The sequence below is a fragment of the Cherax quadricarinatus genome, chromosome 9 (assembly GCF_038502225.1).
Source record: "Cherax quadricarinatus isolate ZL_2023a chromosome 9, ASM3850222v1, whole genome shotgun sequence".
Taxonomy (NCBI): Eukaryota; Metazoa; Arthropoda; class Malacostraca; order Decapoda; family Parastacidae; genus Cherax; species Cherax quadricarinatus.
In genome coordinates, this window is record NC_091300.1 from 3,947,543 (window position 1) to 4,015,172 (window position 67,630).

Consider the following 67,630-nt stretch of genomic DNA (forward strand, 5'->3'; position numbering starts at 1 on the left):
GTGCGAGGGGCTTGGACTTCCAGCAGGCATGCGTGAGCGTGTTTGATAGGAGTGAATGGAGACAAATGGTTTTTAATACTTGACGTGCTGTTGGAGTATGAGCAAAGTAACATTTATGAAGGGGTTCAGGGAAACCGGCAGGCCGGACTTGAGTCCTGGAGATGGGAAGTACAGTGCCTGCACTCTGAAGGAGGGGTGTTAATGTTGCAGTTTAAAAACTGTAGTGTAAAGCACCCTTCTGGCAAGACAGTGATGGAGTGAATGATGGTGAAAGTTTTTCCTTTTCGGGCCACCCTGCCTTGGTGGGAATCGGCCAGTGTGATAATAAAAATAAAAAAAATATATACGCAATTACATAACAGAAGGAAAATATATCTTAATATCACTCACCAATTTGACTGGAGATTAATGTGTATCATACTCAGAAAACCTCACTAACTAAATCTATGAAAATAATGCTGGCCAGAATTACACACAAATCTAGAGAGCTTATCTGAGGTTCCTGGAGTTGTCTTGTCCAGTCGTCTGATATCTCAAGTTATGCAGGAATACACATCCACCAATTTCGCCTCCTATTTGAGAGGTGTCAACACAATTTTAACCTCTAGAGCACGAAAAATTCTTCCCATTACACCAACGTTTGTACAAAATTCAAAACCAAGATGGCGAGTCTCGTCTGCGCAGACGCAGGCTTTCCGTTTTCTATGACATAAATATTATTAAATACAGTATGTCCATCTATTTACATATAAATACTGAATTTCTGGAAAATATATACAGTATTTTCCACATCAGTCACCAAGGAAGATTATCTCACTGATATTAATGTCTTAATAACCTAATCTATGTGCGAAATCTTATAAATGACTGTGATATATAGCATACATATGCAGAAGAGGCTGCAAGTTTATAAATGAATGAATTATTATTATTATTATTATAATCAAGGGGGAAGCGCTAAACCCGGAGGATTATACAGCGCCTGGGGGGGGGGGGATGTGGAAGGCATTCAGGCTTAATTCGGGGAACTGGAGCACAGATCCAATTCCCTAAATCAAGAGCCCCTCACCAACATCAAGGAACCTTCCTTGAGGGGTATAAATGAATGAAGAGATATAATACAAGTAAGCCTTGATTATAACAATATTTACCTCAAAGGGGAACTTCATAAATTTATCAGCTTCATAAAGCTCTCCTTGAGTGGTAAGTCGTTATAATAAAAGTTTGGATTGATTAAGTTCCTGTTCATCAAGTGTGTAGTACATAACTCATAAGGTATCCCCGAAGGGCTTCCTTTAAATAGCTGTCTGATTTTTTTCCTCCATGGTTTTCGTTCGTAACTTGAGAACTCGTCGGGTAGGCTTTAAATTTTCAGTGCCGAGGTATAGCAACTAATAGAAAGTTCATGCAGTTATATGTGCAGACGCCCTCTGGTCATCAAAATAATCCCCCCATCTTTAAGATCCATTATTTTTATCGCAGGTGAAGCGATAAATTTTCTGGGGCTCATACGCTTCCTGGAGAAATGGAAGGCAATTAGGTTCAATCCAAAAAAAAAAAAAATGCAAGGATAAGTCCACTACCTTGGATCAAGACTAGCTGGCCGGCATCAACGCACTTCCTTGAGGAATGGGTGAGAATAGGTTTAATCCAAGGGGAGATTAGCTCCTAATCTTTGAATCAAGAGCCTTTCAGTGGCAAGTATTGTATATATATATATATATATATATATATATATATATATATATATATATATATATATATATATATATATATATATATATATATATATATATATATATATATATATGTCGTGCCGAATAGGCAGAACTTGCGATCTTGGCTTAAATAGCAACGCTCATCTTGATATATAGGACAAGCGAAAATTTGTGTATACAATAATTTCGCCAAAATCATTCTGAACCTAACGAAAAAAATAAATTTCACTGTCTTTGTTTAGTATTAAATTATTGTAAAGAAATCTAAAATATATTTAGTTGGGTTAGGCTAAAATAAATTGTTCTTGTTTACCTGGAGTTTACCTGGAGAGAGTTTCGGGGGTCAACGCCCCCGCGGCCCGGTCTGTGACCAGGCCTCCTGGTGGATCAGCGCCTGATCAACCAGGCTGTTGCTGCTGGCTGCACGCAAACCAACGTACGAGCCACAGCCCGGCTGATCAGGAACTGCCTTTAGGTGCTTGTCCAGTGCCAGCTTGAAGACTGCCAGGGGTCTGTTGGTAATCCCCCTTATGTGTGCTGGGAGGCAGTTGAACAGTCTCGGTCCCCTGACACTTATTGTATGGTCTCTTAACGTGCTAGTGACACCCCTGCTTTTCATTGGGGGGATGGTGCATCGTCTGCCAAGTCTTTTGCTTTCGTAGTGAGTGATTTTCGTGTGCAAGTTCGGTACTAGTCCCTCTAGGATTTTCCAGGTGTATATAATCATGTATCTCTCCCTCCTGCGTTCCAGGGAATACAGGTTTAGAAACCTCAAGCGCTCCCAGTAATTGAGGTGTTTTATCTCCGTTATGCGCGCCGTGAAAGTTCTCTGTACATTTTCTAGGTCGGCAATTTCACCTGCCTTGAAAGGTGCTGTTAGAGTGCAGCAATATTCCAGCCTAGATAGAACAAGTGACCTGAAGAGTGTCATCATGGGCTTGGCCTCCCTAGTTTTGAAGGTTCTCATTATCCATCCTGTCATTTTTCTAGCAGATGCGATTGATACAATGTTATGGTCCTTGAAGGTGAGATCCTCCGACATAATCACTCCCAGGTCTTTGACGTTGGTGTTTCGCTCTATTTTGTGGCCAGAATTTGTTTTGTACTCTGATGAAGATTTAATTTCCTCATGTTTACCATATCTGAGTAATTGAAATTTCTCATCGTTGAACTTCATATTGTTTTCTGCAGCCCACTGAAAGATTTGGTTGATGTCCGCCTGGAGCCTTGCAGTGTCTGCAATGGAAGACACTGTCATGCAGATTCGGGTGTCATCTGCAAAGGAAGACACGGTGCTGTGGCTGACATCCTTGTCTATGTCGGATATGAGGATGAGGAACAAGATGGGAGCTAGTACTGTGCCTTGTGGAACAGAGCTTTTCACCGTAGCTGCCTCGGACTTTACTCTGTTGACGACTACTCTCTGTGTTCTGTTAGTGAGGAAATTATAGATCCATCGACCAACTTTTCCTGTTATTCCTTTAGCGCGCATTTTGTGCGCTATTACGCCATGGTCACACTTGTCGAAGGCTTTTGCAAAGTCTGTATATATTACATCTGCATTCTTTTTGTCTTCTAGTGCATTTAGGACCTTGTCGTAGTGATCCAGTAGTTGAGACAGACAGGAGCGACCTGTTCTAAACCCATGTTGCCCTGGGTTGTGTAACTGATGGGTTTCTAGATGGGTGGTGATCTTGCTTCTTAGGACCCTTTCAAAGATTTTTATGATATGGGATGTTAGTGCTATTGGTCTGTAGTTCTTTGCTGTTGCTTTACTGCCCCCTTTGTGGAGTGGGGCTATGTCTGTTGTTTTTAGTAACTGAGGGACGACCCCCGTGTCCATGCTCCCTCTCCATAGGATGGAAAAGGCTCGTGATAGGGGCTTCTTGCAGTTCTTGATGAACACAGAGTTCCATGAGTCTGGCCCTGGGGCAGAGTGCATGGGCATGTCATTTATCGCCTGTTCGAAGTCATTTGGCGTCAGGATAACATCGGATAGGCTTGTGTTAATCAAATTTTGTGGCTCTCTCATAAAAAATTCATTTTGATCTTCGACTCTCAGTCTGGTTAGCGGCTTGCTAAAAACTGAGTCATATTGGGACTTGAGTAGCTCACTCATTTCCTTGCTGTCATCTGTGTAGGACCCATCTTGTTTAAGTAGGGGCCCAATACTGGACGTTGTTCTCGATTTTGATTTGGCATAGGAGAAGAAATACTTTGGGTTTCTTTCGATTTCATTTATGGCTTTTAGTTCTTCCCGCGATTCCTGACTCCTAAAGGATTCTTTTAGCTTAAGTTCGATGCTTGCTATTTCTCTGACCAGTGTCTCCCTGCGCATTTCTGATATATTGACCTCTTTTAGCCGCTCTGTTATTCTTTTCCGTCGCCTGTAAAGGGAGCGCCTGTCTCTTTCTATTTTACATCTACTCCTCCTTTTTCTTAGAGGAATAAGCCTTGTGCATACATCGAGTGCCACCGAGTTAATCTGTTCTAGGCATAAGTTTGGGTCTGTGTTGCTTAGTATATCTTCCCAGCTTATATCGGTTAGGACTTGGTTTACTTGGTCCCACTTTATGTTTTTGTTATTGAAGTTGAATTTGGTGAATGCTCCCTCGTGGCTAGTCTCATTTTGTCGGTCTGAGGCTCCACGCATACATGTCTGAACCTCAATTATGTTGTGATCTGAGTATATTGTTTTTGATATGGTGACATTTCTTATCAGATCATCATTGTTAGTGAAGATGAGGTCTAGTGTATTCTCCTGTCTAGTAGGCTCTATTATTTGCTGGTTTAAATTGAATTTTGTGCAGAGATTTAAAAGCTCGTGTGAGTGTGAGTTTTCATCAGAGCTTCCTCCTGGTGTTATTACTGCAACAATATTATTTGCTATATTCCTCCATTTTAGGTGCCTTAAGTTGAAATCCCCCAGGAGCAAGATGTTGGGTGCAGGAGCTGGAAGATTTTCCAGACAGTGGTCAATTTTTAACAGCTGTTCCTGGAATTGCTGGGATGTTGCATCCGGAGGCTTGTAGACTACCACAATGACTAGGTTTTGGTTCTCGACCTTTACTGCTAAAACTTCCACTACGTCATTTGAGGCATTAAGCAGTTCTGTGCAAACAAGTGACTCTGCAATGTACAGGCCATAATAAGGTTAGGTAAGTTTTCTAAGATTCTTTTGGAGCAAAATTAAAATTTTTTACATTAACATTGATGAAAAAAAATTATCTTTAAAAAGCCTTCGACAAGTGTGACCATGGCGTAATAGCGCACAAAATGCGCGCTAAAGGAATAACAGGAAAAGTCGGTCGATGTATCTATAATTTCCTCACTAACAGAACACAGAGAGTAGTCGTCAACAGAGTAAAGTCCGAGGCAGCTACGGTGAAAAGCTCTGTTCCACAAGGCACAGTACTAGCTCCCATCTTGTTCCTCATCCTCATATCCGACATAGACAAGGATGTCAGCCACAGCACCGTGTCTTCCTTTGCAGATGACACCCGAATCTGCATGACAGTGTCTTCCATTGCAGACACTGCAAGGCTCCAGGCGGACATCAACCAAATCTTTCAGTGGGCTGCAGAAAACAATATGAAGTTCAACGATGAGAAATTTCAATTACTCAGATATGGTAAACATGAGGAAATTAAATCTTCATCAGAGTACAAAACAAATTCTGGCCACGAAATAGAGCGAAACACCAACGTCAAAGACCTGGGAGTGATTATGTCGGAGGATCTCACCTTCAAGGACCATAACATTGTATCAATCGCATCTGCTAGAAAAATGACAGGATGGATAATGAGAACCTTCAAAACTAGGGAGGCCAAGCCCATGATGACACTCTTCAGGTCACTAGTTCTATCTAGGCTGGAATATTGCTGCACTCTAACAGCACCTTTCAAGGCAGGTGAAATTGCCGACCTAGAAAATGTACAGAGAACTTTCACGGCGCGCATAACGGAGATAAAACACCTCAATTACTGGGAGCGCTTGAGGTTTCTAAACCTGTATTCCCTGGAACGCAGGAGGGAGAGATACATGATTATATACACCTGGAAAATCCTAGAGGGACTAGTACCGAACTTGCACACGAAAATCACTCACTACGAAAGCAAAAGACTTGGCAGACGATGCACCATCCCCCCAATGAAAAGCAGGGGTGTCACTAGCACGTTAAGAGACCATACAATAAGTGTCAGGGGCCCGAGACTGTTCAACTGCCTCCCAGCACACATAAGGGGGATTACCAACAGACCCCTGGCAGTCTTCAAGCTGGCACTGGACAAGCACCTAAAGTCAGTTCCTGATCAGCCGGGCTGTGGCTCGTACGTTGGTTTGCGTGCAGCCAGCAGCAACAGCCTGGTTGATCAGGTGCTGATCCACCAGGAGGCCTGGTCACAGACCGGGCCACGGGGGCGTTGACCCCCGAAACTCTCTCCAGGTAAACTCCAGGTCCAGGTACAAGAGAAAATTTTAGAAAGGACGTAATTTTAAATGAGTTTGTGGAAAATACTGTATATATTTTCCAGAAATTCAATATTTATATGTATATAGATGGCCATACTGTATTAATAACATTTATGTCATAGAAAATGGGAAACTGAGCCTGGGGAGAAGGGCGAGTCGCCATTGTTATTTTGAATTGGATACAACGTTAGTGTAATGGGAAGAATTTTTCGTGCTCTAGAGGTTAAAATTGGGTTGACACCTCTTAAATAGGAGGCGAAACTGTTGGATGTGCATTCCTGCATAACTTGAGATATCAGGCGACTGGGCAAGACAGCTCCAGGAACCTCAGATAAGTCTTATGTAGTAACCTGGCCAGTGTTATTTTCATAGATAGACAGTGAGGTTTTCTGAGTATGATACACATCAATCTCCAGTCAAACTGGTGAGTGATATTAAGATATTTTACTTCTGTTATGTAAATGTGTGTATATGCTATAATCCTTTTTTGATTTTAATATACAGTCCACAAATTTATATATTTACCAGCATTCCTGGTGATGTGTATTTCATTTAATTAATAGGTCCAGAGCAACTTGTGGATATGACAGTGGTAGGTATCGACGGGGGACATTTTTGCGACCTAGGTGTCCCAAATTCCTACTTGTCTAACTGATAAATAATAATTATCTATGTTCATTTACTGTTATGTATATAATGATACATTCAGATAAATTAAATTTTCCACAGAGTTCTTGCTAATTGATCAGTTTTACATATTCGGCACGACATATATATGTATATACATGTATATATAAATGCTAGGGTGTTCGGGAGAGGGGTAGGATTAAATTATGGGGAATTAAATACAAAATGGGAAGTGACAGTTTTTGCTCATGATACTGTGCTTATGGGAGATTCTAAAGAAAAATTGCAAAGGTTAGTGGACTAATTTGGGAGTGTGTGTAAAGGTAGAAAGTTGAAAGTGAACATAGAAAAGAGTAAGATGATGAGAGAATCAAATAATTTAGATAAAGGAAAATTGGATATCAAATTGGGGAGGAGGAGTATGGAAGAAGTGCATGTTTTCAGATATTAGGGAGTTTACGTGTCAGCAGATGGATTTATGAAGGATGAGGTTAATCATAGAACTGATGAAGGAAAAAAGGTGAGTGGTGCAATGAGGTATATGTGGAGGCAAAAAAATGTTATCTATGGAGGCAAAGAAGGGAATGTATGAAAGTATAGTAGTACCAACACTTTTATATGGCTGTGAAGCTTGGGTTGTAAATGCTGCAGCGAGGAGACAGTTGGAGGCAGTGGAGATGTCCTGTCTAAGGGCAATGTGTGGTGTAAATATTATGCAGAAAATTCGGAGTGTGGAAATTAGGAGAAGGCGTGGAGTTAATAAAAGTATTAGTCAGAGGGCTGAAGAGGGTTTGTTGAGGTGGTTTGGTCATTTAGAGAGAATGGATCAAAGTAGAATGACATGGAGAGCATTTAAATCTGTAAGGGAAGGAAGGCGAGGTAGGGGTCGTCCTCGAAAAGGACGGAGGGAAGGGGTAAAAGAGGTTTTGTGGGCGAGGGGCTTGGACTTCCAGCAAGCGTGCGTGAGCGTGTTAGGAGTGAATGGAGACAAATTGTATTTGGGACCTGACGAGCTGTTGGAGTGTGAGCAGGGTAATATTTAGTGAAGGGATTCAGGGAAACCAGTTATTTTATATAACCGGAGTTGAGTTCTGGAAATGGGAAGTACAATGCCTGCACTCTAAAGGAGGGGTTTGGGATATTGGCAGTTTGGAGGGATATATTGTGTATTTTTATACGTATACTTCTTAACTGTTGATAAATTAGACACATGTGCAACTCTTGGGTATCTTTATTGAGGAAACGTTTCGCCACACAGTGGCTTCATCAGTCCATACAAAGGAGAATCTTGAAGAACAGGAGGAGAATGAGGTAATCAGTCCCTCAGCCTTGAGTCGATGTGGTCAGTCCATCAATCTTGAATAGAATATGGCATACGTGCGGAGAAGGAGCTTATAAACTGTTGGCAGGAGAGGTGCAGCAGTCATAGGTGGTGCCACATTTGTTCAGTGTGGAAGTAGGTCGTGCCCAAGAATTAGGCAAGCGAAGAATTCCCAACTGCCAACGGTTTATAAGCTCCTTCTCCGCATGTATGCCATATTCTATTCAAGATTGATGGACTGACCACATCGACTCAAGGTTGAGGGACTGATTACCTCATTCTCCTCCTGTTCTTCAAGATTCTCCTTTGTATGGAATGATGAAGCCACTGTGTGGCAAAACGTTTCCTCAATAAAGATACTCAAGAGTTGCACATGTGTCTAATTTATCAACATGTCGGTTCTCTGAACCATTCATCTACAAACCTGTCAGACACTGCAACTTCTTGGGATCTTAATACAGTGGACCCCCGGTTAACGATATTTTTTCACTCCAGAAGTATGTTCAGGTGCCAGTACTGACCGAATTTGTTCCCATAAGGAATATTGTGAAGTAGATTAGTCCATTTCAGACCCCCAAACATACACGTACAAACGCACTTACATAAATACACTTACATAATTGGTCGCATTCGGGGGTGATCGTTATGCGGGGGTCCACTGTACTTGGGAATTCTTCGGGTCACCCTGCCTCGGTGGGAGACATCCGACTTGTTAAAAAAATGAAAAAAATATGTATATATAATGTAATGGTGTAATGTTTACACATATTATTAACACAGCTGTTTCCAACAGAGGGAAGGTGACACAAAAAAGAAGAAACACTTTCATCATCACTCACTCCATCACTGTCTTGCCAGAGGCATGCCTATACTATAGTTCAAAAACTGCAACATGTCTCCACCCCTCCTTCAGAGTGCAGGCACTGTAATTTCCACCTCCAGGACACGAGTCTGGCTCACCGGTTTCCCTGAATCTCTTCAAAAATGTTAATATCCTAGGATGACCCCTACCCCACCTTCCTTCCACTGCAGATTTATACACCTTCCAAGTCGTTCTGTTTCATTTAATCCTTTCTAAATATCTGAACTACCTCAACAACCCCTCCTCATCCCTGTGGATAATACTTTTAGAAACCCTACACCTCTTAGTATACAAGTTACAGATTCTCTGCATAATATTCACACCACACGTTACCCTCAGACACATCACTGCCTCTAGCCTTCTTGTTGCAACATTCATCACCCACGCTTCACACCTATATAAGAGCATTGGTACCACTATACTCTTTCTGCTTCTATGGATAACGTTTTTATAATAAAAATTTTTATTATTATCACACTGGCCGATTCCCACCAAGGCAGGGTGGCCCGAAAAAGAAAAACTTTCACCATCATTCACTCCATCACTTGGTCTTGCCAGAATAAAAACAAGCGCTAAACTACCAGGGTCATACAGTGCAGGGTTGTTCTCCACAGAAACTTTGTTTGACCCTTACAGTTTAGCACTTACTTATGATTATAATAATAATAAATCAACAGACTTATACATAAATTCATTCATGAAGGGGAGCACTAAACTCATAACAGTCATACAGCACCTTGGGTAAAGGAAAGCATTCAGATTTGATCAGAGGAAGGAAAGTACAGTTCTAATTCCTTAGATCTTGAGCCCCTCACAAGCATCAAGAAACCTCCCTCAAGGGAAGGTGCCACACTTGTAGGTGTTATTGTTACTGTTGTAGCAACACAAAGTTGCTCTGCTCAGTACGTATTCATATATCTTTATGTTTAATTTGATTATGGAAATATTGTATGTCTAAAACATAAGAAAATAAAATGCATACATAGGTATGTGATATCTTTTTACCATTTTATTTTTGGCAAATTCATTACATGTTATCTTTCCATCACAATGGCAACATCCAGCAGTGCAGAACATTAAATGAAACAAGAGACTGAGCCTGTGATCAGCTGGCCATGCAAGGTAAATATTTACACACCATTACAGTGCTCTTGCCAATATTCAGACAGTACTTTAGTTAAGCTTTTGGAGAAATTTAATTGCTACAACAAATCATACAACTGCAAAATTTAAAACAAAATTAAAAGTGCTTTACAGAAAAATATAAGTCACAATACCATGGGTGCAACAATTGAAAAATAACTCCCAGTTTTCACAGAAAACATTAGATGACATTACAATTAGTCCAGGGCCATTATCAAGCATGATTTTATAATAGTGTAAGATGGACTGAAATGCCTCCTAAAGCTTCTCCTCCAAAGTATGGGATATTTGTGAGTTAAAAGTGCTTTGGATTCTAGCCTTTATTGAGTTAATACTCTTACAAATACTGCTTATGAATATAATCTACGTAACAGACCTCACACAGGTTACTGTATAAAGATGTCTGTATTCCATTTATAGGGTTTACATATTCTGGGTGAAACATTTGCTTCCTGGATATGTTTGTAATCCAGATTATTAAAATGACGTGATTACCAACAGTTATTGTAAATATCAGTTTAGCAGTTTTGTAAATACTGTATCAGTTTAACACCATTGAGAAAATATGTTAGAGATAAATTTAGTATTAGTACAAAAACTATCATTCCATGATTTCAGCATGCATCCAAATATGACATGTGCAAAGGCAAAAAAAAAACACTGGAAAGGTATCTGAAGATTTAAATACAATATACACCATACTTGAAATTATGGTAAGTGAAATTTTACTAGAAATTTTGAAAACACAATATGTGCCTTAATTTATTATCCATGCACAGTAAGCGGCTTTCCTACTCAAATGGGCAAGCTTCTGATGGTTACATCAAACATAAATGAACTACCCATATACCACAGTCCTTCACTTTACTCATAAAGCACTATAACCTCTTTATTTAATAAAAGACAATAAATAAATAAACTGTGTGTGTGTGTGTGTGTGTGTGTGTGTGTGTGTGTGTGTGTGTGTGTGTGTGTGTGTGTATGTGTGTGTGTATGTGTGTGTATGTGTATGTATGTGTGTATGTATGTATGTATGTATGTATGTATGTATGTATGTATGTATGTATATGTATGTATATGTATGTATATGTATGTATGTATGTATGTATGTATGTATGTATGTATGTATGTATGTGTGTACTCACCAAATTGTACTCACCTAATTGTGGTTGCAGGGGTCGAGATTCAGCTCCTGGCCCCACCTCTTCACTGATCACTACTAGGTCCTCTCTATCTCTGCTCCCTGAGCTTTGTCATACCTCATCTTAAAGCTATGTATGGTTCCTGCCTCCACTACATCACTTGCTAGGCTATTCCACTTCTTGATTACTCTATGACTGAAGAAATACTTCCTAACATCCCTGTGACTCGTCCAAGTCTTCAGCTTCCAATTGTGACCCCTTGTTTCTGTGTCACCTCTCTGGAACATCCTGTCTCTGTATGTATGTATATCTTTCTTTCAACACACCGGCCATATCCCACTGAGGTAGGGTGGCCCAAAAGGAAAAACGAAAGTTTCTCTTTTTACATTTAGTAATATATACAGGAGAAGGGGTTACTAGCCCCTTGCTCCCAGCATTTTAGTCACCTCTTACAACATGCATGGCTTATGGAGGAAGAATTCTGTTCCACTTCCCCATGGAGATAAGAGGAAATAAACAAGAACAAGAACTAGAAAGAAAATAGCAGAAAATCCAGAAGGGTGTGTATATATATATCCTTGTACACGTATGTGTAGTGTGACCTAAGTGTAAGTAGAAGTAGCAAGACGTACCTGTAATCTTGCATATTTATGAGACAGACACCAGCAATCCTACCATCATGTAAAACAATTACAGGCTTTCGTTTCACACTCACTTGGCAGGACGGTAGTACCCCCCTGGGTGGTTGCTGTCTACCAACTTACTACCTAGGATATATATATATATATATATATATATATATATATATATAGATAGATATAAATATATATATATATATATATATATATACATGTATATATGAGGGGGTGTTAATGTTGCAGTTTAAAAACTGTAGTGTAAAGCACCTTTCTGGCAAGACAGTGATGGAGTGAATGATGGTGAAAGTTTTTCTTTTTCGGGCCACCCTGCCTTGGTGGGAATCGGCCAGTGTGATAATAATAAAAAAAAAATATACACCTATCATCTGACTTACGACCACTCGACTTACGGCTGTGTTTTTTTTTGCCAAATTTCTGGGAAATAAACAACTATTTGTGTTGTACACAGTGTTTATCTTAAACCTTACAGTATAAAATACAGTACTAACAGCATAAAAAGTAAAGTAAAACATGAAATACCAAAATAAAACAATAAAATAAAGTCATTACAAAAATGTGACGTTGATATTCAGTAGTAAAGTTTGACTTATGTCCATTTTGACTTACGACCGGTTTCTCAGAACCGAACTCGGTCGTAAGTTGGATGGTAGGTGTATATACAGTGGACCCTCGACATTCGAAGGCATCGACATTCGATAAATCCGACATTTGATGCATTTTAACGCAAAAATTTCGCCTCGACATTCAATGGAAAACCCGACATTCGATACGATTTGTACAAGATGTGTCCACGTGTGGCCTGAATTGCCCCATGTGTGCCAGTGTTTACAAGCCAGCCAGTGTGTGCGCATCTAAGGATACATTCGGTACATTCCATATTATCCATATTATCACTGTTTTTGGTGCTTGTTTCTACAAAATAAGTAACCATGGGCCCCAAGAAAGCTTCTAGTGCCAACTCTTCGAGAAAAAAGGTGCTAATGACTATTGAAATGAAGAAAGAGATAATTGCAAAGTGCGAAAGTGGAGTGCATGTGTCGGAGTGCATGATGATTTGGTAAAGAAATTGCCTGCAACTAGTGGTGATGTGAGTGAAGTTAAGACCAGCAAAGGCTGGTTTGAAAGATTTAAGATTTAAGGGGGTAAAGGAGGTTTTGTGGGCGAGGGGCTTGGACTTCCAGCAAGCGTGCATGAGCGTGTTAGATAGGAGTGAATGGAGACGAATGATACTTGGGACCTGACGATCTGTTGGAGTGTGAGCAGGGTAATATTTAGTGAAGGGATTCAGGGAAACCGGTTATTTTCATATAGTCAGACTTGAGTCCTGGAAATGGGAAGTACAATGCCTGCACTTTAAAGGAGGGGTTTGGGATATTGGCAGTTTGGAGGGATATGTTGTGTATCTTTATACGTATATGCTTCTAAGCTGTTGTATTCTGAGCACCTCTGCAAAAGCAGTGATAATGTGTGAGTGTGGTGAAAGTGTTGAATGATGATGAAAGTATTTTCTTTCTTTTTTTGGGTCACCCTGCCTCGGTGGGAGACGACCGACTTGTTGAAAAAAAAAAAAAAAAATTATATATATATATATATATATTATATATGTGTATATATATATTATATATGTGTATATATATATTATATATGTGTATATATATATATTCTTTTTTGGGTCACCCTGCCTCGGTGGGAGACGACCAACTTGTTGAAAAAAAAAAAAAAAAAAAAAAAATATATATATATATATATATATATATATATATATATATATATATATATATTATATATATATATATATATATTATATATATATATATATATATATATATATATATATATATATATATATATATATATATATATATATATATATATATATATATATATATATATATATACAAACTGGCCATATCCCACTGAGGCAAGGTGGCCCAAAAAGGAAAAATAGAAGTTTCTCTTTTTAATTTTAGTAATGTATACAGGATATATGCATATATGGATAGTTTCATCCATAGGATCAACATGCGAGGCTAACTCTTCCAGGCAGCCAGTCAAACTGACGTCTCAGTGTCTGCAAACATCTTGTCATCTGCTCAGTGTTTTGCTTTACCTTCGTCATACATGTTATTTTTTCTTAACATAATCAATATATCATTAGATCTTGTGTACAGTAGTACACAAGATTGATTATAATGAAAGCAGTGTAAGATTATATTAAACTAAATATAACCATACATATTGGCAGTTTGGAGGGATATGTTGTGTATCTTTTTACATATATGCTTCTAAACTGTTGTGTTCTGGGCACCTCTGCAAAAACAGTGATTATGTATGAGTGAGGTGTGAAAGTGCTGAATGATGATGAAAGTATTTTCTTTTTGGGGATTTTCTTTCTTTTTGGGTCACCCTGCCTCGGTGGGAAGCAGCCAACTTGTTAAAAAAATAAAAAATTACAAGTAATGATAAATGAGCTGGCAGTTCTGGATTATGGATAATGAAGGTTGTGTATGACTAGACAGAGAGAACACTGACAACCTAGTTTAAAAACTGATGAAAGTATAGTGTCCTTCCTTTCATGATTTATGTTTAAAATGAAGTTTGATGAAACCATACCACGGGCAGGATTGAACCCGCGGTCAGTCTCAAAACTCCAGACCATCGCGGGGTTCAATCCCGCCCATGGTATGGTTTGTTTGCAATCGTGTCATTACGATTTCGTGAGTCAGTGAAGTTTGATGATCAAACATTGGATCATAATGTCTGCATCATTATAGAAAGGTTGTTAGGGTGTAAGTAACTGTATATGAATTTTCTTCTTTAAATTCATCCTTCCTTTATAGGAAGTGACAATACAGTTTTTATATTTAGTTTATTGCCATATATATAATCACCCCACCCTCCTGGAAGGGGGGGAAGGAAAGAGAGAGAGAGAGAGAGAGAGAGAGAGAGAGAAAGACTGTGAGAGAGAGAGAGAGAGACTGAGAGAGAGACTGAGAGAGATAGAGAGACTGAGAGAGAGACTGAGAGAGAGAGAGAGACTGAGAGAGAGAGAGAGACTGAGAGAGAGAGAGAGACTGAGAGAGAGAGAGAGACTGAGAGAGAGAGACTGAGAGAGAGAGAGAGACTGAGAGAGAGAGACTGAGAGAGAGAGAGAGACTGAGAGAAAGAGAGAGAGAGAGACTGAGAGAGAGAGAGAGACTGAGAGAGAGAGAGAGACTGAGAGAGAGAGAGAGACTGAGAGACTGAGAGAGAGAGAGACTGAGAGAGAGAGAGAGACTGAGAGAGAGAGAGAGACTGAGAGAGAGAGACTGAGAGAGAGAGAGAGACTGAGAGAGAGAGAGAGACTGAGAGAGAGAGAGAGACTGAGAGAGAGAGAGAGACTGAGAGAGAGAGAGAGACTGAGAGAGAGAGAGAGACTGAGAGAGAGAGACTGAGAGAGAGAGAGAGACTGAGAGAGAGAGACTGAGAGAGAGACTGAGAGAGAGAGACTGAGAGAGAGAGACTGAGAGAGAGAGACTGAGAGAGAGAGACTGAGAGAGAGAGAGAGAGAGAGACTGAGAGAGAGAGAGACTGAGAGAGAGAGAGAGAGAGACTGAGAGAGAGAGAGAGACTGAGAGAGAGAGAGACTGAGAGAGAGAGAGAGAGAGACTGAGAGAGAGAGAGAGAGAGACTGAGAGAGAGAGAGAGAGACTGAGAGAGAGAGAGACTGAGAGAGAGAGAGACTGAGAGAGAGAGAGACTGAGAGACTGAGAGACTGACTGACTGACTGACTGTGAGAGAGCCATAAAATGACAACCCTTGACCTACAGAATGAGAGTATGTGTGCGCTCCTAATGGGGAGAAGCAATAGCCAGGTGATTTTGTTGCTAACATAACAGTGATAACCATGAGGTCAGATGAAGATTTCCACTTAAAAGATACAGATTATGGAGCTTGAGGAGATTGCAGGGTACCTCTTACACATTTCTCTAAGGACTGTGAAGAAAACTATCCATGGAAGAGCAACTGACCCACATCATGAATGTAAATGGACATGATGGACTAACAGTGTTAAGTATGCCACTGACCATCAGTAGTGTGGTGAGGACAACACCATGAGAAGCATGGTTAGCATGTGGTATGCAAGGCTGGTTGAGTAATTTATAAAAAACCATCTTATTACCAACTGATGACATGAGTGTAATAGCAAGTTTATCATCAAGTAGCTCTCCTATATACTCAGTTGGAGTGCTAAAATACTGCATCAACTCTTCATAACATGATCCACTAAGATGAGTAGTAATAGTAGTATTTGTGACATTTACAAAGTACTTTGACCATGTAGGCCAGTTATCCAGTAAGACAATTTTTTCTGATAAATGTACGGGGGCATGAGAGTGGATGGAAATGTGGTAAACATACTTGATTGACTAGGAACAGCAAGGTAAACGGAAATAGTCATTAGGGATCTAGAGTAAGGCAACTCGCAAACACATAACCTGCATTATGAGGTTGGAAGAACACAGATCCATAAACAGTAATGTGCTACAGTATTCAGACTACTTGTATTGTATCTTAGGGCAAAGGAAAACCACCTACCAATGAAGGAGACTGAACATTGGCCAATGTGCAGACCACTTGCTAACAGAGTGATTCTCCGCACCACTTAGATAATACTTTTGCTCACACCAGTATGAAAACCTCCCTCCACAATGTACTTCAGCCTAATCTCAGACATCCATCATTTAACACAGACAGTCCCTTCTGTTAGTAGAGCAGACGAAATGTATAGACACTACAATAGTGATACCTATGAGTCTGGCTCCTTTCACGACCTAAAGCAGCAAGAAAGGCAATATTCGCCATTCCTACCCAAGGCTACCTGACAGTGCTTGCTGGGTCACAGAGAAACGAATACGTCCCACCACCACAAATTTTCTGCCTCAGAAAAGACTCTCACCTGTTCGGAAAACAAAATTAAAATTATTAATGAGTGTGTGGGTATTATGTAACACCATCTGATCCCTTTTGGAAAGGCAACTAGAGAATGAGTGATGTTGAATGTGCTATCTTCTTTGCTATGGTGGGAACTCAGGGATTTGGCATAACCAGAAACCTGCTTTTCCATAAGCTGCTAACAAGATCAATGGTAATTCATGGCTGGTAGTCAATGCAAATCCAGAAACCAAATTCTCTGAATTAGCAAATGCTTATTCAATAAAGAGTACAGTGTTAACTGATTATTCATTAAATTATAAGATGCAAATGAAACTTTCCTTCATTTACTTCAAAACATTTGTATCAACAATTTTTCAAAGAAATTATGTTAAATACATTTTGAACATTTTTTTTTTTTACCATTCAGCCATTAAGACATTAGTACAGTAATACAATGTGTCCTAATTTCAGGTGCAGTATCTGCATTACAACTGCCAAGTATAGTACTGCATGCTGATAATTAATTATTTGTCAAAAGCAATTTTTGCAGAATCTTTACCATTGTACATTGTATATGTACAAAGTTTTGTGAAAAATTCTGCATAAATACATTCCTTTCATTCACATGGACTTGAATGTTTATACAAATTTCGTATCTATGGTATTGTAAAAACATTGTAAAAATATAATAATTACATTTTTATAAATATACAATTGAAATAAGAAAGGCACACAACTAAGTCTCTAAACATCATGTATTACAGCATATAAAATATTCATGCAAAGAAAATATTTACTGTATTCCATAAGATTTATTGTTTGCATCATATTTTTTGTACAGTTAATGTCACATAAGTAGTGTAAGACGATGCTAAAAGTATCAAACAAGACTTGCATATATGTCAACTGATAAAACAATGATTCAAATGAAGTTTTAATGAACAAATTTTGAAGGGCATATTTTAAGAATTTATTAACCTATCTTGTTCAGAATTAACACTTGAAAACCATTACTGCATAATTTATATCTTTCATGACCTGATGAAAGTAACAAGAGGTGAATTTTAACTGCAGTATGCAAGTCATAGCATCTGAGATGCCATGACAAAATTGCTAATGATTCAATTACATATAAAACTCATTTGTTTTAGCTTTCACTCTTTATCTCAACTGATTATTCTTGTTTATTGATGTGTGTTCTTTACCTCCAAACTCCAAATGAGAAAAATTCATTTAATAATTAGTGTGAGACTGTCACATGAAATTGATTCATCCATACTACACAACTATTTTTTAGTAGTTATACAGTCGCATAACATATTAAATCCTGTCTCGTGGAAAATCTTTAAAGTAAAACAATACAGAGCAAAGATCAAAAACTGTGCATTGCTTTGATAAATATTCTTTACCTGTTTACATTTTTTGCTTCATCTTGCAACTAATTTACATACTTTCAATTTTGAAAATTTACTACCTATATATGTCAAGATTTTTCTATGTTTGACACACCTAAGTGGCCTTATATTCACCATAGTTTAACCCTTACACTATCACTTTACAGTGGACCCCCAGTTATCGGCCGGTTTGGTTATCGGCCGGTTTTTCAGCGCCCAGTTATTGGCAGTTCACTCTGTTATCGGCGGTTTTGGACGTGTCCATCCACCGGCTCGGGCAGCTTGCACTTCAGTTTGGCTTTGTCTCTCGGTGGCTGAGGAGGCTTCTGCTCATACATTCAAACATTTCACTTGTTTACCATTGTTTTTAGTGGTTTTTCTTGCAGTGCAACTGTGAAATAAGTAACCATGGCTCTAAAGAAAGTTCCTAGTAAAGTTCCTGTGGTAAAGAAAGTGAGAAACACCACGGAATTTAAGCGTGAAGTGATCGAAAAGTTTGAGAGTGGTATGAAGGTGATGGAACTTGCCAGGATGTACAGCAAGAATAAATCAACAGTTACATACATCCTGACAAAGAAAGAACAAATCAAAGATGCTAATGTTGCAAAAGGAGTAGCTTCTCTAACTAAACAAAGGACACCGATAATGGAAGCTTTTGTAGAGAAACACCACCCTGACAAAGCTGAAACAAGCCATATCTGCAACATGTTTTGTGACAAAACTCCTCCATCTTTCCTCCTCCCTGTCTTCCAGAAGCCAGCATTAACCTTCAATAAAAGTATGTAATACTTACATAATTGTAAAAAAAAAATTTTTTTTTTTTTTGTGAATATTTTAGTTGGGAATGAATTAATTTTGTTTTCATTAATTCTTATGGGAAATATTAATTCAGTTATCGGCCATTTTGGTTATCAGCCAATCTTCAGGAACGGATTGCGGCCGATAACCGGGGGTCCACTGTATTTACATTATGGATTTAAATCTTTATACTATCAAGAATATCTTAATTCAGAAATAAATTATTGTATTAAAGAAATTACTGTATCTACATGAATGCCAAACTTAAAAAAATTACCAAAGTACTGAAATGCACTCTAACATCAAATACTGTATAATGAATATAGGATCTAATGAAAATTTAGGTTTCATGCCATTTTGTATTTCATATTGATTGTTTTTAACAGAATGTCAAATAAGAAAACAATGTACACAATATAAAAACCTCATATATTGTCATATAAGATGATTGCTTACATTACACTGGAGTTAAATACACTAACAACATTATCTATTATAAATGGAAATCTTAATATATTACAATGAATTTCCTGTATTATACATTTGAGTGAAAGTTACAGAGAGCCACAGTAACACTTAAATGGAATGCTTGGCACCTATATTATTATTTAAGATAAAGAGCATTAGCAAAACTTTTAGGTCTATTACAAGAAGTGACAATTCACACTTATACCAATGCATTAGACATCAACAACTCATTGAAATGAATGTGCAAAGCGCAAACTCACTCAGTTTTATTAATATCGTGACTACTGCACTACAGTAAAGCATAAGGACCACACTTATAGTAAGTTCTTAAATTATTGGAATGTTCAACAATGAAAATCATACTGGAAGTTACTGTACTTCACTTTCCAGGTTAGGCTGTGAGTTACAGCACTGACAACCGAAAAAAATATGTATGTAGGCATTTAAGATACTGAACAAACTATTTAATATAAACCCTGACCGCTTTTCCAGAGGTCCAACTGACACATAAAAAAGGCAACAATTTCAAGTTCACTAAACTACATTACAACTTTGCACGACAGACACAAAAGTTTTTTTCCAAAGATTTACTAACCTTGGGAATATTCTACCTATTAAAAGAGTTGAAGCCATGATTGTGTTGTATTTTAAAATTTACCTGCATACACTTATCAAGTAAATTGAGGGGGGCCAGCACAAATCACAGACTATGTGGATAGACCCTTCTTTGCCCACGAGTGCAACTCAGCGACTCAACTGACAGCACTGAAATCTGAAGACAAGTCTTAACTTGGTCTCTGTGGAAGCTGAGTGCATTCTTAACATCTGAAATGTGTGGGACATTACTTTCTTGTGTCTAGCCAAACATGCATTATTGATGGTTCTATGAATCAGAGCCTCCCTAGTTAGCAATGATTTAGAGATGCAGGAAATCATTGCAAACATATATTCTGTTGTTTGCCATAGCTGCTCTCAGACACACAATGACAGTGTTTGTCATCACCCATTGTGCAGCAACCAATGTAGAAATAAGGAGGAGTTCTCATTATGCACCCACAGCTCAATGATCATGTTCAGTAGTTGACCAGTTAAAGCATCCAAGTACATTCCTTCAGCAAATCATCCTGTTTTTCCACTGGGCTGCAAGCAGAGAACTTGTCCTTAATGTTTCAACTGTATGACCCTTATAAGTTGAGTGTTTAATCACAAATATTCACCTTCATGTCTGCAGTGGTAGGGTGAAACACCTCTCAAATTTGTGAGCCTGAGTAACTTCATGACAAATCAAAGAATAATTGAAATTCTGCATCTTCATGAGCATTATTATCACACTGGCCAATTCCCACCAAGGCCAATGTGAGCATATAGGAAGAAATAAAGCACTGGCAGGATAGGTGTCACTAACCTAGTAGGGAAAGTACTAGATGTCTAAACCAATGAATTTACTAAATTCATTGAAACTGGATTTGCAAAGCACTGGGAAGTGATCAAAAGTGAACCTTGAGAAGCATATTGGAGTAAGGCTAGTATAGCCTGAATATATCCACCTGTTTAACAACTGACAAATCTGGAAAAACTTAGTAAAAATTTGCAATAACTGTCTCATCCATATTGCAAAGTATACTTTAAAAGTGTCTCATCCTCTATTTGCAAAATGCATTGTGCTCTTTGGGAACACTGTATTCTGAATATAAGATTAGCATACATTCTTATATTGTAGTAATAAGTAGCATTCAATAAATATGTTATTAAAACAATCTGATGAAAAGTTTAACCACCATATTGAATAGCATGTGATCATAACTGTATTTTGAAATGTTCCTCTTATCTATGTGAAATATTTTTGATGTAATTTATTCCAAAAATCTTGTATGGCATAAATGGAGAGTTCTATAAAAACTTGTGCCATTTATTTTGCAAAATCAACACCTTACATAATAGGTTTTTAACACTTCATTTTTTACAGGATAGGTCATTATTTTACCTCAGCCTAGTTATGGTATACCATCTCCAAGATGCAACCCACAACAGTCAAAAATCATCACCCAGGTAATTATTTGATGCTAGGTGAAGAGGGGCAGTGAGTGTAAGTGACCAGTACCTGCACCTCATGGTGCTAGGTTACTGAGACCTACATCTTTCAACTGTGAGCCAAACATTCTGACCACCAAGTTACAGACCAGTGTGAACTAAGCAAATGGTATTTTGTTGTACCACAATACACTGAGACAGTATGGGACCTCTATTCACATAATATCAATACTGAGCACCTATATCACATGGGCAATTACATTTTATATTTGAGCAATGACCGATGACTAACATATACTGGCACATAATTCATATTGTTAAGCTCTTAACTATAAATGTAATAGAGTAATAATTTTTGCACACAATATTACTTGAAATTAAATATAAAAGTAGCATTTTGTTCAAAATGTTACTCAGCATTTTGAACAAAATCCTATGGTCAGCTTTTGATTTTGGGCATGTTCACCAAGCCAAAAGTGGGTATCATAAAAAAAAGTAAACATTTCTTGACTAGTTTGTACCAACAACAACAACAAAAAAAAAAATTAACACAACATACTTCCACCAAAAAACATAAAAAAAAATAATGCATATAGCAAACAGAACATCAGAAAAAATGGACAACATAATTTCACTGTGAATGTAGCCCATTAAAAGAAAAAAGCTATATTGTATTTTTTTAAGTATCGCTCAAAATTCACTCTCACACATATGAATCTTATACACAACTCACTCATGGATATCACACGGAGAAATGACCGGGACCACTATGAGAGGATGACTGGGTGTTACTGTCAATCAACCATATCTTAATAGATTGTCCTGTCTATTAGCAGGTATGTACAATTCACTTCTGACATCTTCACCATCCTAACACACTCACTCTTATTGATCTCCTTGCTCAAAATCCAATTTTTTGATACACACTCACTAACTTTCTAGCAGAAACTAACCTATGCACCAACTGTAATATAAATTTTACTCTTACATTTTACATTAACGCCTACCCTCGTACACCCCTGCCCCTCACATACTCCTAAACTTCACACACTTCTACCCTTGCATATCCCTACCCACAGCGCTGCATGATACATACAGGTTTAGTGCTTAATTTTATTTTATCATTATTATTATAGTGATTTAGTTAAAATTAATTTTCTTAAGAAGGGTGAACCAAGAGGAATCACCTTTAGGAACAAGACTGAGGCAATTTTCAAAAACATCCCACCGCTGGTTTAACTTTGCACTTACTGTTTGGCCACTTCTCTTTCAATATCACTCTAATCTGGTCAATACTGAGAGATTTAGGCATGGAAAATCCAATGAGTATATTCTGAATGAAATTCTATGGCTAGTTTTCAATTTGGGGTAGTACGGCAAACACCGACAAATGGACACCGAGAAAAAACTGCAGATGATTGAAATTTACTTGTGAAGAGCCTGCCAATACAAATTTTGGATAATCAAATTCCATAAATTTGAGGAGTCTACTGTAAATCATGACTAAACTATGACATATACCTCAAAAATATAAAAGCTTATGCAGAGTATTGTGCTTACTATCAATTGTCACTAATTAAAGTCATTGTCACTGTATATTAATTTTTCTAGATTTTTTGAATTTTTTGGGGTGAATTATTGTAGGTCATACATGACTTATATAAAATACCAATGAACATCAATGTAGCTCATTAGAAATTATTAGCAGAACCTTCCTATTGTTGTAATTTTAACTTGAATGTGAGTTCCACTATTATTTATATTGTAAAAGTAAAAATTTTAAGCTGCATAATTACCATTATAATTTACCCCCACCATCATTTGCCACTTCATGAAACCATATATTGTATGCACACTAGTGTTATTTCCATCCTAATCATCTTCAGAGCTTTTGTATTCCTATTCATTAGCTTTACATCTACCCAAATGGTGCATACTGTGGGCTCCAGAAAAATTACCCTCATCAAAACATCCCATACTCATACCTAGGACAGTTATATAGACTTGTTGTTTAACGATACTTTTCTCTTAAAATTTACACCTTAACAATAATTTTTCTAACAATGGAAGTCAGAGTCCAGGGAGATGTGTGGTGCTGCTCTCCATAAATGGGGGTGTGTACATAAGTTGTGCTACTTGAGATTAGCTGCCATGCCCTTTCTTCTACACCAGGAGTCACTGCAACTGTTAAAAAAAAATGGCATCAATGATATAAAATTAAGTATTCTGTTATTTTGATAATCAATAAGATGAGGGCAGCAATAATCACCAAACACTATATAGAAATGGTAATAATCAATAAGAAATATGAGATTATAATCAATATTCAATTAATTTGGGGAGCAAAAACTACTAGACAAAATTTATATGAAATATATCAGCAATGAATTTCCATTTAAAAATTATGGTAAATAAGTTCACACAACTTCAGCATAACAAAAATTTGAGCAGCATAATAAAGTATATGTACTTTTTTTTTTCAACAAGTCGGCCATCTCCCACTGAGGCAGGGTGACCCAAAAAGAAAGAAAATCCCCAAAAAGAAAAAACTTTCATCATCATTCAACACTATCACCTCACTCATACATAATCACTGTCTTTGTAGAAGCGCTTAGATACACCTGTTTAGAAGTCCCTCCAAACTGTCAATAACCCAAACCCCATCTTTAAAGTACAGGCATTGTACCTCCCATTTCCAGGACTCAAGTCCGGCTAACCGGTTTCCCTAAATCCCTTCACTAAATATTACCCTGCTCACACTTCAACAGATCGTCAGGTCCCAAAAACCATTCGTCTCCATTCACTCTTATCTAACATGCTCACATACACTTGCTGGAAGTCCAAGCCCCTTGCCCACAAAACCTCCTTTACCCCCTCCCTCCAACCTTACTGAGGACAACCCCTATCCCTCCTTCCTTCCCCTACAGATTTATAAGCTCTCCAAGTCATTCTACTTTGATCCATTCTCTCTAAATGACCAAACCACCTCAATAACCCCTCTTCAGCTCTGACTAATACTTTTAGTAACTTCACACCAACTCCTAATTTCCACAATCCGAATTCTCTGCATAATATTTACACCACACATTGCCCTTAGACAGGACATCTCCACTGCCTCCAGCCACTTCCTCGCTGCAGCATTTACAACCCAAGCTTCACACCACTATACTTTCATACATATCCCTCTTAGCCTCCATAGATAACATTTTTTGTCTCCACAAATTACATCTGCCTAACATTTCTTATTAACCAATTCTCCAGTGCCTCACAATAATAAAGCACTTCATTACAACGATTACAAAATCACTTAATCCTTTTATTGTTGCGACCACCAGTTGCAACAGTAAAAGGATTAGTTTTAAAAATGTTTTTATCTTCTAAAATAATAGAAAATCTTTTTCTCCAGGTAATGATATGAAAAATATTTCAACCACTTTAAGGCTTATTTCAAGCTATTCAAGCCTTATCTGAAGCCCAGTACTGTATCAATTAATACCAAGAAATAGCCAATAAAACCACTGCAGAGTATGCCTCAAGGTTGCTATTTTAAACCAAAAACAAGGCAAGAGATCAGCAAACTTTTTTTCTCATGCCTAGGCCAAAATTTATCACTCACAGCATATTTGAAGGTGCTATGATCAAAATGTAGGGCTTCATAACTGCCACTGTTTTCAATAACTTAGAGCTACATGACAAAGCAACCTTTGTCATGTAAGGAATATTTTACTCTTATTTCCCCTCTCCATAGCTATTTTACTGTATACTGCATCATGCAAGCTACACCATCTCTTTTATTATCATGTAAATATAGTAGAATAGTCACATTGAACTGATCTGTCCATGAGATTTGCATTTTCTTCTACTTAATGCTTTTCAACATGATTTTGGTTGGCACACTGCTTTGCCAGTCAGGTTAAGTACCTTTGGCCTGTATTGTTATTATTATAATCAAAAAGAAGCGCTAAGCCACAAGGGCTATACAGCGCTGCAGGGTAGGGAAGGAAGCGAGGGTATTGGATGGCAGAAGGGAGGAGGGATGATCAGTAGGTTACAGAAATCATCGGGGCAGGGGATAGTATGGGGGTAGAGGGTAGCAAGAGATTGAAGTAGAAAGGGCTGAAGGTATCAGAATTTGTGAAGTCAGTCAGTTGTTGTCAAAAAGTCAATGAGAGAGTCCGGATGAAAGGTGGGTCCATCAGCGAGAAGGGAAGGTAAAGAAAGAGCAGCGGAGCGAAGACGACTACGGAGGTAAATTCTGCGTGCTCGTTGATAAAGTGGGCAGTCCAACAGAATGTGGCTGACTGATAATGGAGCTTGGCAATTCTCACAGAGAGGAGCAGGGCGCCTCTCCATGAGATATCCATGAGTAAGACGAGTATGGCCAATGCGAAGACAGGAGAGAGTAGTCTCCCAACCTCGACAATGGTGATAAGAAGACGGCCAGTAACCTATACAGTGGACCCTCGACCAGCGATGGCATCGATTAATGATAAATCTGACTAGCGATACATTTTATCGCAAAAATTTTGCCTCGATTAGCGCTAAAAAAACTCGACCAACACTATTCCTTCCGTCTGAGATGCGTCCACTTCTGGCCAGTGTTTACAAGCCAGCCAGCCACCGTGGTCGCTTCCAAGCATACAATCGGAACATTTCATATTATCACAGCCTTTTTAGTGATTGCACCTGCAAAATAAGTCACCATGGGCCCCAAGAAAGCTTCTAGTGCCAACCATACAGCAAAAAGGGTGAGAATTACTATGGATATGAAGAAAGAGATCATTGCTAAGTATGAAAGTGGAGTGCATGTCTCCGAGCTGGCCAGGCTACTATTGTGGCCAAGAAAACGGCAATCAAGGAAGCTGTTCTTGCCAAAGGTGCAACTATGTTTTCGAAACTGAGATCGCAAGTGATAGAAGATGTTGAGAGACTGTTCCTGGTATGGATAAACGAAAAACAGATAGCAGGAGATAGCATCTCTCAAGCGATCATATGTGAAAAGGCTAGGAAGTTGCATGACGATTTAATTAGAAAAATGTCAGCAACTAGTGGTGATGTGAGTGAATTTAAGGCCAGCAAAGGTTGGTTTGAGAGATTTAAGAATCGTAGTGGCATACATAGTGTGATCAGGCATGGTGAGGCTGCCAGTATGGACCAAAAAGCAGCTGAAAAATATGTGCAGGAATTCAAGGAGTACATACACAGTGAAGGACTGAAACCTGAACAAGTGTTTAATGGTGACACTGACAATGTTGTGAAACACGTTAGGAATGTCATAAAGGAACGGGAGGTACAGGCCTCTATGGGCAGATATGTTGTGCGAGAGAGGTCCAGTGACTCTCAAGCTGGTCCTAGTGGCATTAAAAGAAGGGAAGTAACCCCAAAAAAGGACTTGCCACCTCAAGTCCTAATGGAAGGGGATTCCCCTTCTAAACACTAAGACCATCAACACACTCCCCTCTTCCCATCCCATCAATCATCACCAGATCTTCAATAAAGGTAAGTGTCATGTAACTGTGCATGTCTTCTTCAGTTTGTGTGTATTAAAATTAATATTTCGTGTGTTAAAATTTTTTTTTTCAATACTTTTGGGTGTCTTGCACGGATTAATTTGATTTCCATTATTTCTTATGGGGAAAATTAACTTGACTAACGATTATTTTGACTAACGATGAGCTCTCAGGAACGGATTAATAGCGTTAGTTGAGGGTCCACTGTACTTGGTTTAATAGATTGAAGTTTGTTGCTGAGCATAGTAGACCAACGGTGTTGCCAACAGGTGTGAAGGTGGGAAGATATTGCAGCAAAATAGTCCGTAAATGGAATACCTCTATATGAAACTGGTAGGTCATGTACTGCTGACCGCGCAGCAGTGTCTGCCTGTTCATTGCCCTGTACGTCAACATGACCAGGGACCCAACCAAAAACAATATCTTTATGCTTGGTAAAGATGCGGCGTAGCCAAAGTTGGATACGGAGGACTAAGGGGTGAGGTGTACCAAATTTCTGTATAGCCTGTAAAGCACTAAGGGAGTCTGAGACAACCACAAATGATGACACAGGCATAGATGCAATACGGATAAGTGCTGCAAGGATGGCATACAATTCAGCAGTAAAAATACTAGCCGAAGATAGTAAATGCCCTCGTACGATGCTGTCCGGAAACACTGCTGCGAATCCTATGCCGTCAGAAGACTTAGAGCCATCTGTATACACAGCAATGGCATGAGAATGAGAGTGAAAGTGGTCAAGAAAAAGAGAGCGGGAAGCGACCGTAGACAGTTGGGCTTTCGAGCAAGGGAGAGAGAAAGAACAGACTCGAACAGCTGGAACTTCCCAGGGAGGTAGGGAAAAGTGAGATGCTACATGAAAATAGAAAGGTGGTAACTGAAGAGAAGGCAAGAGCGAATGAAGGCGAAGAGAGAAGGGACGGAGTAAACAGGGGTGGCGAACAAATAAAGAATGTCTACTAATATCAGTGACCATTCTATAAATGGAAGGATTGCGGAGATCATGAGAGCGTACATAGTAGCGAAGGCAATGGGCATCATGGCGATCGGATAAGGATGGAACGTTCGCTTCTGCATAGAGGCTCTCGACAGGGGAAGAGCGAAAAGCACCAAGGCATAAACATAATCCTTGGTGATGGATGGGGTTAAGGCTAGAGAGAGTAGCAGGAGATGCCGCTGAATAGATCTGGTCACCATAATCAAGTTTCGATAAAATAAGGGTGGAATGTAGGCAAAGGAGGGTTCGACGATCAGCTCCCCATGAAAGATGAGCAAGGGTTTTAAGAAGGTTCAGCCGGCTGTGACAAGTTGCCTTCAGAGAGGTAATGTGAGGTTTCCAGGATAACCTACGATCAAAGAGGAGGCCCAGAAACTTGACTGTATCATGTTCAGGGATACGGGAGCCATAGAGGTACAAAGGATGATCTGAGATGACAGAGCATCTAGTGAAAGTAATTTGGTGGGTTTTAGTGCTGGAAAATTTAAACCCACGTGTGGTGGCCCAATTGGAAACATGGTCGACTGCATGCTGGAGAGAAACTGTAATGAGGTGACAGTCAGCGCCTGCACAGGCAATAGCGAAGTCATCAACATAGAGTGATGACCAAATATTTGATGGAAGACTAGAGGCCAAATCATTAATAGCAAGGAGAAAAAGCGTTGTGCTCAGAACACATCCCTGGGGGACACCTTCAGCTTGGATAAAGTCCGGGGAGAGCACATTATTAACCCGAACACGGAAATGCCTGTCAGTTAAAAAGTTCTTAAGGAAGGATGGTAGATTGCCTCGAAGGCCTAAGGAGTGGGCTTGGGCTAAAATATTATACCTCCAAGTTGTGTCATATGCCTTTTCAAGGTCAAAAAATATGGCAATAACTGAGTGGTTATTCGCAAAGGCATTTTGAACATACGTATCCAAGCGTAGTAAGGGGTCTATGGTAGAACGTCCCTTACGAAAGCCATATTGACGAGTGGAGAGACTGTTGTGTGTCTCTAAATACCACACTAAACGTCTATTTGCTAGGCATTCCATCACTTTGCAAACTGCACTGGTAAGAGCAATGGGACGATAGTGGAAGGTTTCATGCCCCATAGTGCCTGGTTTGCGGAAAGGGAGAACAATGGCAGATTTCCACAGCTGTGGAAGAACTCCTTGTGACCAAATAAGATTGTAAAGGCGTAATAGGACTGCAAGGGCTGACTGATGTAAATGTTGTAGCATACGAATATGAATGTCGTCGGGCCCAGCTGCCGATGATCGGCAAGCTGAGTGTGTTGCCTCCAGTTCTTGAAGTGTAAAAGGCACATTATACTGTTCTTCTCTGAGAGAAGAAAAGTCCAAGGGTGCTAACTCTCTGGCAGACTTTGAGGAAAGAAATGAGGGGCATAGATGGAGTCCCTGGGAAATACAGACCAGATGATTGCCAATTTCATTGGCAACATCTAGTGGGTTTGCTATATCAACACCGGCAACCCGCAGAATAGGAGCCGGGTCAGGAGAATATTTACCACTCAGTTTTCGTACTTTTTTCCAGACTGCACTCATAGAGGAAGCAGAGGTGATGGTGGAGACATAATCTCGCCAGCAAGTGCGTTTAGCGTCACGGATGACACAGCGAGTGATCGCACGCTTCTGCTTAAAATCAAGAAGTCTCTCTGTGCTTCTATTGTACCGGTACCTGCCCCATGCAGCGCATTTCAAACGTACTGCACGAGCACAAGCAGGAGAGCACCAAGGCATGCATTTCTGAGAATCCTGCCCGAAGTTTGGGGTATAGAATGAGAAGCTGCGGTTAAAACGGAGGACGAGAAGAGGTGTAAAAGCTCATCGATGGAGGACAAAGAAGGAACCTCTCTAAAAACAGTTAGGTGTGAGTAAAGGTTCCAATTTGCCTGATCAAATTGCCAGCGTGGGATGCGAAGAGGTGGTGAATATGAAGGGGAAGTAAGAATGATTGGGAAATGATCGCTGTCATGTAAGTCCGGGAGAACAGACCAAGTGAAGTCTAATGCGGCGGAGGAAGAGCAGACTGAGAGATCGATGCAAGAGAGAGTGTGAGTCCAAGGATCAAAATGGGTGTGAGTACCTGTATTTAAAACATGGAGGGGGTGGGTGGCAAGAAAAGCCTCTAACTGAATGCCACGGGAATCACAGTGAGACCCCCCCCCAGAGGAAATGGTGGGCATTAAAATCACCAAGTAACAGAATCGGTGGCGGTAATGACGAAACAAGAAAGGCAATATCCAGAATAGATAATGCCCAAGAAGGAGAGAGATATATAAAGAACAGAGCGTATACCACCTATGCAAGTGGATACGGGCTGCTGTGTAATGCAGCGAAGTACGAACAAATAGCTGATGGTACGGAATATCAGTGCGTAGAAGAAGGGCACTTTCATTAAAGGTCCCATCAGGAAAAGGATCTGAAGAATACAATAAATTATAGCCTGAGATGGGAGAGATAACAGCAGAGTGTAATTTTGGTTCCTGTAAGCAAACACCAACAGGGAAAAACTGGGAGAGTAACATCTGAAGCTCACCCCGATTACCCCTGAGGCCGTGTATATTCCACTGTAAATAGGCCATGAATGGCAATGATAAAGATACCTGAAATCCGCAGGTAAGGGTTCCTACGGACTAGAGGGGTTAGAAAAGTCCACATGCGGAGGCAGTGGAAAACGTTCAAGCAGTGAAGGGACGGTGAGATGTGAAGAAAGGAGTTGCGCAGATGGAGCAGAGGAGAGAGAAGGAGCGGAGGGTGGATCAGTGCCCATTGATGGTTTGGTCTCTGCAATATATTCAGAAATTGCTTCAAGTGTTTCAGAATTCAGAGACGTCGTATGAGAGACTATTGGAAATGGTAGGGGGAGGATGAGTAAAGATTGGAACTGTATTGAACTCTACCAAGGTAGGGGAGGGGGCGAAAGGGTGGAGGGAACTGGAGAAGCGTGGAAGGGGACAGAAGAGGCAGAAACCTGGGAGGTGGCAGAAGAGGAAGAAACTTGGGAGGGAACAGGGGAGGAAGGTACAGTACGAGGAGGAGGGTGAACCTCTACACTTGTAACAGAGCCAGTGAGAGGGGGAGAACCAGGTACAGAGACAGGGAAGGTAAAATGAGGAGGTGGAAGATGGGTAGGAGGTGTTAACGGACCTTTTTTTGACTTTTGAGAAGTAGAGGGACGATTGGGAGGAGGTGTCATACGAGATCTCGTCGCTACTGAGGCTTGTGAGAGAGAACACGAAGAAGCGAGATCAGACTGAGGCGTTGAAGTAGGGATGTCTGAGCCGAGGACAGCAAATGAATTAGATACAGGAGTAACTATGGGAAAGGTAACCACAGAGGTGGGTGCAGAAGATGGGATACCAGAAGTGGGGGGACGTTTTGAAACACGGGAATAAGAAACACGAGGTAGTCTCCCTTGGAGGCGGAGATGAGAAACTGCCATGGCATAAGGGAGACCTTCTGCCTCTTTGAGGTAACGGATTTCCCGCTCGTTTAAGTAGACTTGACAACGGCGAGAGTACGAAGGGTGAGCCTCATGACAATTAAGGCAAGAGGGAGGTCGATTGCAAGACGTATTAGAATGGTCATCGGCACCACAGACTGGGAATTCGGCAATAGATCTGCAATATTTCGCTGGATGGCCAAATAGCCAGCAATTTCTACACTGTTGCGGTGTAGGGATCACCTTTCGAACTTGTAACCGATGTCCTGCTACATAAACTGAGGATGAGAGTTCACGGCTGTCAAAAGTTAAACGAGCCACATTGCTAGGGTATCGTCTCCGCCCACGGGCAGGAAGAACGTAAGTGTCTACCTTGAGGATTGGAAGATCTTGGAGTTCCAGCTGTTCAAGAATGTCAGTGCCACATGTCTGGAAATTTTGTTGAACTATGGTATGGGGCAGAATGACGGTACCACTACAAGAATTGAATTGAGGGAATGATGTTTTTCAATAGTGACAGGAACAGTATCGATATGGGAAAGACGAGAAAGCTCATGAGCCTGGGTAGCATTCTGTACGGTGATGATGCGAGTACTGCTCTTAAGAGCATGAAAAGAAATATCTTTACCAACATGGCGTAGGAGAGCCTTGCCAATACTGTGGTCAGAAAGATAGGCAGTAGAGGAAGTCGGTCATAAAGTGAAGAATTTAGTCCATTGTGCAGTCTGAAACTGAGCGTGGAAAGGTAGTGAAGGAAGTGTCGATCTTTTCTGAGAAGAACGAGAAGGTGGAGAAGTATCATCAGCAGGTAATTGTCGTTGGCGTTTAGGCATGGGACCAGAGTTGGTCCGACGTGGAACGGGTCGGCAATTCGAAAATTGCCGCACCGTAGAGGGAGAGGCCGGAAGCATAGTCAGAGGAGAGCGAAGGTCAGATAAATCGAAGGAGTCAGTCGAGGCCTCAGTACCTGAAGCGGGTGAGGAAACAGCACCGGCAAGAGGTACAGAGGCATGAGGAGTGTCCGAAGAGTGGTCCAAAGAGGAGGCGGGGTCAGAACGGGGTGCGGTATCAAGAAGGGGCCCGGGGGTAGCAGGTTCATGGACTAGGGCTGCCATGGTTAGGTTACTTCTTTCTTTTTGTTTTTAAGAAAAAAAAGAAAGAAGAAAATAAAATAAAAATAAAAAAAAAGAATAAAAAAGGGGGGGACCGGGGAGGGATAGTTCCTAGGAGGAATGAAAGGGCCAGAAATCTCCCTCCGCGCCCAAGAGGACCTCAGCACCGCAAGTAGCGCAGATGCAGCATGGAACCCGTGCCATACCCTACCCATCATGCCAGTAAACCAGCAATCCGGGATAGCAACCTCACATCTGCCGAGCTACCTCGGTGGACAAAAGAGAGGGCGGCTGGAAATCCGCCACAAAGCATACCTCCTTCGGCCACCACCCCCGGAATCCGAAAGGTGGCTTCCAGAGATACACCCGTCGCCCGAGAGACACCCCCGGGATACCGGAGAGGGATCGGGACATCCCCAGGCAATCCCAATTCCACGGCAAACTACACCACCGCCAAGAACCTCAATGGAATGGGATGGACCCCGGTACCCTTTCCCCTACCTAGGAACTAGCGTGCCTGTGGGGAAAAAAAAAAAAAAAAAAAAAAAAAAAAAAAAAGGCCAAAAAGGAAGGGCAAAAGGGAGGGGTGGGGAGGAGGAGGAGGAAAGGAAAAAGGGGAGGATGGGATAGGGAACGGGGGATTGGGGGGGTAATTAGGTTCGGTCTGAGGAAGGAGACCGACAGGTCTAATTCCTCAGACCAAGAGCCTCTTCACCACGCCAAGGAGCCCCCCTTGAAGAGGCTTTGGCCTGTAATTAAATGTTTGATCACATGTATACAGCATTCAGCCTTAATTAGGGTGCCCATAATAAGCCATGGGCTCACTGTTCCTAACATGGGTATAAAATACTTAAACATTTTACAGTCCACTGAATTCTGCAATGATACTTCGTATAGTGAGAATGCACTCATAATTCACTCTCGTGATCCTCTTTAAATTTTCTTGACCCACAGAGGAAAACAATCATCACTCGTTCAATTACCGCCTTTCCTGAAGTGTACTTAACATCACAATTAGTTTACCCTCTAAATGCATTATCCCCATCCTTCCTTCAGAGTGCAGGCACTTCCTTTCATATTTCCAGGACTAAAGCCTGGCTAACTGGTTTCCCTAAATTCCTTCATAAACATCACCTTCAATCCCTTCATAAAAGTTACCTATAAATATACTTGAGCCTCACTATCCTCGTAAAAACTCTTCACTGCTTTCAGTAACCTACCTCCTACACCATACACTTGCAACATCTGCCACATTGCGCCCCTATCCACCCTGTCATACGCCTTTTCCAAATCCATAAATGCCACAAAGACCTCTTTAGCCTTATCTAAATACTGTTCACTTATATGTTTCACTGTAAACACCTGGTCCACACACCCCCTACCTTTCCTAAAGCCTCCTTGTTCATCTGCTATCCTATTCTCCGTCTTACTCTTAATTCTTTCAATTATAACTCTACCATACACTTTACCAGGTACACTCAACAGACTTATCCCCCTATAATTTTTGCACTCTCTTTTATCCCCTTTGCCTTTATACAAAGGAACTATGCATGCTCTCTGCCAATCCCTAGGTACCTTACCCTCTTCCATACATTTATTAAATAATTGCACCAACCACTCCAAAACTATATCCCCACCTGCTTTTAACATTTCTATCTTTATCCCATCAATCCCGGCTGCCTTACCCCCTTTCATTTTACCTACTGCCTCACGAACTTCCCCCACACTCACAACTGGCTCTTCCTCACTCCTACAAGATGTTATTCCTCCTTGCCCTATACACGAAATCACAGCTTCCCTTACCTATAAATATATTCAATAAAACTTGTCTCAAATAAAACATTGTGTAAAATCCAGGCTTATTCTGTTTGGTGGGATTTCTCTTCGCATTTCTGCCAGCAGTCTCTATGTCTAGATCCCTTTTTTATTATACCTTGTAATACAAACTCAACTCACCTGACCTCGCATGTGATTCAGTATCAGGTATGCAGGTATTTATATTCTTGCATAGTTGAGAAATTCCTAAAGCCAAGTTTGCAAGTGGTTCCTCAAGCCAAACTGTACCATTATTTTTCAACAAAATTAGCCGTTCATGTATCTGTTGCAGTTGATATCCAGGTGGTGCTAGGATACTAGGAGACATTGTTCTCGTGTCTTGTTGTATGGGTCCTGGTAGTGTTGGAGTGGTTAACAACTGTTCAGGAAAATGTTCTGTTGTTCTGTGGAAGTCATGAGTTTCAGAATCAATTTTCTCAGGTCTCTGGGAAAGTTGTTTCTCTTCAGTGGTCAAGCTTTCTGAGTGCTGAGTGTGATCTTCATAATCACCTGATGCTTGCTTTCCATGATGATGATGGATAGTTGGGTGTTCGTATGTAAGCTGAGAATTGTGAACAAGAGTTTTCTTAACTCTTGGACTCTCAGAAGTTGTCGAAGGTTGCACATCAGAATAATCTTCCCTCACTGGATTGATAATCTCCTCATTTACGACTGAATGTTCATGCTTTGAATATTTCTTTAAAAAACTGTCTAAAGGCAAATCAGGTATTTTATTGGATTCAGAAGTTAAATTTGAATTGAATGCAATATCAAATTCAATTTCATTTTTAGTATTTTTTTCAAGGAAAGTTGGTTCAGTTTCTGCTGCATCACTGATGAAACTACTCCTAGTTGTTTTTTTGTTAACCAAAGGTGGTGGTCTAGCAGTCTTAACAAGAGTAGTTACATGCTTCCATTCCCATAATTTTAATATTGCCCCATGACACTCTCCATCTGATAAAAGGGCTGCCCATGATACGACTGTACTATGTTTATAATCTTTATGCCACAATACACGACCATCTGAATGTGTAAAATGTATTTTTGATTGACAGTGTGGACACACATCCTGATTAAACAGAATCACTTGGCATGGCTCTCTCTGTTCATAATGAATTGGGTAGTGTAGAGTTTGAGGTTCTGTGTTCTGGGAAGACTCTGATTCTTGCATAGGAGCTGAAGAACCTAATATCTGGTGCAGAAGAGCTGTGAGATGCATCTTTCCAGCTTTCTCTGAAATGTACAAGATTGGTCTTGGGTAACATAACATCGTAGGAATTTGCTAATTAGTAACTAACTAAAGATAGTTCCATTTAATAAAAGTGATATGAAGAAAATACAACTTAATACTAACTGTAAAGCTATTATTATTATTATTATTATTATTATTATTATTATCATCAGCATAATAAAATTACAAGCTAAACTTGTAAGAGTCACACACCGCTGCAACTGTAAAGCTAGTTTTTCTTAGTTTTTAAGTATATTATTGTATACTGTACTGTGAAAAAAGGTGTACCTAAAAACAGTAAATTTTTTCAAATCATACAGAGGATACCATTTTACACACATAAATTATTCATGAAGAGTGAGGTAAGAGCAATAAAGAATTGTATGTCATATTGATGAAGCAGGTACCAGAGCACTGCGGTCAGCCTACTGGTCCACTGTTTAGATTTGAACTCTTATCTTACAGGCTGGACATTTTCCATATATAATAATGCATGCCAAGAATTATGCTGAGCTGAATACACCCTAGTCTGTTCAACAGTATCTGCTGCGCTGATGATCACTAAATTCAGGTACAGCCGTTGGGATCTGTCCCATTTTTTAACAATGAGTTTGGAATCCACCATATTGTGTGCATGTTTGTCCCAAAGAATGATGCATGTATTGTTTATACTATGAATCCTGTAAGCTGTTATCTATTAGTGGTTCTGGGGACTATCTTCCTCATGACCCAGTCTAAGACCAGGCTGCCTAGGTTGCAAAGGAAATAAGAAAGGATTAAGAACTACTGAGAAGCACATAGGAAAGTAAAGGTAAGTGTATACTGAATGCAAGTAAAAGTTTGTAAGAATTACCTGTCATCTAACATGTTCAAAAGACAGATAGAAAAGATCAACAATTCTGACAAAGTGCAAAACAAAAAAAAAAAAAATTATTAGCAGATTTCTATTTTACCTACTACAACTGAATTCATGTTCCCAAATTCTGGTATTTAAACTCTGTAATATTTCTCCACTGTACTGTTTATCACAACCAGCATATGGAATGCTGTATAAACATACACTGCTGCTAATTGTGGGTAGGTAAACTCAAATAGTACTCACAATTTTTTCGATATTAATAAATAAATTTTGAATATTATGATCATGAAGAGCTAGATATAACTACAGGCTGGACCCACTTTATGGCGCTCTGCTTTACGGGCATTTCAAATTATGACCAAATTTTTGTTTATACAGCTCCCTGATCTGCTATTATGGCATCCACGTGCCACTCTATTTTTTTACATCCTCCATGAGCTCCACATGTCTCGATTACATCTGGAAACTACCCAAAATTTCAAGTGTTTTAAAGTTATTGCATATTTTATATTTTTTAGTAAAACAAATAAACATAAAGATTATTCACTTAACAGCGATTTCCTCTTTATGGCAGTAGCCTGAAATCTAATATGCTGTATAAGCGATGCCCTCCTGTATAAGGTAAATTTTTGGGGTAAGAAAGATATACTAATGGCTGATAATACAAGGTACATGCATACTAATACTGACTGTTTGATACATGATGGCCAAACAAGCAAGTGGAATATTTTAACTAATGTTTAACTATGCATTAAGAGCTTTTAACATCTGAAGGTCCTGTACTGTATTTGAAATGTCAGAGAAAATTCTAAGTTGAGTCATTAAATATTTTAGTGAAATTTTTATTGTTGTGAACAGACATAAACAGAAAATTTGAGATATTGATCCAAGTTTACAGTTTATGTCTGAATGACACCTAAGTTCTCAATACCAATAATGATTATAAGAACATAATATGCAGAACAAGCTTTTACTGGAACTATTTCGGCAGAGCTGAGTTTTATCAAATCGACCTTGAGTGAAATGTAGTCTTTATAAAAGCCTGTTCACCATACTGAATTTTTTTACCCATATACATTTAAAAATAAAAGAAACTCATATATACTTACTATCACCATCAATGCCCAAGCAAGAATATGATATTGCTTGGCCATCTGATGTAACTGAGAGTATCTTTTGGCACTGCTTGAGAACAAAAGGGGAACCAATAACATTTCCTGATTGGCCACAAACAAGAACTAACTGATTTACAAAAGTGTGTGAAGACACAGATTCTGGAGATTCTGATTCAGTATTCCAAGTCTCAGAATCAGGGTGTTCCTGATTCCAAGAGTGAATGTTCTCATATGACAACAGGCCTGAGAAAAGTAGCTCCCCAAAGCTATCATTATTCACATCAGGGAGGAGGAGGGCAGGACCAGGATTGTATAGTCGTAATGGTGAATTTGTTGTTTTCATTGTTGGCTGTCCTGGTGATGATATAACTGAAAAATTTTAGAATTTTTAATTTTTTATATTTATTATCACACTGGCCGATTCCCACCAAGGCAGGGTGGCCCGAAAAAGAAAAACTTTCACCATCATTCACTCCATCACTGTCTTGCCAGAAGGGTGCTTTACACTACAGTTTTTAAACTGCAACATTAACACCCCTCCTTCAGAGTGCAGGCACTGTACTTCCCATCTCCAGGACTCAAGTCCGGCCTGCCGGTTTCCCTGAACCCCTTCATAAATGTTACTTTGCTCACACTCCAACAGCATGTCAAGTATTAAAAACCATTTGTCTCCATTCACTCCTATCAAACACGCTCACGCATGCCTGCTGGAAGTCCAAGCCCCTCGCACACAAAACCTCCTTTACCCCCTCCCTCCAACCTTTCCTAGGCCGACCCCTACCCCGCCTTCCTTCCACTACAGACTGATACACTCTTGAAGTCATTCTGTTTCGCTCCATTCTCTCTACATGTCCGAACCACCTCAACAACCCTTCCTCAGCCCTCTGGACAACAGTTTTGGTAATCCCGCACCTCCTCCTAACTTTCAAACTACGAATTCTCTGCATTATATTCACACCACACATTGCTCTCAGACATGACATCTCCACTGCCTCCAGCCTTCTCCTTGCTGCAACATTCATCACCCATGCTTCACACCCATATAAGAGCGTTGGTAAAACTATACTCTCATACATTCCCCTCTTTGCCTCCAAGGACAAAGTTCTTTGTCTCCACAGACTCCTAAGTGCACCACTCACTCTTTTCCCCTCATCAATTCTATGATTCACCTCATCTTTCATAGACCCATCCGCTGACACGTCCACTCCCAAATACCTGAATACATTCACCTCCTCCATACTCTCTCCCTCCAATCTGATATTCAATCTTTCATCACCTAATCTTTTTGTTATCCTCATAACCTTACTCTTTCCTGTATTCACCTTTAATTTTCTTCTTTTGCACACCCTACCAAATTCATCCACCAATCTCTGCAACTTCTCTTCAGAATCTCCCAAGAGCACAGTGTCATCAGCAAAGAGCAGCTGTGACAACTCCCACTTTGTGTGTGATTCTTTATAAAATTCATTGCAGATATTTACTCACACTAGAAAAATAATAATCAGTAAAAAACAATACACAAGTAATTTTTTTTTCATCAGAGCAGCCATATCTCACCAAGGCAGGGTGACCTACAAAGAAAAATGACAGTTTCTCCTTTCAAATTTAGTAATGTATACAGGAGAAGGGATTACTAGCCCCTTGCTCCCGGCATTTTAGTCGCCTCTTATGGCATGCATGACTTACGGAGGAAGAATTCTCTTCCACTTCCCCAAAGAGAACACAAGTAAATACAATATATTATTTAACTAACATAATCAAAATACAGAAAAACTGAATTATAACTGCCATGAACACATCTCATTTTATAACAAGTTAGTAATTAAAAGCTAAAAATGCAATAGAATAAATGGTGCTGCAAATTAACCTAGTATATATACATTGCCTAAAATTATTAATACTGTATATACATATTATTGTAAATACTGTAGTAAGGAAGGCATTGCCACTATGCATCTCTGTGCTTATACTTGTATATTTTTTTAATATTACTGAAAAAAATACACTAAAATTCTAAGGAGAAAATAAAAGAGTAAGGAGAAGGTACAAAACTAAAGTGTTTAGTTTGCTCAAGAAAGAGTTAATTTGATCAAACACTAAAATAAAAACAATCTGCAATACTGTAGTGTGTAACAATAAAAGTTCTTATAAAAGAAAATACACCTACCATCCGACTTACGACCTGCTCGACTTACGACCACTCGACTTACGACTGTGTTTTTTATGCCAAATTTCTGGGAAATAAACAACTATTTGTGTTGTACACAGTGTTTATCCTAAACCTTACAGTATAAAATACAGTACTAACAACATAAAAAGTAAAGTAAAACATGAAATACCAAAATAAAACAATAAAATAAAGTCATTACAAAAATGTTTTGTTGATATTCAGTAGTAAGTTCAATTTACGACCATTTCGACTTACAACCAGTTTCTTGGAACCGAACTCGGTCGTAAGTCGGATGGTAGGTGTAACCTAAGCAGAGAGAAAATTGCATATATGAAAGAAAGTCACTAAGCATACTGCAGATAAAAGAAGAAAAGGATTTAACTCAATAAAGAATATCAAAGCATAATACTGTGACTGGAACAATACACAAGTAACCCACACTTAGCGTGGGTTACTTGTGAATATACCTCAGTTTTGAAACACCTGAGTAGTCCTTGACTTTGAGAAGCATAATCTAATGCATCTGCTAAACACTTAAAAAAAAAAAAAAATAATCAGCATTTGTTTACTTGAACAAAACACCTCTTCATACATCTCACATTTCCCTATTCTTAAGAGTCTGAACAAGCCTTCAAATTCCTCACTGCTCACCTACATCCAACACATTTCTGTTGAAATTTGATAATAAGGAGGAGGAGTATGGAAGAAGTGAATGTTTTCAAATACTTGGGAGTTGACGTGTCGGCGGATGGATTTATGAAGGATGAGGTTAATCATAGAATTGATGAGGGAAAAAAGGTGAGTGGTGCGTTGAGGTATATGTGGAGTCAAAAAACGCTATCTATGGAGGCAAAGAATGGAATGTATGAAAGTATAGTGGTAAATGCAGCAGCGAGGAGACGGTTGGAGGCAGTGGAGATGTCCTGTCTAAGGGCAATGTGTGGTGTAAATATTATGCAGAAAATTCGGAGTGTGGAAATTAGGAGAAGGTGTGGAGTTAATAAAAGTATTAGTCAGAGGGCAGAAGAGGGGTTGTTGAGGTTGTTTGGTCATTTAGAGAGAATGGATCAAAGTAGAATGACATGGAAAGCATATAAATCTATAGGGGAAGGAAGGAGGGGTAGGGGTCGTCCTCGAAAGGGTTGGAGAGAGGGGGTAAAGGAGGTTTTGTGGGCGAGGGGCTTGGACTTCCAGCAAGCGTGCGTGAGCGTGTTAGATAGGAGTGAATGGAGACGAATGATACTTGGGACCTGACGATCTGTTGGAGTGTGAGCAGGGTAATATTTAGTGAAGGGATTCAGAGAAACCGGTTATTTTCATATAGTCAGACTTGAGTCCTGGAAATGGGAAGTACATTGCCTGCACTTTAAAGGAGGGGTTTGGGATATTGGCAGTTTGGAGGGATATGTTGTGTATCTTTATACGTATATGCTTCTAAACTGTTGTATTCTGAGCACCTCTGCAAAAACAGTGATAATGTGTGAGTGTGGTGAAAGTGTTGAATGATGATGAAAGCATTTTCTCTTTGAGGATTTTCTTTCTTTTTTGGGTCACCCTGCCTTGGTGGGAGACGGCCGACTTGTTGAAAAAAAAAAAAAAAAAAAAAAAATTCTTATCAAATCTGCTGATATGTGTGTATATTCAACACCTTCTATTTGGCCTCTTACCAATATCATTCGTCTGTAAAAACTTGCATTTGTGGTCACAGTGGTGCCTATGCTAACCTTCCTATGGTGTAGAAATATACCTAGTTGGACGAATCTTATTGTGGCTAGTTGGTCCAGTGGCTAACGTGACGGTCTGGAGTTTTGAGACTCTCTGACCGCGGGTTCAATCCCGCCCATGGTATGGTTTATCTGTTTCATGCAACCCTATTAGGCCAGCATGTTCCTTTTCTATTTCATCTGCAACTTGAAACTGTTACATAATATATTATTTTATAGTTTAATTTTACCTTTGAATAGTTCGTTTTCAACTTCTCATTTACCGAAAATAAAAATTTCAGCAACCAATTACGCACACTGACACTGCATACCCAACTCATCGGAAAAACTTCTAACAGGCTCTTTTTTAACTCGTGTACCTGTATCTTATACCTCAGTGCCCCATATACTGTATTTAGGAAAATTTTATGCTGAGAATAGATTGTTTTATTAACACACTGGCCATTTCCCACCATTATGTAATGATGCACAGATATATACAGCCTCTCCTCATTTTACAACGGGGTTTATTACAAAAAAAGTAATTTTTAAATGAAGATGGTAAGATTTACTCCTTTTGTAATAAAGAGTTCGGGATACATAAATACACACATTAATATAAATTAATCTTTAATATATAAAAATCAACTATCTTTGGTCTAGAGGTATTTGAACTATGATATTTGTACATGTTACTATAATAAATTATAATTAGCATCTAACTAAAATAATTAATAACCCTACACAGGGTACAACTCTTGACACTACTGTCACTATATATATATATATCTCTATGCTAAAACAATAAATTATAAATAACATTTTTATAATAATAAATTACAATCAACTGCCTCTCACGACACGAAGTCAGTCACACGACACTGTTCAGTGTACACTACAACCAGGCCATCTTCAGTGTCCCACGACACCCTTTTCATCTCAGTGTTCCACTACGGTCCTGTGCATATCTCAGTGTTCCACTCCATCGTACGTCCCTCAGTGTCACACTACGGTCCTGGCCCAGTTCAGTGTAACACTCCAACCTTTTCTTCATGTAATGTCCCACTAAACAGCATCTGACGACTCCGGCCCACAGTTGATCAACGTAGACGGTGAGTCCACAGACATCACCGGTAGTCCAGTAAATCCTCTCCAAAGGTGGTTGACACACCGCTAGCCGAACACCATGCTGCAAGCTCACTGAATGCGGCCGTCAAGTAACTGAGGCCAACAGACTCAGTGAGCTGCGGTGAGCGGTTCTTCTAACGCCAGTAGATAGGTACGATTCGGTGGTCAGGTACCTACTGCATAGACGTGTACCCTGAGGAGTTCAGGTACTTAATGTTGAAGCCAGTAGACGTGTACCCTTCGGTGGTCAGGTACCTACTGCTTAGGTGTGTACAGCGAGGCGCTCAGGTACATAATATTTCTAAAGCCAGTAGACGTGTACCCTTCGGTGGTCAGGTACCTACTGCTTAGGTGTGTACAGCGAGGCGCTCTGGTACATACTGTTACTAAAGCCAGTAGACGTGTACCCTTCGGTGGTCAGGTACCTACTGCTTAGGTGTGTACAGCGAGGCGCTCTGGTACATATTGTTACTAAAGCCAGTAGACGTGTACCCTTCGGTGGTCAGGTACCTACTGCTTAGGTGTGTACCGTGAGGCACTCAGGCTCTTACTGCTCTAAGGCCGGCTCAGCAGCCCCCACATTGGGTTTGATGACGCACCCAGTGGTACTGCCGGCCGGCAGGTTAACTATTTAACCGCTAGTTTGGCAGGGGCCGCAACACCCCCACCACAAAAGGACCGACACACAAAGATCAATGTAATATGTATCCCGAACCGTCATCCCGGATATGATCGTCCAGAAATCATTCTAGATAATCATTATCCTCCCGGACAGGCCACTCATATATTACAAAAAAAGTAATTTTTAAAAGACGATGGTATTAAGATTTACTCCTTTTGTAATAAAGAGTTCGGGATACATAAATACACATTAATATATTTTAATCTTTAATATATAAAAATCAACTATCTTTGGTCTAGAGGTATTTGAACTATGATATTTGTACATGTTACTATAATAAATTATAATTAGCATCACAGGGTACAACTCTTGACACTACTGTCACTATATATATATATATATCTCTATGCTAAAACAATAAATTATAAATAACATTTTTATAATAATAAATTACAATCAACTGCCTCTCACGACACGAAGTCAGTCACACGACACTGTTCAGTGTACACTACAACCAGGCCATCTTCAGTGTCCCACGACACCCTTTTCATCTCAGTGTTCCACTACGGTCCTGTGCATATCTCAGTGTTCCACTCCATCGTACGTCCCTCAGTGTCACACTACGGTCCTGGCCCAGTTCAGTGTAACACTCCAACCTTTTCTTCATGTAATGTCCCACTAAACAGCATCTGACGACTCCGGCCCACAGTTGATCAACGTAGACGGTGAGTCCACAGACATCACCGGTAGTCCAGTAAATCCTCTCCAAAGGCGGTTGACACACCGCTAGCCGAACACCATGCTGCAAGCTCACTGAATGCGGCCGTCAAGTAACTGAGGCCAACAGACTCAGTGAGCTGCGGTGAGCGGTTCTTCTAACGCCAGTAGATAGGTACGATTCGGTGGTCAGGTACCTACTGCATAGACGTGTACCCTGAGGAGTTCAGGTACTTAATGTTGAATCCAGTAGACGTGTACCCTTCGGTGGTCAGTACCTACTGCTTAGGTGTGTACAGCGAGGCGCTCATACATAATATTTCTAAAGCCAGTAGACGTGTACCCTTCGGTGGTCAGGTACCTACTGCTTAGGTGTGTACAGCGAGGCGCTCTGGTATACTGTTACTAAAGCCAGTAAACGTGTACCCTTCGGTGGTCAGGTACCTACTGCTTAGGTGTGTACAGCGAGGCGCTCTGGTACATACTGTTACTAAAGCCAGTAGACGTGTACCCTTCGGTGGTCAGGTACCTACTGCTTAGGTGTGTACAGCGAGGCGCTCTGGTACATACTGTTACTAAAGCCAGTAGACGTGTACCCTTCGGTGGTCAGGTACCTACTGCTTAGGTGTGTACCGTGAGGCACTCAGGCTCTTACTGCTCTAAGGCCGGCCCAGCAGTCCCCACATTGGGTTTGATGACGCACTCAGTGGTACTGCCGGCCGGCAGGTTAACTATTTAACCGCTAGTTTGGCAGGGGGCCGCAACAGGGTTCCATTCCTAAGAGTAGGTCAGTAAGCAAATCTGTCATTAAGCAAGGAGCATCCTGTAGTGGTAGTGGGTTTGTGTCAACCATCTTTAGATATTTTTTTAATGTCACCCTTGCACCATTTATAACATTATTAGTATACTTTTAAATATTTATAATACAGCAGTGTACTGTATATGTAATAAACAGAACAGAGGAAATCAGTTCTAATATACATTACTTAGGTTTGCATATTAGATGGAGAGCTGGTCGTAAATCCAAGCAGTCGGTATATGAGTACTTCGCTAAGTGAGGAGAGGCTGTATATGTCTATAAGACAAACACTTTTTTGGTAAATTATATATAAATAATAAATTCCCCTGTAATAATAAGAGTAATGTTTACAAATGAAGTGATGATTTACTTTAGAAAATTACTGACCTTCAATTTCCTTATGTGCATGCAGATGCCACACAGGGTTGCCATATCGTGCCTCAATCATGAAAACCATTGAATTAGTTCCCCGAACAATGCAATCTGGTAAGTTGTCTCCACTTACATCAAGCTATAGAAAAATAAACAATATAAGAAAATATTAGATAATAAATAAATAACACACACACATATATGCATGCACATGTGCACTCACATGCACACAGACATGCACCCAAACACATGCACACACATGTACATATGCAACACCCACACACACAGAAGGCAGGAGCTGAGGCTCAACCCCTGCAACCACATATAAGTGAATAAGTACACATACACATTATAAGAAATACTTCATAATTACACAATCCATCTGCAATTGTGTACATAAATTATAGAATCTAGTGACAAGATTTACTGAAAGATTTACTGTATCATTAAAGTATAATAAGAAATACTTGAAAACTTAAATATTAGAAAGAAGCTTTCAATTATAAAAATTGAAAGTATTCTCTGAGGTCATTTACCAAATCACACTGTAGATCTAATGGGCATTCCCTAAGAGGCATGCGCCAATTTTCTCGGCCCAAATTCCCATCCAGCATTAGAAGACCACAGTGACCATCACTATCACTACCACTACTGCCTCTCAAACCACAGTTGCTACACTCTGTTTGAGAATGATCTGAAAATAAATGAAAAGAAATTTTCTGAATCCACACACTGTCAATACAAAGACAAAAACATTATTTATATGAATATTTACACTCTTCTTTATTTTCAAAAACATCTGATCTACGTTGAAAAATTATATTAAACATTAAAATCCTGTCATAACCTTCCCTGATAAAATATACAGCCTTTGGAGACCTGGTACATCCTACCAGACATAATCTCTGATTACTGTATACAGCCTCTCCTCACTTAACAACAGAGTTCTGTTCCTAAGAACACATTGGTAAACGAATTCGTTGCTAAGTGAGGAGCATACTATAATGGTAGTGGGTCTGTGTCAACCATTTCTGATATTGTTTTAATGTCACCTTTGCACTATTTATAATTTATTTTTATTATTAACACACTGGCCGATTCCCACCAAGGCAGGGTGGCCCAAAAAAGAAAAACTTTCACCATCATTCACTCCATCAGTCTTGCCAAAAGGGTGCTTTACACTACAGTTTTTAAACTTCAACATTAACACCCCTCCTTCAGAGTGCAGGCACTGTACTCCTCATCTCCAGGACTCAAGTCCGGCTTCCCTGAATCCCTTCATAAATGTTACTCTGCTCACACTTCAACAGCACGTCAAGTATTAAAAACCATTTGTCTCCATTCACTCCTATCAAAAACGCTCACGTATGCCCGTTGGAAGTCCAAGCCCCTCGCACACAAAACCTCCTTTACCCCCTCCCTCTAACCTTTCCTAGACCAACCCCTACCCCGCCTTCCTTCCACTACAGACTGATACACTCTTGAAGTCATTCTGTTTCGCTCCATTCTCTCTACATGTCCAAACCACCTCAACAACCCTTCCTCAGCCCTCTGGACAACAGTTTTGGTAATCCCGCACCTCCTAATTTCCAAACTATGAATTCTCTGCATTATATTCACAACACACATTGCCCTCAGACATGACATCAACACTGCCTCCAGCCTTCTCCTCGCTGCAACATTCATCACCCATGCTTCACACCCATACAGGAGCATTGGTAAAACTATACTCTCATACATTCCCCTCTTTGCTTCCAAGGGCAAAGTTCTTTGTCTCCACAGACTCCTAAGTGCACCGCTCACCCTTTTCCCCTCATCAATTCTATGATTCACCTCATCTTTCACAGACCCATCCGCTGACACGTCCACTCCCAAATATCTGAATACATTCACCTCCTCCATACTCTCTCCCTCCAATCTGATATCCAATCTTTCATCACCTAATCTTTTTATCCTCATAACCTTACTCTTTCCTGTATTCACTTTCAATTTTCTTCTTTTACACACCCTACCAAATTCATCCACCAACCTCTGCAACTTCTCTTCAGAATCACCCAAGAGCACAGTGTCAACAGCAAAGAGCAACTGTGATAACTCCCACTTTATGTGTGATTCTTTATCTTTTAACTCCACACTTCTTGCCAATACCCTCGCATTTACTTCTCTTACAACCCCATCTATAAATATATTGAACAACCACAGTGACATCACACATCCTTGTCTAAGGCCTACTTTTACTGGGAAATAATCTCCCTCTTTCCTGCACACTCTAACTTGAGCCTCACTATCCTCGTAAAAACTCTTCGCTGCTTTCAGTAACCTACCTCCTATACCATACATCTGCAACATCTGCCACATTGCCCCCCTATCCACCCTGTCATATGCCTTTTCCAAATCCATAAATGCCACAAAAACCTCTTTAGCCTTATCTAAATACTGTTCACTTACATGTCTCACTGGTATATTCTTAAATGTTTATACAGTAGTGTACTGTATATTGTAATAAACAGAAGAGGAAATCAGCTCTAATATACATTATTTAGGTATGCAGACTGGTCAGAGAGCCTGTCGTAAGTCCGAGGCGTCGGTAAACAAGTACATCATTAAGTGAGGAGAGGCTGTAGTATGTTGTTTCTGTCCACCAGGAAGACCATCCTCTGCTGGATGGTTTCACTGGAAAGCATTAAAAAAAAAAAAAAAAAAAAAAAAAAAAAAAAAAAAAAAAAAAAAAAAAAAAAAAAAAAAAAAAAAAAAAAAATACCAGTACTGGTTACCTGTCATTAGCACTGGATTCTTCAGTTTGAAATGAGTGCCCCTAGGAGGCTGGGTACCCTCTATACCACCAAGACACTCTTATCCCTTTTTCCCTCAATAGGGGGTGAACTGCAGCTTCTGATTTCACTCTTTCCTCTTTTTATCATCAAGACAGGCTCAGGTGACAATGCAACAGGGCAAAAGAATTAATTGATCAGAAATTTCCTCAAAGTTTAGTTCAAGTGTATTTTCTGTTGCAGCATTTGATCCTCTTATGACTTACTCAATTCCTCTTCACTGTCTAAAAATACTTTTGGTTTGAATTCCTATGCCTTTAGTCTTGGTACTACTCAGTCTTAGAAAGAGCTGTTGAATACTAGCTGAGTGCCACTGAGGTAATTCTTGAAGCTATCGAACTGGTAAAGGTTGTTAACACTAACATATTCTTTAGAAAGCAAGTACAGATCATTCCAGTCAAGAATTCTGCTCTTATTAGGGTACAAGCTATGGAAAGGAAAGCATAACTGTCAAGGTGTACAGACATATATACCCAGCTGAATTCCACCCATTCGCTCTTCACTGGCACAGCATTTTTTATGAGACCATTTATAAAGTCTGCAGAGTATGCCCATAGTCAAACTGGAAGTCCAGACATTTCCTGTTATTTAATGTTGAATTATTTGCTAGCTTTGACAACAGTCAATGGTTTTATGTACATAACATGGCAAAAATTGTCTTTATCAACTGATTCCTCCTATCTAAGGTATACTTGGCAGGACAAAAGATAACAGATACTAGACACCTTCCTGTTTCCACTCTGATGTCGAAATTGCCAGAAATTTAGCCACCCAACATAAGATACCTGTGTTGAAAATCAACTGTGGGATGTCATACACAATATGCTTACTGGATTTTCCACACCCAAATCCATTTTCCATCAACACCACTCCTGCATTACCCCCCTGTTCCCACTCACCACCACCACTGCTTACTCATCCCTCTCTTTGCCTCAACCCACCACCACCACCCATGCATTCCCTCCTTATTCCACCCACAACCATCACCACCCAAACCCACTCTCTCTCTACCTCCACTCACCAACAACACCTTTTTTCTTTCTCCTTACTTTTACCCACCTACTCTCAACCCCTTCTTCCTTTCTTCCCTCTCCCTCTCCTTTCATATAGAACACCTAAATAGATAAATGCCAAAATAAATTGTACAAAAATTAGGGAGCATTAAAAATTCATCCATTATCTGGCATATTAGGAAATCCAGCAAACCCTGCCCTCCATCAGAGCCAGATAATGGGTGACTGATCGAAACAACGGGAGTCTGCAACAAAAATGTACTCACTTTTCTTAAATTTATTTAAAGACAGCTTTTTGTATTGCATTACTGTCATTATGCTAAGGCAATTTGTACTTGAGAAAACTTCAATTTCACTGACAATGAATTGCAAAATACTAACCAGTTTGCCATGATTCATCATCTGGGAAAGTTGAGTTATCCGAGTCCCAAGCAGATATGTTGACTGATGAATAGTAACTGAGAAGAACATTATAACCTCCATCAAGTCTTTGCACCAGCTTAGTTTGACTGATACCTAAAATTTATTCAAGAGACAAAATATGTTAGACAACGACGCCAGGTAATCTGTACTAAATACACATGTATATATATATTAAACTCTCAGTTTAATGGACTTAAGTACAGGACAAAATTGGCTCAGTCAACTGATTGGGAAACAAAAGAAACTCCATGGCTACACAAATGTCTTTTATTGCTACAATCACAGTAAAACAATTTCAAATCTAACATAATCTCCATTACTAACCACCTGCTCTCCACTATTAGTCCATTAAATCAAGAATTCCCTGTTTATAAATGAAGAGAAAGTTTTAAAGATAGTGACTATGTATAACAGGTGTATGAATAACACAGCTAATATGCATTAGTTTTAAATTTTAAGCAACTTTTTGGAGTACTGAGGAAAGTTGTGATATTTAATGTAAAAAATATATGGAAGACATTGGTAGTAATTTTGTATATCTGTTAACTATTTAAGGAAAACAGATTAAAATTTACGCTAACCACATAACCAAAATGGAAACAACCTAATCTATTTTTTTTTTTTCAACAAGTCGGCCGTCTCCCACCGAGGCAGGGTGACCCAAAAAAGAAAGAAAAATCCCCAAAAAGAAAATACTTACATCATTCAACACTTTCACCTCACTCACACATAATCACTGTTTTTTGCAGAGGTGCTCAGAATACAACAGTTTAGAAACATATACGTATAAAGACACACAACATATCCCTCCAAACTGCCAATATCCCAAACCCCTCCTTTAAAGTGCAGGCACTGTACTTCCCATTTCCAGGACTCAATATGTAAACAAAATAAAAAAGCTTTACTTAACCATATTTAAGCAAAACTGTAAACATACAAGTACGTATACAATATTTAATACGGTGGCCCAAGAACATTGCTAAATAACTCACCCATTCCTTCAATCTTTACAGCCCAATCTCTGTCTATCAATCCAAGTTGTCCTTCACAAGGCTGTACATCACATGGTAAGACCCAGAGAAAGGTAGCCACAACTAGAATACCCAACATGATGGAAGCAATGAAGCATGCTCTACGAGCTGGTGACATGGGTGTTGGTGTCCAAATAGTAATTGGTGTATCCAAAACTGTCTTGAGGTCTCCATCTTTGTTATTTAACAATCGGTATTCATTTCCATGCCCTCCTGTTAAATAAAAAAATGTTATAAATACTTACTAACAAACTTTATTTTTCTATAATTTACTATTTTTTCCCATTTCACAATTTACCTTGTAGTACATCTGTTTTGGTATGTGTACATGTTACTATGAGCATCGCTACGGGCAACACCCCAGTGGATGCCTACCCTTCCTCCCTGGTATATCCAAGCTACTGAAAATTGCAAAAACTTTTCTAATATGAAACAATTTCTAATTTATCCCCATTAGCATTTCATCAGTCATGGGATAGGACAGGTCAGATGCAGAATGCAGATCCACAAAGAGTTAAGTAGGGCCAAGTGAGGTTCTGGCCTGACTGGTTAACTAGTCTGTAGGAAATGGTATATTTACTGTAGCCTCATATCCCTAGCATAGTTGTGACAAAACTAACCAGAATTTTCTTGCACAATTTGTGAATTTTGCACGTACTAAATGTTAGTTTGCATCTAATCCCATCCATGAATACAAAATAGCAAATGAGTGATAAGACGTGCAGGGCTGTGTTCAAGCCTGATTAACCACAATTACGGTCAATTTTATATTACTGTGCAGAGAAAATTAACAAAGTTCCATTATACTCGTCACACTGTTCATTTATGATTTAACACATTTTTCAAGGCAATGTCACTCTTCATAAATACTTTACTCTGCACATCACAAGCCTAGCACCAAAAATCCATCATTATGCTATTTCAATGTACAGTAAATCCTCAATTAAACTAATGGACCTTAATATACCTGAGTTCAGAAATACTGGAAGAAATCTACTGGATCAGTTATTTCAGAAACAATAAAGTCCGAAAGTTCACTGGTTATAAAATTGTCCATTAATGTTATAATCACCATTTAAACAATCTTATCTATCCATCACAATCACCATTATTGGCCATCTGCTCCACCCTATTTATCTGTTAAATCAAGGGTTTACTGTGCTGTACATACTATAAAATTAAATACATCACTGAATCCCACTTTCCAGTCTTCTCTCTCTAATCACCCCCTTTCTGAGCACTGCACAGCACTGTGCAGCTCTCACCATAATACTGCTTTCTGTCACTATTTGCTAACATCCCAATGTCCTTATGAACTGCCACACTCCATAATCATTGAGCCAGGAATCTTCAATAAACACTTTTAGCAAGCCAGCTCACACAGCTAGTCGAACTCAGCCATAACTGCTTAATCCTGCCCCACACACTCTTGAGACAAAATCTATTAATTGTTGCTTTGTAACCAACATAATATTACCAAATCCATTAAATATGTTTCTTGACCTAACTAATTATTAATTAAAAATTACACATTCTTTTTCAAAATTGCAAATAACTAATTCATTTACATACATAACCTGAAATGACTAGTAGTAATTTTGTTGTTGAAAGTGTACAAAAAGTTATCAATAAAATTAATATATAAATATATATCCTATGTAGTAGGCTGGTAGACAGCAACCGCCCAGGGAGGTACTACCGTCCTGCCAAGCGAGTGTAAAACGAAAGCCTGTAATTGTTTTACATGATGGTAGGATTGCTGGTGTCTTTTGTCTGTCTCATAAACATACAAGATTTCAGGTATGTCTTGCTACTTCTACTTACACTTAGGTCACACTACACATACATGTACAAGCATATATATACACACCCCTCTGGGTTTTCTTCTATTTTCTTTCTAGTTCTTGTTCTTGTTTATTTCCTCTTATCTCCATGGGGAAGTGGAATAGAATTCTTCCTCCGTAAGCCATGCGTGTTGTAAGAGGCAACTAAAATGCCGGGAGCAAGGGGCTAGTAACCCCTTCTCCTGTATATATTACTATATGTAAAAGGAGAATCTTTCATTTTTCCTTTTGGGCCACCCTGCCTCGATGGGATACGGCCGGTGTGTTGAAAGAAGAAAGATAAATATACATAAAATTCTCCATGGGGAAGTAGAAAAGAATTCATCCTTAAGCCATGCATGTTGTAAGAGGCAACTAAAATGCTAGGATCAAGGGGCTAGTAGCCCCTTCTCCTTCATAAATTGCTAAATTTAAAAAGGAAAACACTCTCATTTTTCTTTTTAGGTCAATATACCCTTGCCTCGGTGGGATAAGACCGGTGCACTGAAAAATATACATATAAAAAAGTACATTATTAACATTTATCACAATTTTTAAGAGTTAAGAGAAACGAGTAGATAATGTCATTCATCATAAGTATTTTAGCATGAAGAAATTAAATTTATGTAAAGCATACAGTACGTACTGTATTGTTATGCTAAAGACCAGTGTAATATTATTGTTACAAGTGCTATACCTATGTGATTTTGTCCATTTAAATTTGCCTCTTCATGGTGTGTGAGTGTACGGTGCTTGCTACTACTAAATATTTCTTCTTCATCACTATCTTCCATTGGTTCATCCTCTTCCTCTTCCTCCTCTTCTTCCTCCTCTTCATCTTCTTCTTCCATCACATTCAACCCATCCTCTAATTCCTCCTCCTCCTCTTCTATGCATACTCCATCAGTTTCTGCTTCATCTTGGACAAGCAGAGTATAATGGTTGTTGCTTCCTAAATAATAAAACAGAACAATGTAACTCTTGTAATTTTTCTCTGTTCTACCTAAAACAACATTCTAAAATTGTTTTAAATGCTTGACTAGCTATGAGTGGCTAAAGTTTTGTTCTGGCAGAACTGTCAACTCTATCAGATGCTTGAATTGTCCAAATGAGTAAATCAAACTCTAATCAGAAGTTTTTGCTTATTGAATACTAGTTACAGTAGCTGACATATATTCAATATCTTTTCAAACTAATACATGATAAAATGAAGACATATATAATTATCAATACTAAATGCAAAGTTAATAGCACATGTCAAAATTATTTACACATTTACTTTATTCTCTATGGGAAAGTGGAGAAGAATCCTCCCTCCATAATGCATGCATGTCGTAAGAGACAGATAAAATGCTAGGAGCAGGGGACTAGTAATCCCTTTTCTTGTAAAAATTACTAAATGTAAAAAGAAGAAAACTTCTTTTATGGGTCACCCTGCCTTGGTGGGAGATGGCCATTGTGTTAAAAAAGATAATGTACTTTATTGCAAAATATACTACACACTTATTCATTCCCCAGAGTTATTTTTCTAAGCCTCCATTGGCTTTGATATGGAAGAGGCACTTACTACATAGCTATTTAATGGATTGCTCAGAAGAAATATTTGACCATTTCCCAATGAAATAACCTCTCTTTCTTTGAACTGTGCAGCTTGCATTTGTGAACTGCTTTTTTTTTTCATTTCATACTGCAAATTTTGCACAGGAATGAGGTCTGGAGGTTGTGATGGCCAAACAAGGACATTGATTTTAAGTTCCATTAATTAACCATTTAGTCACATATTTATACAGAGGAACCTCAGTTTTCGTCATTAATTCATTCCAGAAAGTCTGATGAAAGCCAAATTCGACAAAAATTGAAGCAATATTTCCCATAAGACATAATGTAAATCCAAATAATTGGTTCCAGACACCCAAAAGCATTAACAAAAAGTATATTTTATAGAGAATAACTATAGTTTTACATACAGAAAACAATGAGAAATAAATATAAAGGAGTAATGAAATGGATAAATGAACAATTAACATCACATTTACCTTTACTGAAGACTCTTGTTGGTGTATGGAAGATGGCGAGGAGGGAAGAGGGAGGAGAGGTTATCTCTACCACCATCACTAACACAATCACTACCACCCTTAATCACTACCACAATAACTACCATTCTCTACCACCAACACAACCACTAACACCCTCTACCACCATCACAACCACCCTCTACCACCATCACTACCACCCTCTACCTTTGTAGAGTGGTAGTGATATTTCTCCACAAAACGTTGCAACTTATTCCACTTTCGTACCTTGCTACAAGTTCTTTCTTGAACTCTATCGTGTTTCTAACCTTCTTTATCAAAGGGCTGGCACTCAGAACTTTCTTTGGCCCCATGGAGGCTTATTCAGCAGTTGCATACAATAAACAAGCACTAAAAGCAATGGATTATTACGAAATGTTTTGGATGAACGCGCAGGGTAATGCTTACTCAATGAGAAACAAAGCCAGACTGACTCAGAATGAGTGGGATGCTTTTTGTGGGCGCAGCAGGCAGACACATTCGATACGGCGGACCACTGTCAACTCAACGAAAACCAAGGTGATGAACGAAAATCAAGACAAATTTTGACGAAAAAAGTCGTCCAAACCCAAATTCAACGAAAACCAGGGCAAACAAAAACTGAGGTTCCACTGTATATGGGTCAAGTTAACATCATCCTGGTAAGATATTATACATTTGTAATCAAGCTTGAAATAGGGTGCCAGACTATTTTTTTTTTTTTGCTAAAAGAGTTGAGTATATTTTGGAATCCCTCCATCCTTCAATTATAACAATAAATGGTAATTATAGTGCAACCCACAGCAACACATCTACCATCATGCTTCAAAATTGATATGACATTTTATTTTTATTTTTATACATGACTTTTACAGGCTAACAGTTGTTATCCTACCTCAGCTCATTTCAAAGATTCAACCCTATCTGCAATATACTACCACCCCCCAGAATGCAACCCACACCAGTCGGTTAACACTGCTAGGTGAACAAGGACAGCGGGTGTTAGGAAACACGCCCAACATTTCCACCCGTACCTTTTGTCTAGACATAAAACTTAATTTTTGGTGCCATAAATACTACTTATCATGAATGTGAGATACAGCACAATCAACAATTACTCAGTAAAAGTGGATAAGCACTAGTAAACATTCAGCGACCTAAGATTATACGAAGTACTATAGCAGCTGTAAATCATTAAACTTTCATTAAATTTAACAATATGCCACACTTGTATATTTACACATGTGTAGTAAACTAACATAGTAGTTTAAAAATCTATTTTTTATTTACAACTAAGTAAATATACTGTACTGAAATTTATATAAACTACCTTTATTCATGTAGTCAGCTCTCACAGACAAAAGAGCAGATGAATCTGAAACATAAACTGCAATTTGAATATGATACAAGGAATCTGACATAGTAAAGCATGAAATATGTAAAAAAAAAACTGCAAGTGAATCTAGACTGATTCAGGTATTACCTAAACAAAAAGAGATAAATTGTTAAAGTTAATAATACTGAATCTGATTATTATTATTATAATGAATAAGAAGCGCTAAACCACAAACCATACAGCACTGCATACTGAATCAGATTATTATTATTATTATAATCAAAAAAGAAGCGCTAAGCCACAAGGACTATACAGCAATATACTGAATCAGAACCCTTGCCAATATCATGTGAAGTTCCACAAGACAGTATCTTGGGGCCCCATCTATTGTTGAGCTATGTAGATGATGTGCCCATTAGTGAGAGACAAACTCTTACTGTTTGCTGAAAACAGTACTATCTTAGTGTAAGATAAAAATTCAAAAGATATAGTCCATATGCTATTTTCTCAACACAAGTCATGTAGCCAATGGTAAGTAGATGACAAATTTTCTCTGCATCTCAGGAACATTGATGCAATACTACTCAGATCAAAATGAAAATTGAATTGAAGTATAATTTTACTGTAATGTATAGAAAGGAACCCATCTTAACAGTAATCCCCATTTGAGTATTGAACAAGTTCTTCTCAACCAATTTTCTGTTTGGTTGGCTGTTATCACTAATCATCATAGGCCCCCATGGTGACTTTATACAAATAATACAAAAAAACACCAAAAAAATGCCAAGAAACTCGAAATGGTTTACGGCAAAGTTCTGGCAGGTCGTATTTGTTTAGTCGAGCGCTGAGCTTTGTTCGAGTAGGGAGCTGGTCGTATACCAAGGTTCTACTGTACTTGCAACAGAGCACATTTCAGCTCAAACAGATGGAGATATAATAGCATAAAACACCATAAGATACAAATGCATTATAACATGGTGCTTTATTGATGACATTTTACCCACACAGTGGGCTTGATAACATCATACTGCATGAGCAAAATGCCATCAAAATGACCATGTGATGCTACATTGGTCTTTTATTTTCAGATGAAAGAATTGACATATCATTGGTGATGTCATTTCTATTCTTGGCTGTTTCAACATTCAATAATTATCACAAACTAACTGTAACAATACAAAGTTAATAATAATAATATCTTTATTTACTTCAAGTACATGTACAAGGTATACAGACCCAGCTGACATCAATGACATACTACTATACAGAAAGCCGCTTGTTATACTGAGCATTTCGGGCAAATTAGGTCAGTGTCCCAGGATGCGACCCACACCAGTCGACTAACACCCAGGTACCATTTTACTGATGGGTGAACATAGACAACAGGTGTAAAGAAACACGCCCAATGTTTCTACCCTGGCTGGGAAGCAAACCCAGACCCTGGCATATACATGTGAATAAATAAGAAACAAACAGTAAAAATTCAAAGGATAAATGTTGATATGGAGTTCACGGGCAAAATTTTGAGTTTAGTGATAAGTTTATGGCTAACCATTTATGTGAGTTCTCCAATGTCAAATGAAGGGTCCAATGGAAACAGCTATATTTTCAGGAAAGACCCATTCTTTAACCCCCCAAAAAATAACCCAGTCTAACCTAGATTTAGAGGTTAATTCTAGGGTAACCTTTTTTGAGGGGAATCACAAATAGCCCTGTCTAACCTAGATTTAGAGGTTAATTCTGGGTTAACTTTTTGGGGGGGAAAATCACAAAAGAAAGTTTGCTTCCAATAGATCCAAAGCATAACTGGGCAGTAGTTTACGACTACTAATCAGCAGAACTCGGGCATACAACCTATTTACACCACAGAATAAGTATTTCTTGTGCAAACTGTTATTTTGGGAGACATTAGCAAATATAGTATACATTTATTTTGGCAGCTCAGCACATCCAGGATAATCAAACAGTGTTGTTGTGTCACACACCTCACTGAACATAAAGATGCATATGTACTGATGACAGAATAAGGTTATGATCAGTTGAGTTTCAATAAGTTAGGCTGCAGCTTTACCACTTGCACAGCAAAATACCTCAAATGTAAAACCAACTTAATATTGCACAATGCAAATTTAGTCGCAAAAATCTGTTGAAAAGCAGTCATCTATTATTACTCCCATTCATAACCTAATAAATATTGGAGAATTTACATAAAACTAGAGCCCCTCAACTTGATATTAGCCAAAATAAGTCCCACTATGACTTACCTATATATCTAATCCTAGGTTAAATAATTTATCAACAAAGCGTATAAATAAAAAGGATGTGCTTATCAGCACCATTGTATATTAATAAATACTGTCTGTTAAACCATATGCATTGTTAAACTTAAGTATTATTATTATTTTCAAGGGGAGGAGCTAAACCCGTTGGGGTCATACAGCATCTGGAGAACTGGAGGAAATCTGTGATGCAAGGGGAAGGCAATTCAACTGCCTTGGCTCAAGAGCCCTTCACCAGCAACAAGTTAAATCTTTAGAGAACTTAGAATCATAAACCACCAATTTGCAAAAAAACACCTGTAAATTTCAATTATTTCTCCACAGACTGTGTAGTTTGAGGTTCCTTCTGTCGATCTTCTGCTGCTTCTTCTAAGTATGAGTCAGTGATATCATTCCCTTGCTCAAGACATAATAGCCATGAACATCAGCTTATCAGCTGCTGGCTGCTCTCCCAGCTGCTGGCTTCTCTCCCAGCTGTTTACTTCTCTCCCAGCTGTTTACTTCCCCTCGCCAGACACACAGAAAATATTCTCTTTCTGTTAAGGATAAACTTCACTAGAAATAATCAGTTTCATTTAGAACAGAAATCAGTAGCGAGTGGTATTTCATTTTTGGAATTGTGTAAAGAGTTAAACCTGTGTGGATCGTTCAGTGTAATGAGTGTAATGTAAAAGGACATAAGTGCATTTAATGTGACATTTTATTGTGGCAACGTTTCGCTCTCCAGGAGCTTTGTCAAGCCGTTACAAACAGGACTTGGACACAGAGGGTATATATAGGCTGAGAGTGAGGTGTAATACTAGTGGTAGTAGTAGTAGTAGTAGTAGTAGTAATATAAGTAGTAGTACTAGTAATACAATATGGTAGAACAATTACTACTACTACTACTTATATCACTACTACTACCACTAGTATTACACCTCACTAAATAACAAAGAAAGGCACAATACCGTGACTGGAACGATACACAAATAACCCGCGGGTTATTTGTGTATTACACCTCACTCTGAGCCTATATATACCCTCTGTGTCCATGTACTGTTGCACTTGTTGCACAAGTGTCTTAACTTTCATCTTGTCGGTATTGTATACCTGTCTTGCACAACTTGTCAGGCACTGCAACATCATGGTATCTTGATTCAGAGGACATCTACATGACCTTCACGACTTCTACAACTAGCCCATCAATTTGGGAAGGACCTACTTCCACTGGGGAATCCCGCCTACCAGTGACTATGCCCTCGTCTGCTACACGTCTCTCTTCACTGACGCCTATATAAGCGCCAGTCTCCTTACCTGTGACCTTTAATAAAGCTCTTGTACCATGCGATTCACGCTTTGCCGACCCCCTTCCTCCTTCCAGTCCCTTAGTTGCGCTCGAACTCCTGAATCGCCTTCAGCTTAGCTACTGGGTTAAGCCCTGGTTCTTTCCCTCTTACAATAACCCTTCCTCTAACCAACCTATTCTTCCTCTATCCCCACTCACCCCTTCTTGGGGTCTTACCTAGAATCTATCGCTATCGCCTGTGCTTCAGAATCTCTACAACCACGGTTCCCCTCAAGGAAGGTTCCTTGATGTTGGTGAGGGGCTCTTGATTTAGGAAATTGGATCTGTGCTCCAGTTCCCCGAATTAAGCCTGAATGCCTTCCACATCCCCCCCCCCCAGGCGCTGTATAATCCTCCGGGTTTAGCGCTTCCCCTTGATTATAATAATAATAATAATCTACAACCACGGTGTTGTAAACACCACCTCCAAGGCTGAGGGACTGATTACCTCATCTTTTGTATATAGTTAAATAACAAAAAGGCACAATACCGTGACTGGAACGATACTCAAATAACCCGCACATAAAAGAGAGAAGCTTACGACGACGTTTCGGTCCGACTTGGACCATTGACAAAGTCACACTGGATGGCGAAACGTTTACAATAAAGATAACCAGATGTTGCACAAGTGTCTTAACTTTCATCTTGTCGGTATTGTATACCTGTCTTGCACAACTGTTTGTAATGGCTTGACAAAGCTCCTGGAGAGCGAAACGTTGCCACAATAAATGTCACATTAGTTGCACGTGTGTCCTTTTACTTTACATATTGTCGGTAATTCTACCAACTTATATACAATGTAATAAGTGATGAAGGCTGGAGCCTCCGTCCCTGAAGGGCGAGACAGATGCAATGTATTAACAGTCAAGACTAATACATCACACAAAAATATGTAATGTACAGTAATAAAAGTTGCGAGGAAAGGCTAGAAATATTTAAAGACTTCTCGACAGAAAAATAGTTTTGTGTTAGAGGTAATATCAGACTTTACCCTGACTTGGTTCAAGTTGAAGGTGTACCACAAAGATGAATACTTACCAGTACCCCAATAATAATAACAATGTCTTTATTTACTACAAGTTCAAGGTATACAGGCCAAGCTGACATCAATGACATACTACTATATAGAAAGCCCCTTATTATGCTCAGCATAACAAGCGGCTTTCTATATAGATCAGTTTTGTATATATTTTGGTAGAATTACCGACAATATGTAATGTAAAAGGACACAAGTGCAACTAATGTGACATTTTATTGTGGCAACGTTTCGCTCTCCAGGAGCTGTGTCAAGCTTTGTCAAGGAAACGTTTCGCCACAAATGGCGAAACGTTTCCTTTAATAAATAAAGGATGGATAATGAGAACCTTCAAAACTAGGGAGGCCAAGCCCATGATGACACTCTTCAGGTCACTTGTTCTATCTAGGCTGGAATATTGCTGCACTCTAACAGCACCTTTCAAGGCAGGTGAAATTGCCGACCTAGAAAATGTACAGAGAACTTTCACGGCGCGCATAACGGAGATAAAACACCTCAATTACTGGGAGCGCTTGAGGTTTCTAAACCTGTATTCCCTGGAACGCAGGAGGGAGAGATACATGATTATATACACCTGGAAAATCCTAGAGGGACTAGTACCGAACTTGCACACGAAAATCACTCACTACGAAAGCAAAAGACTTGGCAGACGATGCACCATCCCCCCAATGAAAAGCAGGGGTGTCACTAGCACGTTAAGAGACCATACAATAAGTGTCAGGGGACCGAGACTGTTCAACTGCCTCCCAGCACACATAAGGGGGATTACCAACAGACCCCTGGCAGTCTTCAAGCTGGCACTGGACAAGCACCTAAAGGCAGTTCCTGATCAGCCGGGCTGTGGCTCGTACGTTGGTTTGCGTGCAGCCAGCAGCAACAGCCTGGTTGATCAGGCGCTGATCCACCAGGAGGCCTGGTCACAGACCGGGCCGCGGGGGCGTTGACCCCCGAAACTCTCTCCAGGTAAACTCCAGGTAAACTGTACATGTCTTTTTCCACATCTAATAAAATAAGTAAATAAAATATTTATTTATTTGCTAAGGTTACAATGTACGTTTACATATCAGTATGATTGGAGCAAAGAAAGCCACTATCATGCTAAGGCATTTCGGGCAGATTTAACCTAATACTTATACACTACTTAAGTCTAGACAGGTGAAGAATGGTCGGTATCACCATACCATTTCTTCAACGTCCCTAATGTTTTTCTCTTCCGGAGGAGATTCAAACCCTGGACCTCAGTGAGTGAGCTGATAGATTTTGCCACCGAAGTGGCTAGTTTATTGTGCACCCCATATCCATCCTGTGGACGGTAGCGCAAGAGCATATGGATACACAAAAGGCCCAGGAACTAGGCCCCAAAAGGGTTAACAGCTGTAGATATATATAAATAAAAAAAGCCCATATGTATGAACTGAGTGAGTGATATCGAACTACGAAACACCTTAGACACCACCAATGGAAATAAGTCACTTTGTCTGATTATTCTGGATTATCCTAAGTAATTTATGTAACTGTATATGTACCTGTACATAAATACATTTACTTCTCTTGTCCATCAATATCTGTAAACGATTTTGCTACTGCTTGTGCTGGTAGAGTCAACTCGTAATGGGTTCTTTACAAGTCGATGTATGAAAATTGAGACATGTGCAACATCTGAGTATCTTTATTGTAGACGTTACGCCATCCAGTGGCTTTATCAATACAGATTCTAGGACATAATTTGAAGACAGTAGAACTATATACAAAAGATGAGGTAATTAGTCACTCAGCTTTGGAGTTGGTGTGAAGAGCACCGTAGTCTTGTGGAATGTTTGGTCTGAACGACAAGTGAACCTCTTACCATGTCTACATTCTACTGTCTTCCAATTATGTCCTAGAATCTGTATTGATGAAGCCACTGGATGGCGAAACGTCTACAATAAAGATATCCAGATGTTGCACATGTGTCTTAACTTTCATACATTCTTTTAGGCAATGAAGCGCTGTCACGTAAATTGCTGATTAGATTTGCATTGACGAGCAGATATACAGTGCCAATGAGTGTAGTTAATGCTATATAAAGAATGCCTGATTATTAACTTTTATCTGGGAACAAACAGAACATGGGATGGAGACTGGAGAGTACTTCGTTGACATTCCGAATTAAGACAAGATGGCGTCTTGAAGTGCATGCACAGTTTCTCCGCGAACAAACTGATCTTTCAAGACTCGGATGACTTGTCAATGGACACTTAAAACGATGGACAATAGCCTCACAATCGACAGAACTTTGAGGAAAGCTTAATGTTTAGTGCACAACACAAACAAAAAACTCGCCCACGGACTCTTGACTAGCCCGGTAACGAGGAAGGTCATTAAGTGATAGGCTTGAGGCCTGAAAACCTTCCATATAAACTTCACAGAAAATTGTAGGTTGTAATACCAAAAATATATTGAAAACGACTAGGTACGTGGATTTTTGGATTAAACAGAGGGCTCTTGGCTCAGTACCCGACTACTCAACACAGGGCTCAAACACAATGATGAGGGGCCAGATGGCCTCAGCTGACTGTAGTACATAATTTTTTTTCAGTGGAACGCACAGGGACTGCACCAAGACCTTGATCGCGGGCACAGAATAGCTGAATTAGATCGACATCTTGAGATCCTCAGATGGGTTATCTTAAGATTAAGACCTGTGTCAGGACGCAGTTCCTGACGAATCAGTCGAACAACAAATCTTGGCTCAGTGATAGTGTCTCACAGCCGAAGGACCTGGATTCGATCTTGAAGTGGGTGGAGATGTGGGTATTTCCTTACACAAGCTGCTCCTGTTTACCTAGGTGTTAATCGACTGTTGTGGGTCGCATCTTGGAGAGAAAAGAGTAATATATTTAGGGCCAGGTTTAGGAATGATCTGAGGTAGTATAATGGCTCTTAAGAGTCGATAATCATTGACGATTATAAACAGAAGTATGTAATAAAAATGACGAAAATGCTTCATATAAAGACGCAATGCATAGAACCTCCTGTATCTAATATGGACACACCATCAGGGGGGAGTGGTACCTTGATTATTACAACCCAGGCACAATAAGGCCTGTTATCCTGGGTGTAAAGGGGAGCAAGGAGCAGAACAAACACAGCTGAATAGCTTTGAAATATATTTTCCTTCACCAAGAGCGATAGCAAGTATTTACACGTATGTACACTATATATGGTTGGAAATGTATGTGTACAACACGGTTAGTCAAAGGCCAAGACAGCCTGGAGACAGAATCAACAACCGTGTTAAACCAGCTCTAGAATGGAAATGACAAGGGTAGACAGGTGAGTGGTGACCACGACACCTCCACAATTGCCAGACCCACCTTCTCATTGACTGAACCTAGGTACTGATCGAACTATGGTGCCCCATCATTCGACCCTTAGTACTGGTTCGCTGGTTGGGGAGGTAGCCTTTCAATGAAGGTGTGTACATGCGCCGAATAAAGGTTATGTACTCTTTGCATGCCACAATGATGGTCACGGGTTCTTTATCTGAATTGGAACCCTCCCTCCCTCTGACCAAATCTGATTACGTCCCATTTCTTAACTGATATATGAGCCCTATGATTACATATCCCCTCCATAATAATAATAATAATAATACTAGAGACGAAAATAGGTATTCATCATAATGTAAATTATAAACAAAAAGTTTCACTAGTTGTGAACGAAACAAGAACCTAGTATCAGTCAGTTTTAAGGTATAGCCTCTCGCAGTCAGCCAATTTCACCGTTGTCATTTATCGTTGGGAATTTAAAATGAAACAAAATTAAGCGTAATTTCTTAATATGATGTCTTCTCTAGCGATCAATATATGTCATGGTTTCCCTGCAGTTTATTGTAATTTGCATGCAGTTATACCTAACATTTTATTATTAAATTCGTTTTGTTCATGTAAGTGAATTAATTGAATTCGTTCTTATATAATTATGAATTTAACTTAATTTTTAAAGGGGGTGGACTGGTAAGCCAGTGCAAGGTCTCGGTCAGATGACCGACAGCTCCATCTAAGGGTCATCATATGACTAAGACTCGCGTCAGGAAACACTTGTCCTGTTTCCTGACGAATCTTAGCTGACCCAACCTGCGTTCTTATTTTAGCCTGTAATCACGCATAGTATTTATGTTGCTTTTATTATATACCCATTGCAATGTTAAATTACCTATACGGGTTTAGCGCTTACTGTGAATATAATGACAATAATTTATAATAATCTGTTACCATACCCTTTCTGGAGGAGGAAGTACCCAAAGTATTAAATTATTATTATTATTATTATTATTATTATTATTATTATTATTATTATTATTATTATTATTATTATTATTATTATTATTATTATTATTACACTAACGAGGAAGCGCTAAACTTCCATGGATCACAGTTGTTATCGTGGGTTTTGTGTGTGTATCCAGGCGGAGGATGAGTGATAAGGCTTCGGAGGCTATGTTGCTTTATTTGGGTTCTTGGTACACAGGCAGTATGTTTAAGTGCCCTGGGGCGACCCAGAGTGCCATGCCCGCCAGGGAGAGGGGAGTGGAGCCATTGACTCTAGGAGAGAGAAGCAGGCCTGGGTAAGCTTACCTAGAGACCTGCCCTCTGGTGGAAACTTTGGAAATTAGCCATGTAGGGTTACTGTCTACACAGCTCCTAGGCGAATGGGAGGCCGTCAGATTAATTCTGATGAGGACACTAGAACGCTACAGGAAGGTTATGCTGCGCAATTCTGGTCACCGTATTACATAATGAACATAAATGCGCTGAAAAACATGCAGAGAAGAATGACAAAGTTGATCCCATTTATCAGAAATCATTCCTACAAGGATAGACTGAGGGCTCTGAATCTGCACTCTCTAGAAAGACGTAGAATTAGGGAAGATACGACTGAGGTGAATAAACGGGAAGCAGGAATAAATAAATTGGATGTCAATAACGTGCTGTAAATCTTTAACTAGACAGGACTCTCAGCAATGGGTTCTAGATGGAAACACTTATATTTAGAAAGGATATAGGAAAGCATTGGTTTGGTAACAGAGTTGTGGATGAGTGGAACAAACTCCCGAGTAGTGTCATCGAAGCGAAAGCCTTAAGTAGTTTTAAAAATAGGGTAGACAAGAACATGAGTGGGCGTGGGTGGGAGTGAGTTGGACCTGCCTAGCATGGGCACAGTGCTCTTTCCTTCCTATGTTCTTATCACGACATCATAATAACATGACCGCAGACAAGTAAATAAGTTTATTCAGGTATACATAAATTCAGTTACATAGACTATCATACATAGCAGCATATGTGTAAAGTACCTAGGATAACCCAAAAAAGTCAGAGTGACTTATTTTCACTGGGGACAAACCAGGGAACGAGTGGGGGTTTGAACCTATGGCAAGTGAATTTTAGGACTCGCTCGCCATGGGATCAAACTCCACCCGTTCTCTAGTATATTGTTATGTCTAATCAGATTCATTATAAGGAGGGGAGGTCAGGTCCAGTTCTACATATTAAGAGCCGCTCACCGGCATCAAGGAACCTCCTTTGAGGAGTCGAAAGATCACAGATATGTAATGGGTCCAGAGACTAGACTCCATGGCATATTTGAAGTATGAGGTAAAACTTTTAGAATCCTTACCAGGATTGTTTAACTGTTACAATGGTTCCGGGTTCCAGGTGTGTAAGAGTGCCAGAGGGAGTTAAGTTATGGGACTTATTAAAACTCTTAGTGCTGATGGTATACAAAACGAGTAATACCAGGGTCGTTTGTCTCAACACTGAACTGCAGTTTCTCGTTTATTAATAATCTCGAGTGTGGATACCTGTTAATTCCTGTGACTTACTATAATTACCTGAGGTATGCACCTCTTTCTGTGAAACAAAATTAGTTAACTAGTAAACATTTTTTTACGCTGACGCATTGCCTCTGAAGTGTGGTACGGCGTGTGAGCCAGAACGAGGAAAAACATGCCAAATGTATTAAAAATATCTATGTAGTTTCACCGACCTTATTAGCAATAAAATGTAAATTATTTCATGTCAAACTTCCGAGAATTGAATAAAAATTATTATATTTAATGGGAAACGATAAATGCGTGGGGGTCATATACCGCTTGGCGAATGGGAGAAAATCAAGTTCGGTCTGAGGCGAAAGATAAATACAATTCCTTGGATCAAGAGCCCGCCATCAACATCAAGGAATCTTCCTTTAGGGGTGAATCCTACAGGTGATATGTAGCTTATCAGAGAGTTCGGCTAACAACCAAAAAATACCGATACTGATTCCCTAGCGAGACGAGATGTATGGGCAAGTCTGCTGCCCCTGTTCACTTTACAGTAATTAGGTACCTAGAAGTTAGTTATTGACTGTTGTGGGTCGCGTCTCAGGAGAGGGCTTCGTTGGATTAACAAAAAAAGGCACAATACCGTGACTGGAACGATACACAAATAACCCGCACATAGAAGAGAGGACCTTACGAAACGTCGTCGTAAGCTCCTCTCTTCTATGTGCGGGTTATTTGTGTTTCGTTGGATTATCCTGAAAAAGAATTTTCATGGATTTAATTAATCCTAAGGTTTCTTACATCTTCGTTGTCTTCCTGCTTTCTTCTTCTTCTTCTTCTTCTTATTCCTCCTCCTCCTCTTCCTCCTCCTCTCCCTCATTCTCCTCCTCCTCCTCACGCTTCATTACGGAAACAGTTTCCTGGCTGAGACAAGATGAACAAGGAAATCACGACCATAGTTGTCCCAATGAAGACACGTATACACAGTTCAAGACGTTTATTGCGGAAACGTTTGGCCAAAAAGAAGCCATTTGTGGCGAAACGTTTCCTTAATAAATGTCCTGAACTACTCGTACGTGTCTTTATCTACATAGTGTCGGTATCACCATATCTTTCCTGTCACAGATGTGCCAAGTTAAATCGGTGTCCCCAGGCACCAGTGCCGGTCTCCAGGTACCACTGCGTAGGTCCCCAGGTACCACTGTGTAGGTACCCGGATACCACTGTGTAGGTCCCCGGGTACCAGTATGTAGGTCCCCAGGTATTACCATGCCAGACCCTAGGCTAATCCTTAGGTACTGTTAGGCCGGTCCTTAAGTATCACCAGGTACTGATGAACTAGTCATCAGGTACCACTGCGCCAGTCCTCACGTACCAATTGGCTAGTCCCCACGTACCAATTGGCTAGTCCCCACGTACCAATTGGCTAGTCCCCACGTACCAATTGGCTAGTCCCCACGTACCAATTGGCTAGTCCCCAGGTACAGTTGTATATCGCAATGAACACCACCTTGATGTTGCCTGGCTGG

The 67,630-nt window shown here is 39.5% G+C and overlaps 1 protein-coding gene across 2 annotated transcripts; it reads right to left on the reverse strand.

Moving 5' to 3' along the window:
- Positions 1-17,651: 17,651 nt before the first annotated feature.
- On the reverse strand, positions 17,652-58,456 carry LOC128686188 (uncharacterized). 2 transcript variants are annotated; one of them, XM_070083174.1, is made up of 10 exons: positions 58,262-58,456; positions 55,651-55,695; positions 52,967-53,221; positions 50,408-50,659; positions 49,374-49,508; positions 45,685-45,842; positions 45,164-45,287; positions 37,632-38,006; positions 34,574-35,665; positions 17,652-23,734 (listed from the first exon to the last, which is right to left on the reverse strand). In XM_070083174.1, the coding sequence occupies exons 2-10, from the start codon at positions 55,658-55,660 to the stop codon at positions 23,586-23,588; spliced, it is 2,550 nt and encodes an 849-aa protein (XP_069939275.1). In that variant the 5' UTR covers positions 55,661-55,695; positions 58,262-58,456; the 3' UTR covers positions 17,652-23,585. The 2 variants fall into 2 exon arrangements, with proteins under 2 accessions (XP_069939275.1, XP_069939273.1); XM_070083172.1 differs by having other exon boundaries at positions 58,233-58,455.
- Positions 58,457-67,630: the final 9,174 nt, after the last annotated feature.

Bases quoted from the DNA above. Each gene is read 5' to 3' on its own strand.
- LOC128686188 (XM_070083174.1), bottom strand. The intron at 38,007-45,163 runs GTCAGTAATTTT...AAAATTTTTCAG, and splicing joins TGCACATAAGGAAATTGAAG to TTATATCATCACCAGGACAG. The intron at 23,735-34,573 runs GTGAGTTGAGTT...TTTTTTTAACAG, and splicing joins TGAATCACATGCGAGGTCAG to TTGCAGTGACTCCTGGTGTA.